The sequence below is a fragment of the Zingiber officinale genome, chromosome 10B (genome assembly GCF_018446385.1).
Source record: "Zingiber officinale cultivar Zhangliang chromosome 10B, Zo_v1.1, whole genome shotgun sequence".
Taxonomy (NCBI): Eukaryota; Viridiplantae; Streptophyta; class Magnoliopsida; order Zingiberales; family Zingiberaceae; genus Zingiber; species Zingiber officinale.
The window spans coordinates 28,192,394-28,264,482 of NC_056005.1; the positions used below are offsets into that span (position 1 = coordinate 28,192,394).

A 72,089-nucleotide genomic window follows, 5' to 3' on the forward strand; every position below is an offset into this window, starting at 1 on the left:
CGCATCTCTAACTAGACCCGAGGTTGCAAGTCCTGAATTTAGTAGAGCTACTAGGTTATCTAAACCTAGGGACCGACTATGGGAGCCCAGCCCAATGGATATCTAATCCAGTACAGTGCCAACTGAAAAGTAAAATACTGAGTATAGCTAAACTGTTCTAAATTGTTGTTTCTAGGTTATCTGAACCTAGAACTAGGTTGTCTGAACCTAGAGGCGACTGTGGGAGCCCACCCATTGGACCGTAGTCCCATATAAGCTAGAATAAACTGATTTACTAATTTAGATGCTTCTAATGCATTCAACTGTGCTAATAAAAATGCCTAAGTTGCATTCTTTTCTAATCTGGTTATTTAATCGAACACCTAGTGTGCTTTAACTCCCCTCTCTATTAGGGAGACTACCTTTAGGCACCCAACAGCAACTAAACCCTCCAACTGAAGGAGAAAAGACGTGTCTGGCCCATCTAAAGGTACTCACTAAATCCCTAAACCTGCGAGGACGGTTAAGTACACCCTATGTGTCGAAAACATATGCATATAACTAAACTAATGCACAGAAAATCAAACGGTAGCTATTATACTGCAGGTGAGGGGTTTCTTACCTCCTATTTGTAATTTCTTACGATTCTAATCGCTAGAGTTCCGGTGGAGATGACCTTCTCGACGATCCGCTCACGTCTTCGCGTTCCTCTCGCGGAGTTAAGAACCTTTTTTGTGTTGGAGTCGTCGCCGGAAGATGAACCTATGGACCTTGGGCTAGGGCGTCGAGAGAGAAGGAGAGGGAGAGGGGGCGGCGGTGAGGTGAGGAAAAAAAAGTGGCGTGAGGTGAGGAGGTGCCGAACCAAAACTTCCACCAAACCAACTTAAGTTCTTAATTTATATTAAGTGGGTAACTAGGCCCAACTTAAATATAAATATAAATGTTTCCCTTCTCTTTCAGCATGGCCCTGCTGGGTTCAACTGGTTACTAGCATTATCCCTAAGCCATAGGTCTCGGGTTCGATTCCCGCCTAAGCTATTTTGCGGTTCTATTTATTTTTGCTGCTTCCGCTATTCGAAAAATTCCGGAAAAATATCTAAAAATTCCAGAAAAATCGTAGAATATTTATAATGTAGTTTCGAGAATTTTCGGGCATTACAATTAGTGTATATATGCATCTTGCAAGTTCTCAAAATATGCAAGTGAGAGTGATATATAATGTTATTCTTACTCACCCAACGTTGCATGGCACAACAACCAATTGACCAGATGAGGTACCAATTAGCCTACTGCTTAAGTAACAAGCCCTTTTATTCAACTGTTCTTGGATGAAATCTCTATTCTAATTTCTTGATGGTACATATTCCACAGGCACTGGATCCACCAATCTAAAATCCTGCAGCAACATCTTTTCCTGCATCTTTCTATATAGATGCCTACAATTGGAAAATATCCCAAAAAAATGATGAAATCTAAATTAATGAAACACATAAATAAATTCCAATTCAATTGAAAGCTTACCACATATACACAACTATGCAAGTGTCTGTGATTGGCTTCAATTCACAAAAGGGAAATATGTCGTCGCAATTAACATGGACTGTGCGCTCCATGCCAAATACATCAGGAACTAATTCCAAAATCACATTCTCTGTTTCATCAAGATGCTGAAAATAACTATATAAGATGTGTAAGGGTCTTGGCACATTGGACGATTGTAACTTAGACTTCTCTTGTCTGTTGTCAACTTGTTTCTTCCTGGTCTTCTACATATGTAGATGCAACCATATATATATTAGATATGTGACATACTTTAAATGTACACAAAATTTAGACAACACTTTATCACATTTACCTCATCCCGCATGCTGATTAAGTGCACAGGCCAAGCCACATGGCCACCTACAGCATCCCCAATACTCTGACATGCAGACGGGATTGCAACAGGAAGTGGTGCTGATTGATCAATTGCTTTATCAATGGCAATCCTCATGCAATTCACGGGTAATGGAACATCATCAATAAAGTTGCCAGGTCCATTAACAGAGACAATTGTCCCATATGCAACAATCTTGTCGTTAGGCTGCAATAACAACATCACTGCTTTTCCCTATAAGACAAACAATTCATGAATCTTCAACAGATAGTGCTTTACAAGATTCATTAGATACTAACGATGGGATAATAATATCAACGTGAAATATATATTTAACCTGTAAAGCTGAATCCTTCTCAATAACTTTCACATCATCATCATCATGTTCTTCTAGGCCTTCATTTGAGAGGCGCCTATGACATTCAACTTCAGGTTTTATATCGAGGAGGCATTGTGGTTTAACTGAGCAGCTACCCTTCTCCTCACTCTCAAATTCTCGACCAGAAAGTTTCAACACCATTGCTTCCAATTTTTCTATTCTGTCACCTTGGTCAGAAAGCATAGCTTTTGCCTCCTTAAACTCTTTCTGTTGCCTTTCATAGGCAGCCTTATCAATTTGCACCTTCCCTCTAGCAAGCTTGAAGAAGGATGATGGAGTGACATTTGCTCCTATGCCTCTCACACGTCCATCATGTTCGTTAGAATTCAAGGCCTTCGTGAGAATATCCTCAAATGGTTTGGTAAAGGGCATCTTACCATCCTTCTTTTGGACAATATAATCATCCTGTCATGCATCCAAATACAATAACTTTAAATATATACATATATCATATATGTACAAAATAAGAAATTTATGTATACTTTTGCTTACAATCTTATTCATTGTTTGCTTCACCTCATCGCCAACAAATTCCCCAGCTTTGTTGAGCCGCCCTTTCTTCCAGAGGATGGCTCTGTTTATCTCTTCGTCATCACATAAAACACTAGACTGTAAGCAAAAAACCACATGAAGTCAACGTACTCAACACCAACTATGACAACCATAAGTAGGAATTTAATGTTAACTAAATACTTACTATTTCTTCAGACAAACCGGCATATCCTTTTCGAGAAAGACGATGAGGGTATAAGTTTGCCTTGCTTCTTTGACTTTGTAGTTCACTTTTCCTCTACATAGTGATAAATGAATTATAACCACATATATCAACTAGAATTTAAAAAGACCACTTTAAACAACTTACTATAAAGTCTTCAGACATCCGATTAATCACAAAACTACTCCAATCTTCACGTGAAATGCAATGCCCTTGAGGTACCTTATTGAGAAGCTTCGGATTATTTCTATTTGGCTGGATGAATGTCCTGGTGAGGTGAGTTTTATACTGACACCACTTGGTGTTTGCAGAGATCAAACACACATTCCTCCATTTTGGGTCCAGTTGGTATGTCAACTACACAACAAATATCTTAAGTATATAAATAAAAGAACAGAAAAAAAATGCATCACATAAGAAAGTATCATGTTACTTACATTGACGGATTCCCATATCATGTTCTTAACTTCATTCGGCACTTGCTTCCAAGAGTTGTAATTAATATTAACTTTTTCCCGAGCAAGCACACCAATAAAACTTTGCAATTCAGAAGCCTTTTGGCCAAATGGCTGTCCATACTCATTAAATTTGACACTTTGTTTGACTCCCTGAATCCTTTGAACAACAAGCTTATTCATTTGTGTACGACCTCTTTTTGATCTTGTTGTTTGGGTCGTCCCGTCTGATCCTATGTCCTGGCTATCCTCAGCACCCTCTTTTTGATCTTGTTCTTTGTCTTTTGCATTTGTGTGTGAATACTTATCATCATCACGTGCTAAATGGGCCTTTTTCTAGTGTTCATTGTGTCGAAAACCTAATCATAACAGTGAGAATTTGAAATAGAGCAGTGCATATCATTCAAAATCACAACAAAGTAAACATTCGTATATTTTAAAAAAAAAACTACTACCAAACAATGAACCAAAGTTACCAAAATAAAGTAAATAGTCACATATATAAACCATAAATAAAGTTACCAAACTAAAAATTCTCATTGTCAACCCAAATCCCATCACAATCTCCACGAATACAGGATGGTTCATTGTCATCAGTTTCGTCAATATCCATTGATGGCATCCCTTTTGTGAAGCATTGGTAGTGGATTGAAGGATCTCCCAACTTATCATCAGTGATGTATTCAAAATACTCTCTATTTGTAGTTGAAAGTACAATAGACCATGTGGGATCTTGAGGGTCTTCTACATAAAATACTTGCTTCGCTTGAGTGCCCAAGATAAATGGGTCGGATTTGAATCCCATTCTCTTAAGATTTACCAAGGTGAAACCATTATCATCTACTCTAATACCAGTGTTATTCTCTACCCAATCACACTTAAACATTGGAACTCGAAAATCATGGTAATTGAGCTCCCATATTTCTTGTATCACACCATAATACATCATGTCTGTTATAATTGGATTCTTATCCTTTGAACTTGCAACTTGCATTGTTTGTGCGAGCAAGCTTACACTCGAGTTTTGAACAACTGTAACATTATCACGTTCTTTCGTGTAATAAGTGACCCCATCGATCATATAACTAGAGTATTTTAGCACTTGCTTGCTAGGTCCATTTGCCAACAGCTTCACTTTTTCTGATAATTGATTGGAGGAAGATGATGTTGTATTTGTAACCTACAATTCATCATAAGGGGGTTTAATTATTAAAATTCTTAAAGTTCTTGTGTTCAATAATAAACATGCTAATATTTATGGTACTTACATGTTCATGGAACCAAGAAATAAAACTTCTGTGGTGTTTATCTTGTAACCACTTTGCACCTTTAATAGGAAATTTTTGCTTCAAGTGTGTCATATGTTCCCTAATCAAAAAATTTTGAAGAGATGTAATCAGATATTTTTTTTAAACAATTTCAGGAGATTATTACTGAACTAGAGGGCTTACACAATGTAAGGATCAACCTCAGCTTCATTTTCCAATACATACCGATGTGCTTGTTCCCACTCATCGTGACAATAGAAGTGCACCTTGGCACCTGACAAGGACTTAGTGAGTATTGTTTCACGATGCTTTGATGGAATCCCTATCGTGTTCATATTAGATAGAAATTCTGAGCAAAACTCTACAGCTTCTTCAGCAATATAACATTCAGCCATGCATCCTTCTGGTCGATTTCTATTCCGCGCATAACCTTTCAATGTTTTTATATATCTTTCAAATGGAAATATCCATCTATACCAAACTGGTCCACACAACTTGACCTCACGCACGAGATGAACTGTTAAGTGAACCATTATATCAAAAAATGAAGGTGGAAAATACTTTTCAAACAGACACAACGTCGTCACAATTTCTATTTGTACATTATCCAACTTTGAGGCATCTATTACTTTGTTACATAACACATTGAATAAGAAACAAAACCTTGTGATAGCATTTCTGACATGCTTAGGTAGAACACCACGGATGGCAATTGGAAGCAAATGTTGCATTAAGGTGTGGCAGTCATGTGATTTAAGACCAACCAGTTTTAGGTCCTTCATTGAGACAAGGTTTTTGATGTTGGAGGAGTAACCCGTGGGAACCTTAATTCCGAACAATGAATTACAAAGTCTTCTTTTCTCATCCTTGCTTAATGTATAACATGCTGGGGCAAAAATGTCCTTTTCTCCCCTTTTTGTGGTGCTAATTCTCCCCTAATTTTCATATCCACTAGGTTGTTTCTTGCTGCAATTCCATCTTTTGTCTTTCCTGGCATATCAAGTAATGTACCAATCAAACTGTCGCAAACGTTTTTCTCTATGTGCATCACATCAAGAACATGTCGAACATGCAGATCTTTCCAATACTCAAGTTCAAAGAATATCGATTTTTTTTTCCAGCAGGACTTACCATCATTTTCCTTTGATTGAAAATTTGCTCTAATTTTTCCCCATCGGCATGTAATTCCTTCTACTTTTTTTAAAACTTCATCACCGCTTAGTGGTTTTGGGGCCATAGTAAAGTCTTGCGTCCCATCAAATGCCTTCTTCTGCCTTCGATAAGGATGATCTCTACGAAGAAACCGTCTATGACCTGTAAATGACATTTTTTTACTATGCTTCAACCTTTTTGCACAAGTTTTCTCACCACAGATAGGGCATGCTTGATATCCTTTTACAGTGCATCCTGCCAGGTTTCCATATGCCGGAAAATCATTAATTGTCCACAATAGGACAGCTCTAAGCAAGAATCTTTCTTCTCGGTGTGCATCATATGCTTCAACACCAACTTCCCATAATTCTTTTAAATCATCAATCAAAGGCGCCAAGTACACATCAATGTCATTTCCCGGCTGTTTAGGACCAGAAATCAACAACGTGAGCATCATATATTTTCTCTTCATACACAACCATGGAGGAAGGTTATAGGTGATCATTATAACTGGTCAACAACTATATGTAGAACTCATCAAAATATGAGGATTGATCCCATCAGCTGCTATGGCCAACCTTAGATTTCTTGTCTCAGAAGCAAAATTTGGCCAATTATGATCCACAAGTCTCCAACAAGGTGCATCAGCTGGATGTCGCATATAGGCATCACATACTCTTTTATTAGGATGCCAAATTAACTCCTTAGATATTTCCTTGCTCCGAAACATTCTTTGAAATCTAGGAATAGGAGGAAAGTACCATAAAATTTTTGCAGGGACTCCTTCAATTATCCTAGAATTCTTAGCCAACTTCCACCTTGACAACCCACAAGTAGGACAATCGGTAAAATCCTCATACTCCTTCCAGTATAAGACACAATCATTAGGGCAAGCATGTATTTTCTTATAAGTCATCCCCATCAAAAATAAGCTTTTCTTTGCATCATATAAAGATAAAGGCAATTCATTGTCAACGAGAAGCATTTCTCCAAACAAGACAAGTAGTTCAGTAAAACTATTATCACTCCAGCTGTATTTCGCTTTCAAGTTATATAATTGCACAATTGCAAATAACTTTGTAAATTTAGTACACCCAACATACAGGGGTTTCTCAGCATCCTCAAGTAATTTTATAAATTGATCTGGATTCTCTGAACTTTCATATGCAGCGTGTACCATATCTATAGGTTTATCAGCAAAATAGTTTTCACTTTCTCCTGCATCATTCTCTTTCTTTAAATCTCCTAATACAGATTCTTCCCCATGCCATATCCATTTTTTGTATGTTAAGTCTATACCATTATAGTACACATGTGCCCTTATGCTGTTAATATTAGTGTTCCATAGATTGCCACATTTCGTACAAGGACAAGGTATACTAGTAGGATTAGTAGCATGTTGCAGCGCAAATTGCAAGAAAGATTCTAGTCCAAGTTCAAACTCATGTGATAATCTATCCTTTGCCATCCATGCCTTGTCCATTTTGTTGTACTAATGAATCTAAAATCAGAAAAGAATTAGCCTAGACCAGAAAAGGATACGAATAAATTTCATAAACCAGAAACCAACTACTTCATCATTATACCAATAAATTTAAACCAGAAACCAACTACTTCATCATTATACCAATAAATTTCTAAACCAGAAACCATGACATATCAGTGAAAAGAATTAGCCTAGACATAAAAGAAACTTGATAGTTCAAGGATTACATAAAACCAACTTAGCAACAGGAACTAACAACTCCTCAATCTATCAAACAAAAATGATAAAATCAACTCAAGGTAGTGTTTGAGGAAATTCATCAAACACATTGCATGCATCAATCAATTAATACTTGCAAACAAGAGATCAAGAAGATGAAACTGTCGAAGATGAGGAAGAAATTCAGTAGCGATGATGTATAAAGGAAAAATTACTAGAATGTGAAGAAGGACTCGAGTGGTGGCAGTGAATGCTGGACCGGAGATGGATGAAGCAAAAACTACTGGAATGCGAAGAAGGCCTCCTCTTCTCAACCAAATGGAGGAGTTGGAGGAGATGCGGTGTGGTTGGACGGAGAAGCAAGTTCGTCGTGTCTTGATCCTGATCGGGAGAGGATCTAGGAAGGGGGAAGAGGGAGATGAGGTTGAGAGAGATGGTCAGAGGTTTAGGTTTAGGCTGAGAGAGATGGTCGGATGGTCGGAGGTTTTAGGTTTAGGTTTATCACGAGAGAGATGGTCGCGCGGAGGAAGGGGCGGGATATAGATTTAGGTTTGGAGGGAACTTCACAGTGTTGCAGATTTTGGCTTGTGGGAATATTAAAATATTTTATTTTGGTTTATTAACATCGGATTTTAAAAATCGCTGTTAAAATCGGTGTCTATTAACGAAAAAAAGGGCGCTCATAGACATCGCCTAAAAAACCGATGTCTATGAGCTAAAATCTGCGCTCATAGACACCGGTTTTTAGAAAAACCGGTGTTAAATACTCAAAGACATCGGTTTTAGCTTAAAACCGTTGTTGTTCCACTGATGTCTATGAGGGATTTTGTTGTAGTGTAATGTATATAAGTTATACTGCACACTATTTCTATCTTCTCAAAACTAAAAACAGGGTAACGGTTGGGATTGTTTAGAAAATCAAATAGGCTGGAACCAAAACTCAGTTTCAAGAGCACAAGGTAGACTTTGGAATTTAAATTAAGCATGTAATTATGGAACACCAAAGTAACTAAGTTATGAGAAAAAAAAATGGTTCTTATTCCTGAAACTGCAAGAAACACATGTTGTGTTCCAAATGGCACGGACAAAGAACTTCTTACCTAGGGTTTATAACTATGTTTTGAGACCATATATACCTTCCCTCCTCTCAAACCTTCATAGGGAGGGTGAGATCAAGTAAATCCAAGTAGGGTAGGCCTATCAGTGGGTTTTGGCTAAAATCCACTAATGGACCTAGACACCTCTGATTCGAGTCATTTCAAGTCTCGTGTGACTAGGGTATTGCAAGGACTCCAACGGTGCTATCTAATACAAGTTCAAAGCTCTCTATGGGTGATAGCACGTGGAGAAAAAATTCAGCCTCCCTTTGGGCCTGATATGGTACACTATTAGGCCCAACGTGTGTAACTTTGCATTTCAATTGAATATCTCTCTTTTGTCATGGATTTCAAAGTCTGTTATTTTTTCAAACTATAAATAACCTAAAACATAGTCAAAAGGATTGTTTATTGTAATGCTTGCCAAAAAAAGGATAGTATGCTATGAGTGCATATCAGTGGGTTTAAGTCTACAGCATGGCCATCAGTGGGTTCAATGCCAACTGGCACATAGCCATAACTTAGTTTCCAGGGTTTATAAATTCGTTTTGACACCATATATACCATCTCCCAACCCAGACCTTCATAGGGAACTTTATTTTAGGTAAATCCAAATAGAGGAGGGACATCAGTGGATTTTGCTCAAAACCCACTGATGGACCTAGACATCTTTGATTTTACCCATTTCAGTTCGAGTGGGATTATGGAATTGCAAGGACTCTAACGGTGCTAGAAAATCATGATTTAAAGCTATATATGTGTGGTAGCAAGTGTTGAAAAAAAAATTTAGCCACCGTTATGTAACGCCCAAAAATTCTCAAACTTGCATTAGAATTATTCTAAGATAATTCTGGAATTTTTAGATATTTTTCCGGAATTTTCCGAGTAGCGGAAGTAGCAAAAATAATTAAAAGAATAAAAAGGGCTTAAGCGGGAATCGAACCCGGAACCTCTCGGGTCCGCTAAACCTTTAGTTAACCTTAGTAACCGGTGAACCCAGCAGGGCCGTGCTGAAGGAGAAGGAAACATTTATATTTATATTTAAGTTGGGCCTAGTTATCCACTTAATATAAATTAAGAACTTAAGTTGGTTTGGTTTATTTTGTTTGTGTTGGTTCGGCAACTTTCCCTTCACCCTAACCTCACCGACGCCACCTCTCCCTCTCCTCCTTCTCTCGGCGCCACAACAAGGGAAGACCTAGGGTTTTTCCCTAGGGCCCAAGGACACTTTCCGGCGACGATTTCAGCACAAGGACGTTCCCCTCCGCGAGTAGAGCACGTGGACGCGAGCGAATCATCGGGAAGTCGTCTCCACCGGAATTTCTAGTGATTAGATTTGTAAGAAATCTAGCACACAAAGTAAGAAACCCCACCTGCAGTATAAGTAGCTTCCGTTTGGTTTCTATGCACTAGTTTAGTTATATGCAGATTTTTCGACATATAGGGTGTATTTAACCCTCCTCGCAGGTTTAGGGATTTAGTGAGTACCTTTAGATGGGCCGGACACGTCTTTTCCCCTTCAGTTGGAGGTTTAGATGCTGTTGGGTGCCTAAAGGTAGTCTCCCTAATAGAGAGGGGAGTTAAAGCACACTAGGTGTTCGATAAATTAGCTAGTTAAGTAAAAAATGTAAATTAGGCATTTTAACAGTTCAGTTGAATGCATTAGAAGCATCTAAATCAGTTTATTCTAGCTTATATGGGACTACGGTCCAATGGGTGGGCTCCCACAGTCGCCTCTAGGTTCAGACAACCTAGCTCTAGGTTCAGATAACCTAGAAACAGCCAGTTTTAACAGTTAGCTATATTCAGTATTTTACTTTCAGTGGCACTGTACTGGATTAGATATCCATTGGGTTGGACTCCCACAGTCGTCCCTAGGTTTAGATAACCTAGTTAACCCTACTAAATTCGGGACTTGCAAACCCGGGTCTAGTTAGGGATGCGCGCACAGCAAGTACAGTTGTCGGGCCCAAACAGCATGTTTAGGATTTTCACTTACTATATGTATATGGTTTTCAACCTTCCACAAATTAGTTCGTGAATTCAGTACAGTCCTAGCAGTAGCTCAATATTAGCTTAGTTCAGTTTTTAGTATCAGCTTAGCTTTTCATTGATACCAGGTGATTGATATCATGTCCAGTTTTAGATATGCCATGATTGTATGCTTATATGCTATGCCATGTTTAGTTTATTCAGTATACTTAGCATAACCTTTTAAACAGCATGATTTAAAAACATATTTGCATCGTATGCATGTTTTAGTGAGGTAGATGGTTTCTTACTAAGCTTTAAGCTTACAGATACTATTTTCCCTTATACTGCAGATAAAGGTAAAGGGAAGATGGACTAGCAGAGGAAGCTGGAGTTCAATGCAAAGATGGTGTGTGTGGTAGGAACTGGAATAAAAGATCCTCAGGGGTTTTCGCAAGCTTAAATAGTTGGATTCTTAGTATTTCTTCTTTCATGCATTTTCAGACCTTAGAATGTTTAAACCATGGGAGATTTATTTAGTTTGTTAGTAATTATGTTAGAATGCTGGTTAATAGTTGCTAGAATACATTCCAATTGATTCTAGAATTTGTTGTGTGAGGTTTTGGTACGCCAAAGTGATGAAATCAGAGTTTCAGTGCGAAATCAGAAACTCCGATCGATCCATGGATCGATCGGGGGTCCTCGATCGATCCATGGATCGATTGGGGGATGATTCCGCGAACAGAAGGCTTCTGGATCGATCAGCCGATTGATCCAGATACATTCTGTCACGAACAGAAGGCCTCTGGATCGATCGGTCGATCGATCCAAGCTATTCCTCGCGAACAGAAAGGTTTTTGATCGATCATTGGATCGATTGACTTATGTTGGATCGATCAGCCGATCGATCCAAATAAAGTCCCGTGCACAGAAGCACGCTGGATCGATCACTGGATCGATCAGCTGATCGGTCCAGATTATCACCCGAGCACAGTAGCAGTCTGGATCGATCCCTGGATCGATCCAACAGAGAGCAATCGATCCAGTTCAGTCTGGATCGATTGGGAAGTTCAGTTTCGACCAGGAAACTTAGCAGATCAGCTTCTAGTCCATAGGGAATGTAGGATACACCTGGCATCCTTTAGATTATACCCTTCAGCACATGTAGAACCAAGAATAGTTATCAGATAGCAACTAAAATTTAAATTAGATCAGTTTTCTGCACAGTTAGCACAGCATAACTGTAGCGATCGGCCTTACAGCTCAGCTAGTAGAAGGTGGGTCGTTACAGGCCAGATATGGGAGCATATCAGGCCCAACATGGGCCTAATATGAGCGCATATCAGGCCCAATGTGGGCCTAGTATGGTATCGTTTCTTAAAACTTGATTTTATCTCCTCCTTCTATAAACTCAACACGTGCTACCATGCTCCTTATAAAAAAATAAAATAAAATAAAATTAGAAGGTGCTACCATAGAGTTTAAGTCTACAACATGGCCATCAGTGGGTTCAGTGCCAACTGACACATAGCCATAACTTAGTTTCCAGGGTATATAAATTCGTTTTAACACCATATATACCATTTCCCTACCCTGACCTTCATAAGGAACTTTATTTCAGGTAAATCCAAATAGAGGAGGGTCATAAGTGGGTTTTACTCAAAATCCACTGATGGACATAGACACCTCTGATTTTACCCATTTCAGTTCGAGTGGGATTCTAGAATTGTAAGGACTCCAACGGTGCAAACAAATCATGATTTAAAGCTATATATGTGTGGTAGCAAGTGTTGGAAAAAAAATTCAACCACCGTTGGGCATGATATGAGAGCATATCAGGCCCACTGTGGGCCTGATATGAGCGCATATCAGGCCCAACGTGGGTCTGGTATGGTATCGTTTCTTAAAACTTGATTCTATCTCCCCCTTCTATAAACTCAACACGTGCTACCATGCTCCTTATAAAAAAATAAAATAAAATAAAATTAGAAGGTGCTACCATAGGGTTTAAGTCTATAGCATGGCTATTAGTGAGTTCTGTGCCAACTGGCACAGAGCCATAACTTAGTTTCCAGGGTGTATAAATTCTTTTTGACACCATATATACCATCTCCCCACCCAGACCTTCACATAGAACTTTATTTCAGGTATATCCAAGTAGGGGAGTGCCATCAGTGGATTTTGCTCAAAACCCATTGATGAACCTAGACACCTCTGATTTGATCAATTTCAGTTTGAGTGGGATTATGGAATTGTAATGACTCCAACGGTGCTAGCAAATCATGATTTAAAGTTATATATATGTGGTAGCAAGTGTTGAAAAAAAAATTCAACCACCGTTGGGCCTGATATGAGAGCATATCAGACCCAACGTGGGTCTGATATGAGCGCATATAAGGTCCAACGTGGGCATGGTATGGTATCGTTTCTTAAAACTTGATTCTATCTCCCCCTTCTATAAACTCAACACATGCTACCATGCTCCTTATAAAAAAAATAAAATAAAATAAAATTTGAAGGTGTTACCATAGGGTTTAAGTCTACAACATGGCCATCAGTGGGTTATGTGCCAACTGGAACGGAGCCCTAACTTAGTTTCCAGGGTGTATAAATTCGTTTTGACATCATATATACCATATCCCCACCCAGACCTTCACAAGGAACTTTATTTCAGGTAAATCCAAGTAGGGAAGGGTCTTCAGTGGGTTTTGCTCAAAATCCACTGATGGACCTAGACACCTCTGATTTGACCCATTTCAGTTCGAGTGGGATTATGGAATTGTAAGGACTCCAACGGTGCTAGCAGATCATGGTTTAAAGCTCCATAGGTGTAATAGAAAGTGTTGAAAAAAATGAAATCAGCCACCATTGGGCCTGATATGGGAGCGTATCAGGCCTAATGTGGGTCTGATATGAGCACATATCAGGCCCAACGTGGGGCCTAATATTTAAGAGTATTATTAGAAAATAATAATAATTAATCATACAAATAAATCGAGCCGAATAAATTTAAAATAAAATAATGGGATATCAGGCTAAAGTTTCAATCTACAAAAGCGCACACTTTCTTGCTTCGGTCGTCATCTTCTTCTCGAAGGCATTCTACGTAGCTCCATTCGAGGCGTGACTCTACCATCACCGGTGTTCTAGAATCGGTTTCATACGTAGCTCCGTTGCTCATTTAGTGATTCTTTCTATAACGGTTTAACCTAGGGTTTGTGTTACTATTATAGGCATGTTAGAATAAGAGTATAGTCGTTATTACGGAATCTAAGAGTTATTTTTCTGGGTGTGGTTATACGGAAGCTAGGTTCGCAATGGCTACAAAAGAGGTGTTGACCAGTGTGAGTGCTGATCGACCAAGTTATCCAAGTTATGTCAACAGAGGAAGAACTAAAAGAATGAATTGGTAAAGTACCATTTGTCACTTCAGAAAATTTATTTCTTCTGTTCAACCGACTATAGAACATGAACAGAAGATTCGAGGCACACTTTTTTCTGGATCCTCGACCTCCCTAATAGTTCTTTTGTAAGAGCTCAAGTTCAAAATATGTTTAATAATTGGGATCAGGAGAAAAAAAACTTTACCTTCCATGGGAAGATACTCAAATTTACAAAGGTAGACGTGGGACTAATTCTTGGCCTTCCCGACAATGGAGAGATAGTTCGTCTCAATTTAAATGAGGCTTCCAGCGCACTGTACAAGGAGTTTTTCCAAGATTCGGATTGTTCTGCCAAACATTTGGAGAAACTGATTAGGAAGTCGAGATCAAATGACAAGCTCTACTGTCAGCTGTATATCCTGTATTTTTTTGCAACTGTTCTGTTTTTGTGGTAGTAGCAGTGTTCTCAGAATACTTGTGCTCTCCTTAATTGACTGTGTAGATGATTTTGACAACTTAGCTAGGTTTAACTGGTGCAATGCAGTATACAGTTTCATGGCTCCTCAACTAGACGCCATTGGCTTGGAGCTTACATTAAGACCAAAACCACATATTGCTGATGCAACGCCCAAGGCCCCCTTGCTCAAGGGATTTCCATATATTTTGGCTGTACGTCTGATTATATATATATCACGATATTTGTAATGAATATGAATTATTTTTATAATCATATTGTAGGTATGGGTGTGTGAGCACATCAGCATTATTGATTTAGACCATCCTGAAAAATTACTTAGAATACTACGGTGGGCCTGACCTAACTATCATGTTGACACAGTAAAAAAAATGATAGATCGTGTAACTGTAGATAAAATTTTAGTAGATTTAATTCCGGTAGAATCAGAGTTGGGTTTACTATCAAACAGGGCTCAGCCAATTGAGCCTCTTGAGTTGGTTGGCCAAGGATCTTTACAGCAACCCGAAGAAGGTCTACTACAGTGTGACGATACGGTAGATTGTAGTCAGTGCAAGGAAAAGGGAGAAAGAATTGAAAGTTTAAAGCAAGAATTACATAAAGCTACTAAAATTTTGGAGGAAGCTAATAAAAATCTGGCAATGGTCATAGAAGAAAAGGATAGTCTCTTAACAGCAAAGGATATTATGATTGCTGAGATGGATTCTATGCTTAAAGAAAAGGATCTACAAATAAGTGAACTGCGTAAAGAATGAGATACGAGTGCCACCAAGGCTGAGACTATCATTGCTGACGTGGATAATAGAATTTTAAATGTAAAAGACAAAATCATCGCCGATGTCGAAAATAAGATTAAAGAGCTCTAAGAAATTATATAAAGCAAGGTATCAGGGGAGCCAAGAGCATCAGAAGACATAGACCCTAATCTACCTACACTAATAACTAATTTTCGTGTAGGCCCCAAAAGAAAGAGAACTCAGAGAAGTTTGATATCCGAATGTACAAAAAAAAACAAATAGATTGTTCAGGTTGTCAAACCAGATGCTCCTACACCATCAAAGACAGAAGATACAAGTTCATCACAAAAAGAAAAAAATTGTGATGAACTTAACAAGGTCAAGACCAATATATTGAAGGTACGGTCGAGAGTAGGAAAGTCAATATTTTATAATCCTTAATGACATAGTAGTATTTTAATTCTCTCAGCAAGCGAAGACATTTTTTTAAGAAGAGTACAGATGGTGTGATAGCCGATGCATTATTGAAGCTCAGTCAGTTAAGGTAACGTATTTGGCAGCGCAAATACTTAAACCACATGTCAACGAAGGATTATTATTGGAGTTTAATAATATTTATTATACTTTTAATTTATTTGGTTATTTCCATTGTCTGTATCCTTGTGTGTAGGGTGACGGTGCATCCAATATGGATGAATGATACTTTCTCTTTAGATATACAATCTTTTATGATAATATTTGATTGGGCGCAATACACCAATGGGGATTGCATAAATGTTTATTGGACTATTCTTGCTAATGAAGCCAAAAACTCTAACTAACCTTACCACCCATCCATATTTTGTGGGGTTGGATTTCGAGTATGTCCCTTATCTCATTGTAAATTGTTTATAACATATATTCGATGCAGTCAACTCATTAGCTATCTTATTTGCATAGGACTTATTTGGAATGATGCACGTGGATGCATTGAAACAAAGTGCAAAAATTGATGAGGACAAGGTCATTAGATATATTTTCTGTCCTCTAAATAACCAAGATGATCATTGGCATCTAATGGTCATGGACCTGGAGGAAAGTCAAATAATTCATTATAACTCTCTTGGCACCATAGAAAATTATACTGTTGTTTTTTATCAAACTGTAAGTATCAAATTTCTTATATCCAATAATCATTGGTTATGTATTAATTACTATTGTTTGTTATTTGCAGGTGTTGTGTTTTAAGGAGTTAAACTGGTCATACTATCACATATGGCTCAAAGGATTAGCACCTTTCTCTGGGAGAGAGTATAAAATGATTCAAGTTAATGGCTCCACACAAAACAAATCGTAAGTATTTGTGTTTGTTCCATCATATTTGGATTGTGCTTATTTTATGATGGATTGTGCTTTTATTTTGTAGGTTGAATTGTGCTTTTTTTATGATGCGCTATGCAGAGAGTTTGATGTTTCAGAGATCTGCAGACTTTATACAAGCATATATGAGAGCTTATAGATTTAGACTTGGACATAAATTCATGTCTGACAAAAACTTTAAACTGTAGATATTTAAAAATTGTAATAGACTATTCTTGTAATGATTTACTAATTGTGTAAATTAAAATTATGGTGAATCAAATCATTTTATTTTATTTTATTTTTTGATAAGGGGGAGATAGAATCAAGTTTTTTGATATGAGATATGAAACCATACCAGGCCCACGTTGGCCCTGATATGCTCTGACATATTTTATTTTATTGATTGTGGCTGATTTAATTTTTTTCAACACTTTCTACCACACATATGGAGCTTTAAACCATGATTTGCTAGCATCGTTGGAGTCCTTGCAATTCCTGGTAAATCCATCAGTGGGCTTTGGTCAAAATCCACTAATGGACCTAGACACCTCGATTTGACCCATTTCAGTTCGAGTGGGATTTTGGAATTGTAAGGACTCCAACGGTGCTAGCAAATCATGATTTAAAGATATATATGTGTGGTAGCAAGTGTTAAAAAAAAAAAAAATCCGCCACCGTCGGGCCTGATATGAGAGCATCTCAGGCCCACCGTGGGCCTGATATGAGAGCATATCAGGCCCAACGTGGGCCTGATATGAGCGCATATCAAGCCCAACGTGGGCCCGGTATGGTATCGTTTCTTAAAACTCGATTCTATCTCCCCCTTCTATAAACTCAACACGTGCTACCATGCTCCTTATAAAAAAATAAAATAAAATAAAATTTAAAGGTGCTACCATAGGGTTTAAGTCTACAGCATGACCATCAGTGGGTTCTGTGCCAACTGGCATGGAGCCATAACTTTTTCAGGGTGTATAAATTCATTTTGACACCATATATACCATCTCCCCACCCATACCTTCACAGGGAACTTTATTTCAGGTAAATCCAAGTAGGGGAGGGCCATCAGTGGGTTTTGCTCAAAACCCACTGATGGACCTAGACACCTCGATTTGACCCATTTCAGTTCGAGTGGGATTTTGGAATTGCAAGGACTCCAACGGTGCTAGCAAATCATGATTTAATGCTCTATATGTGTGGTAGCAAGTATTGAAAAAAAACAAAATTCAGCCACCATTGGGCCTGATATGAGAGCATATCAGGTCCACTGTGGGCCTGATATGAGCACATATCAAGCCCACCGTGGGCCTTATATAAGCGCATATCAGGCCCAACGTGGGTCTGGTATGGTATCGTTTCTTAAAACTTGATTCTATCTCCCCCTTCTATAAACTCAACACGTGCTACCATGCTCCTTATAAAAAAATATAATAAAATAAAATTAGAAGGTGCTACCATATGGTCTAAGTCTATAGCATGGCCATCAGTGGGTTCTGTGACAACTGGCACGAAGCCATAACTTAGTTTCTAGGGTGTATAAATTCGTTTTGACACCATATATACCATCTCCCCACCCAGACCTTCACTGGGAACTTTATTTCAGGTAAATCCAAGTAGGGGAGGGTCATTAGTGGGTTTTTCTCAAAACCCACTGATGGACCTAGACACCTCTGATTTGACTCATTTCAGTTCGAGTGGGATATGCGCTCATATCAGGCCCACGTTGGGCCTGATATGCTCTCATATCAGGCCCAACGGTGGCTGATTTTTTTTCCAACACTTGTTACCACACATATATAGCTTTAAATCATGATTTACTAGCACCGTTGGAGTCCTTGGAATTCCATAATCCCTCTCGAACTGAAATGGGTCATATCAGAGGTGTCTAGGTACATCAGTGGGTTTTGACCAAAACCCACTGATGGTCCTCCCCTACTTTGATTACTTGAAATCACGTTCCCTGTGATGGTCTGAGTGGGGGGATGGTATAAATGGTGTTAAAACTTATTTATACCCCTGGATTAGAAGTTTTTGCTCTGTGTCAGTTGGCACGGAACAGCGACCTATTTTCTTTTTCAATGACTCCAATAATATTTTTCAAGGATGACTATAATCCCTTTGTCTGAGTTTTAGCTCATTTATATTTCAAAACATATTTACATTATTTTGAAATTTCAAACCCCTTCATGTTGAATTGAAATGCAGAGATATACTAAACCTATATGGTGTGAAGTATTAATTATGCTTTGCAGGTGATGGTTGACACTTCTCATACCTGCAATACCACTGTATCATAAAATAAATACTACATAAAATGGTATAACATAAACATCACTTTACAAAACTATTTTTCTTACAATCCTATGTTTGTACTGCATACAAAACATATGGATCAACTCCTCCAATTTACAATTAATTCAAGAACCAGGGGTTGGCGGCATTCTACAGGTCCTCCGATTATAGCCCAGTTGTTTGCATCTGCTGCATTTGACTTTTACCTTCCCATTATGTTTCGACTCAATCCTTGCCTTCTTTCGCCTACCCGGCTGCACAAGGCTACGGGGACATAGATCTATAATGTTGTTTACTCCCCTAGGCCAAAATTCCTTGCTTCGACAGGGGTAAATACGATCCATGTATGTCACATTCCAATTCTGTGAATGAAAATAATGTTCACAATATGGGAGTGTATCCATGTTCCGGTGAATGATGACACCAATTGCATGTGAGCAAGGCAATCCTAAAATTTGAAACTCCTCACAGTTACAATATTTTCTCTCCAAATCAACAATGTATGAAGCGCCTCATGTCTCTACTTCCATTTCAGATTGAGAGTAGGGGTGGACTTTATATCGTCTAGCTTTCTCCCTCCTTGATTTCATCTCTTTGGTAGCATGAGGTGTTAACGCAACATACCATTTCGACACTTCCTCCCTACGGTTAAATAACCATTGAGCAACCTTTCTTCTGATATTATCAATTAACCTGTTTATGGGAAGTTCACGCGTCTCCTTGAACAAAGCATTTAAACTCTCTACACAATTGGCTGTTAGCATTGTGTACCTTCTGCCACTAAAGTGTGCATTAGCCCATGTTTTAGAGTCAATGTTCTGAAGCCACTAATGAGCATCTGGATGTTTTTCAAGCATGAACTGCATTATGAGATCATATTGGAGTGTTGTGTTTGCTCGAGCTGCTGCCCAAAATAAGCCTAAACCTGACCTACTGCCAGTATTTGTTACCATATTGCAAGACGTGTGGTGGCAACAAAAACCATGATGAGCGGTAGGATAGACTTTCCTAACTGCTGATATAATGTCGCGATGTCTATCTGATACTATAGTCATTGATTCTGGATCAACATCAAAGAATCTCTTCGTATGATCCAAAAACCACTCCCATGCAGACCCACATTCAACTTCAGCGATTCCAAAGGCTACTGGGAGGACATTGTCATTAACATCAATTGATGTAGCCATCAACAACACACCCGGATATTTACCTCTTAGGTGTGTGGCATCAATTCCAATCAATTTGCGAAGATAAGACCTGAATACTCTTCTACAAGCTCCAAAACCCCAAAAATAGCGTTGGAACTAATTATCCCCATTCCTGTGTAGTGCCACATAGGTTTCAGGATCCCTGACTCTTAACTTATGCAGATATAGTGGAAGATCTCTATATGCTTGGTTATAATCTCCAACAACTTTCTTCATCGCTTTCTCTCGAGCTATGTATTCTTTTCTGTATGATATGGTCACTCCAAACCTAGCTTTTATATCTGCTATAATCATACTTGGCTTATATTGTTCATTAGCAAGAAATTGCTCTTCAATAAAAGAAGTTACAAAGGATGAAGAGTATGCTTGATGATCAACACTTTCCCTAATGGTGCCACATTGGTGTTCCTTTATATATTTCATAACAATGAATTCTACATCCCCTCGGGCAACTGTTGGTCCCTTTGGAGGCCGGCAAGAGGGGGGGTGAATTGCCCTACAAAAAAAGCATAAAACCTTTCTCGGATATTCAACTAATTAACAGACACTTGTAATAAAAAGAAGAGACTAAATTAAAAGATCAGACACAAGAGGGTTTACTTGGTTTGCAATCAGAGGATTGCTAATTCAAGGCAAAGATGGTGCACTATCTGATTCTCCTCTGGTGGAGTAGCCTCTTACAGCGTTGACAGTACAAAAGAATAGAAAGCAAAGAAAGAAATGAATTACAAGTGAGTTGAATAATCTGTACAAACCAGTGCTATATTTATAGCACTGGTCGGGGCGCCCCGAAGGGGTTCCGGGCACCCTGGGGGGATAAAACTTTATCCCCCAACGTTCAGATCGAGTTTGACTCGATCTGGTCAACATCTTCGGTCCAAGCGCCCCGGAGGGTTCCGGGCGCCTCGGATGGTTCCGGGCGCCCCGGAGGGGTCCGGGAGCCCGGGTCAGCTCCGGGCGCCCCAGACCCTAAAAGTCAACTCTGGTTGACTTTCTTTGTCCGGTCGCTCTGCTTCGGTTCAACTCGTCTCGGTCCGTCTCTTCTCCTCCGGATCCGCTCGCTTGGGTGATCTCAGCCATCCGGAAGAGGGCTCACCCGAACCCAAGTTCCCGCCTTCTCCTCGAGCAGCCTTCCTTCCCGGTTTCTCGTCCCTCGAATGTCGTGCACGTTCTTCTCGTCCACCGGTGTACTCTTCCGCGGTCACCTCATCCCTCGGACGCACCGAGCCCGTCGGCTCTCTCCCCTTGCCGTCCTTCTCGCTAGTCACGTATTCCGCTCGACTTCCTGTGTTCCTAAGCTCCTGCACACTTAGACACAAGGGTTAAACAAACGCAGGACCTAACTTAGCTTGTTTGATCACATCAAAACACCTTGGGGTTCCAACAATCTCCCCCTTTTTGATGTGAGCAACCCAAGTTAAGTTAGGGTAAACATATGCAACAAAAACAATTTATATTCAAATAAGTCCAAATATTTTTCAATTGAAAAATTATATTACCTCCCCCTAGACTTAACATACTTCTCCCCCTTTGATCACATAAAAATTGGGGTTATAAACAAGTCTAAGGTAAATTCTAAAAAAAAATTTAAGTGTAAAAAATTTTAAAAATGTCTAAGTAAAGACACTCTTCAGAATTTTTCTTTCAAAAAAAAATTTAAGTAAAATATTTTTCAGAAAAAAAAACAGTCATAAGTGTTAACAAAAAAATTTAAGTTTGAAACTTATTTCAACATTTCCTAAAAAAAAATTTTCTAATTTTCAGAAAAAAAATTCTAAGTTAATATTCATAAGAAACAATTCTAAGTCAATTTTTTAAAATAAATTATAAGTAAAAAAAAATTCTAAGTCAAGTTAAAATTTTTTTAATATTTTCTAACACAAATTGAATAACTCTTTTAAAGCATTAAGTAATTTAAATTAATATTTTTTCAGTTAGTCAATTAAACTTTTCATTTCGATACTTGGCTTCGAGGTCGTGGCGAGACACTAGGCCTTCTTGGTTATTGGAGCAACAACCACTTCCTTAGACAAAGTCTCATAATGAAATTAGTTGTTTAATTTCCTTGCTGAAAATGCTAAGTCTAATTTTAATTTTAAATTAAATAGGTTTTTGGAACCCAGTAAAGGTTCCTACCTACAGGATTAGCCAAGTATTTCCTAGGTACAAATATTTTTGATATATTTCTAATTTGACTTTGAAATCTATAATACCAATTTAAACCTCTATAATTTCTAAAAGTAGAAATATTTGGACCATTAGATTTTTTTCAATCTTTCTATTTCTTCTTTTAGTTTTTTATTTTCAATTTTCAATTTTTCAAAATCCTCTATAAGACATGATTTTGCCAAAATTCTTTTTGTTTCTAAAATTTCATTTTCTAATTTGGTATTTTTTATTTTCTAATTTATACATGGATTTTGTCATTGCCTTAATACCAAAGTAAAGTTCATCAGAGGGTAAGAGGCATACCTCACTTACCATATCAGACTTGAAGCCTGAATCTCCCCCTGCTTCGCTACTTCCATCTGAGATCGCTCCCCCTTCATCGATGCTGGGTTCTGATGTACTCTGTCCTTCGTAGCTTGCCATCAGTGCTATCCCAGTATATTCTTGAATCTCGAACTCAGATGAAGAAGTGTCGTCCCAAGTAGCTTTTAGGTTCTTGTGCTTCTTGGGAATCTTGCCTTTGTCTTTCTTTAGTTCTGAGCAGTCTTCTTTTAGGTGTCCTTCCTTTTGACACTGGTAGCAACGCATCCTTCTTCTATTTATTGGATTCTTTTTTATTCTGCATTTCTTTATATTTATTAGCTCTAAAAAACTTTTTAAAGTTTCTTACCATGTACGCTTCCTGATCATCCTCTGAGTCTGACTCGGGTTCATCCATTTTGGTTGCGTTTAGTGCAATCATCTGGCTTGATTCCTTTGTTCCTGCACACCTGGTTTCATGCAATTCAAGAGTGGAGAATAGTTCTTCCAAACTACTTACCTCCAGGTCTTTCGAAATGTAGTAGGCGTCGACGATTGATGTCCAATCTGAAGTTCTGGGAAATGCGTTGAGTGCGTAGCGTATTGTTTCCCGATTTGTTATCGTTTCTCCGAGGTTCTCGAGACCAGTAATCAGTTCTTTTACCTTTGCGTGTAGATTGGCTACATTCTCACCTTTTTTCAGTCGAATGTTCATTAGCTTGTTCCGGAGGATGTCTCTTCTAGAGAGCTTCGCTTCGGATGTGCCTTTGTGGAGTTCCAGGAACTTCTCTTAGAGTTCTTTAGCAGATGAATAGCTTCCAATGTGGTTGACCTCTTAAGGCGGCAACACGCTCAGCAGGTGATATTCCACACGGTTGTTCGCTACAGACTCATTCTGCTCCTTCTTTGTCCAATGGCTTTCTTCTTTTTCTTCTCCATCTTGATTCATCGAAGCTACAAAACCATACTTCATAATAAACCGAATTTCAAAATCAGTTCTTAGGAATACTTCCATACGTCGCTTCTAGTCTGCGAAGACCCCCTCGAATTTTGGTGGAACGATGCTTGGTCCGACCATCTTGCTGCTTCAATCGGCGGTTAGTCCTCCTGAAGCGTCTTGCTCTGATACGACTTGTTGGTCCCTTTGGAGGCCAGCAAGAGGGGAGGGGTGAATTGCTCTACAAAAATAAACACAAAACCTTTCTCGAATATTCAACTAATTAACAGACACTTGTAATAAAAAGAAGAGACTAAATTAAAAGATCAGACACAAGAGGGTTTACATGGTTTGCAATAAGAGGTTTGCTAATTCAAGGCAAAGATGGCGCGCTATCTGATTCTCCTCTGGGCGGAGTAGCCTCTTACAGCGTTGACAGTACAAAAAAATAGAAAGCACAGAAAGAAATGAATTACAAGTGAGTTGAATAATCTGTGCAAACCAGTGCTATATTTATAGCACTGGTCGGGGCGCCCCGAAGGGGTTCCGGGCGCCCTAGGAGGATAAAACTTTATCCCCCAACGTTCAGATCGAGTTTGACTCGATCTGGTCAACATCTTCAGTCCGGACGCCCTGGAGGGTTCCGGGCGCCCCCGAGGGGTCCGGGCGCCCCGGTCAGCTCCGGGCGCCCCGGACCCCAAAAGTCAACTCTAGTTGACTTTTTACGTCCAGTCGCTCTGCTTCGGTTCAGCTCGTCTCGGTTCGGGTCTTCTCCTCCGGATCCGCTCGCTTGGGTGATCTCGCCCATCCAGAATAGGGCTCACCCGAACCCAAGTTTCCGCCTTCTCCTCGAGCAGCCTTCCTTCCCGGTTTCTCGTCCCTCGAACGCCGCGCACGTTCTTCTCGTCCACCGGTGTACTCTTCCGCGGTCACCTCGTCCCTCGGACGCACCAAGCCCGTCGGCTCTCTCCCCGTGTCGTCCTTCTCGCTAGCCGCGTCTTCCGCTCGACTTCCTGTGTTCCTAAGCTCCTGCACACTTAGACACAAGGGTTAAACAAACGCAGGACCTAACTTACCTTGTTTGATCACATCAAAACACCTTGGGGTTCCAACAGCAACTACACTTCATTTACACGGTTGATTGAAGCAGACGACTTTTACTTTATTTTTCTGAGTGTCAACTAGGTTATATCTCATATGTTTAACCATGACATGTTTCACAAGTACATTCTTGAACTCTTGTCGAGATGGAAAAATTTATCCAACAAAAAATTCATGTTCATCTATTGCCTCTTCAACTGGTCTTTAGAGCAATGAAGAATTTAGAATATATTGATCATCAGCTATTGGGAACTTCTCCTCTAAGTCACTGTACTGTTCTGGAGATATTTCATATTGTTCAATCTGTATGTCATCAGCTAAGAATTCTTATACATCTGTATTGCATTGCAATTTCTCTCCAATTCGGTTATAATACCTTTCCTCCTCCCTCCAAGTAGGCTCAAAGTAAACATCAAGTGTTGTACAAGGGTTCAAAACTTCATCTTCTTGAATACTAGCTTCTTCATTTAGATCAAATGTTAAATTACTGCTTCTATTTCTATTTGTGTTAGGCACACAACTATACTGCGAAGACGATGAAATATTTGTTCTGGATACTTCTCCTACATTAGCTCCATGTCCAATGCTAGAATTTGTATCAAGTATATTCCATATCTCAAAGAGAATTTCTTCAATTATATGATTATCCCTGATAAATAAATTCCAAACTAATTTAGTAAATTTGCAACTATATAATCAAGTGTTGTCGTTAATTTGTAATTTTGCTCAATTGAAACCACTAAGAAGGGTTGAGCGATGAAAAGATCTATATGATGTAAAATCCAACTTTTAACCAAAGATCACGTTGGGCCTGATATTGATGATATCAGGCCCACGTAATATCAAGCCCAATGTGGGCCTGATATTATCGATATCAGACCCCTACTGAAGTAGACACTTCTTGTAAACTAGGATCACCACTAACTAAACCCTAAACCCTAAATAAAAAATGGTTAGCCAAACTTAACCATCAACCGTAGAAAATAACAAGACTTAAATCGATTAAGTATTCCATTACATCATATTGCAAGTGTTGTTGAGTATTTATTCCCCACAACCAAAATAAACCATAACAACCATTTTTTCCACTACCCTTTGCTACAATACTGTAATTTTTATTTATCATCACTATCCTAATTTACAGTAATAAATCTATACATACATGTCTAAATCTTTAAATGTATTCTTCTACTAATTTCCCTCTTGCAAGAAGTTGCTGACGTTCTTAACTGCAGTTGTCCTTTAGTCTCCTCTTGAAACTATTACGCTAATATCCCAAAAACCTAACTGGTCTATTGCAATGCCGCCAACCAGCACGAGCAGTAATGGCAAGCGCAGGGTTCATATTTCTTTCGTGTTTATAACACCACACAGAGGGATGGAGGGAGAGAGACGGTGAGATGACGTGCATCCGAACCACAAATTATTTTTCAATTCGATTTGTGCTTTGGATGCTTGGAAAATGATGATTGAAAAACGTGGTTGCCAGGTAGCCAGAGGGGTAATTTGGAAATTGAATTTGTTAAACTGTGCCCTTTGATAAATACTAACCTATGATGCGTCTTTTGGTAAATATAATATCCCAGCAACGTCCTTTGGTAAATTGCCTTTTTTTTAAATATGTTCATAAAAATCAAATAGATTGTATTTAAGAATTTCCATTCTATTTTTCTTAAAATAAAAAATGTTCATGCCGTCCCTCTCCCCCGTCTCCGCTTCTCCACTTGCCGGCGGATCGCCGCTGGGTAGAGATGGTTCGGACGCTTGGAGTAAAGAGGAGAACGCTGAAGAAAAGGAGACAGAAGAACCGTCTCTGGTTGAGGTGGAGAAGAGCGAGGCCTTCGACTGGGGATAACTGGAAGCAGATGAATAGGAAATCGAGTGTATAGTTGAGGTAGATGAGAACGACGAAAATAGGAGAGGGAATGAGGCCTTGACCTGATTCTCTGGCTCCCGATCGTTGCTCCTATTGACAGAAGTAAGCGGTCTGGAGTCGTATTTGTCCTCGAAAAGGCCTGTCTTGAGGTGAGAAAGTGGGAAAGAAAAGCTAGGGCTTCTGGCTTTGTTCTCCGGATAGTGTTTGATACTCCAAGTTCTGGTAGGATGTAAAAGGAATTGTTTTATCTTCCATTCCTTAGCGTCGTAAATGGCAGGAGATAGGGTTTTGTTAGATGTTTACCTTTATTCCTGCAATGTGGTTAATTTTTTGACGTTATGTGGGTTTGAACTAGACAGTGACTTCCTTGATGATGTCAGTGAGCTCGAGCTCCTACATAAAATCTGCGTGAATTCTCATAGTTTAGTTGAAGGCAAAATAATTTGCTCATACACTAAATTTATATTTTCCTTCGATTTGGTTTTACTTTTAAGAAAACAGATAAGGTTTATGAAGTAAATAGTTTCATTTCAATTGTTTTTCATAAGATCAATTAGGCAAAGCATTCATTGCCACAATGTTTGTTTAATAAACTGTTTTTCTCTGTCTCAAAATTTGCAAATCCTGATCAGACGACTATGCTAATTATCTGAAGAAGCAGGATTGTGACCCTGCAGATTATAGACCTGACATCATTCACCTGGTTAGTTGATTTGTTACCGATGTTGTGTTTTTGATTTGTTTTGAATTATCTTCTTCTTATGGCAAATGGAATTGCCTTGTCTTTATTGTCATCTATATCATAATTTGACACATTTTGATTACAGTGCACTTAAAACATTTTCATCAAATTGTATACATTGTCTTGTCACAAGAAGCCCATTTCAAAATCCCTCATGAGCTGTTCATTCTGATGGAATAGTTCTGGTTACCGTTAGATGCTCATTTTCTATGTTTACCTATTGGAATGTTTGTGTTCGTATGCTAATTAAAATATTTTCTTGAGTTTGCAACTATAGTAAAAATTGACACACAAACTGACTATGATGTTAGCCATTTCATGCAATATTCAATAGTCCCTTAGTTAAAGTTGTAGGCTGCAAGCTCTGCATGTGAAAATAGAGAAAGGTGTTATTTTCAAAATTAAACCATATGTCCATATACCAAGAGCTTTCAAGCACTTCTATGGTCTTCTGTCTAATTATCAAGATTTTCCATTAATATCACATTTAATTTTGTTGAAATACTCACATCTTGAGTGTTGCAGCACAATTGTTGTAAAAGTTAAGCATAACAGCTGTTGTTAAGCACAAGAAGCTTCTTGATGTAATAAAGAACCTTGTTACTCGTCACTTGCCAATAAATTCCAAAAAAATAGTGATTTCTTATTTCCATTTTTTATTTTAAATTTTTTTTTATTATTATCATCATCTCAATTCTTGAAGTCTTGACTTAGCTGGTCTCTCTCATATTTCAGCAAAAATGGTAAACTTGTCTAATTGTGTTGATGCTGCTAGTGATGATGCTATACTTGCTTTTGTGGTATTATCCTTGTTTGGTTTTTTTTTTTTTTTTACATCATTTGAGTGAAAAACTATATCTTCTCAGGTTGGTGCAATGGGTCACAGAGAGATCATACGTTGATGATTTTGTATCAAGTCCCATGGCATTCAACATGCAACAATAATTTTTGTGAGGCTCAATTTAATGTTGACATTTTTTCAACAATTTTTTCCCCAAAGTAATGTAAACTATTGGATATTGCTGCATTATTATTTTTTGAAATATCTGCATGATATTTGTTGAATCAATAGGAGGGTGGGTAAGAACTCACTGTTCTAGGTGGCAAATATATTCATTATTGTGAAAAGCAACACAGGTGTATGTTGTGAGGGATCATGTTGCATAATGCATATGCAGTGCCAATTTGCAATTTGGTTTATGCAAAGCAGTTCCTGTTTATTTGGTTACGCTCATTAGGTAGTTAGCTTACACCACATAGACACAGAACAACATTGTTCGGGCTACTTGATTCACTATGTTGGTAAAATCCATGTTAAGACTAGTTTTAGTTTCAGCAAATAAAGAAAGAAGGAACATATTATATGAATTGCTTATCTTATTTAAAGCATTCTTTTATATGAAATGCCTAGATGGCTATATGCCTGGATCACATATTATCTTCATGTGCTCTTTAGAACTGATTATATTATATGCAATATGAACTGCATGTATATACCTACATATTAATTTTATGCACAATGGTTTAAACACACTTACCTCATAATTAGAATTTTGAGGAATGTATTTTTCTCTCATTTATACTACTAATCTCTTTTGAAGGGGAGCTTTAGTGCAACCTTGTGGCCACGGGTTTAAATCACGAATCTCACGATAACAACCTCTTACAATGCAGGTTAAGGTGGTCTACAATACATCCAATGTTGTCCGACCCTTCTCCGGAATCCTATATTGGCAGGAGTTTCGTGCATCGGGTTGTCCTTTTTTTTATACTACTAAATTTTTTTCTATGATAGAAGATCTTCACATGCTATTTTGTGTGTCAAATGGGTTGAGCAACCCACAACCCAACCCCACCCTCAATGTGTTGAGTTGTGCCCAACATGATAAGCAACCAAGTTTGTGCTAGGTGGATGTTCCATTTGTCTATTTGTTGTGTTCTACTTGACACTCAGGCTAAGTTTAGTCTCTGCACTCATGTGTTGAGCACAATCCAAGCTTATACCTGACATTATTTTCCCATGGTATTTCCTTAGTATCCTGTAAAATATTTTAAAAATTAGATAAAAAGAGCATTATGATGATTTCTTATGATAAATTTTATCATTAAAAGATTCTAGAAAATACAAAAAACATATCCTACCCTTCCTCCACCATCCTCTATCAAATTCCTTCTCTAATTCTCCACCCTCAGTCCCTCATCTCTCAGTCTCATATCTTATTTTCCCATGGCATGCCCTTAGTACCATGTAAAATATATTAAAAAAAATAGATAAAAAGAGCATTATGAAGATTTTTAATAATAATTTTATCATTAAAATGATTAACCAATTCTAGAAATACAAAAAATATCATCCCCTTCCTCCACTCTCCTCTATCAAAATCCTCTATCTCTAATTCTTCATCCTCAATCCCTCGTTTTTCAATCTCATTTCTTATATTCACAAGTCAATTTTTTTAGAGATTATCCATCGGTTCACAATTTTAGAGATAACGGGCGTTAAGGCAGTAATAGCATTATTCAAGTTCTATGGGTGTTAAGACAACTGGAATGCATTAATTACATGTTCATGTTCATATGTATTTCTTGAAAAAAACATTATAATTCCTGAAAAATAATAAAATATTATACATATATTGTGATTTTTTTTTAAAAAAAAATCCTCTAACCATGCTTGGCCCCAGCATATGACACGTTATCAATTCTTGATCGTTGATATTTCATTATTGGCATATTCAATGCTTTTTACTGAAATTTGAAGAAAGAACATAGCATGCTTTTTACGAAAGGTGGAAGATAGATTGTGGCATGCTTTTTATTGAATGGTGGAAGAGTGAACATAGAACAAGTGTAGCATGAGTCTGACATAAGTTTTACCTGGCCACAATATAAAAAATCTAAAAATGATAACAAAATGGCTGGCATTAATGGAAAAATATAAACTGACATTGTTTTTTGATTTTGTATGTCATATTTGAATACTAATCGAGTTCATAACACTGATGAATCACATCATAATATATGGTCATTAACTATGTTGCTCAAACGTCAGTTTATAGAGGAAAATATCAGTAATCAATGGATCTCTAATTACTAAACTGATACTGCTAGTTAAAGGTATCATTTTGATTTTGTAGGATAAGAATACCCTTTGTGTGCAACATGCTCTTTAAATAGGATTTGCAGTGCCTTTGAACAGAAATGGAGGATCACTCGATTTTGATTATTTTCACCTCTCTTTCCTGGATTAGTGAGTTCTACTATAAACTGCTATTATTAAACTATCCATTACTAAATAAATCGAGCATTATCTATATGCTAAGAGCTCATTTTTGGAGTTTTTGAAACCTTGTTCTGTCTAGCGTATGTTGTAATCCTAGGGTTTAATTGAAACATGGCAGATGGCTTATTAGGATGGGTGATCAATGCATTGCAACGAGACCTTATGGTTGTGTTTTCCTCTTGGGAAAAAGATGGGCAGAGAAAGAGCAGTTAACAAAGAGTAGGCAAAGAGTTTCCATTTAGCTTTTGTCCAAATCAAGCAGAATGTTACAACTGAGTTTGATCGATTGCTTTGATAAAAAAAAATAATAATAATTTTTAATGTTTATTTTTTATCTATAGATTTTTTGTGTTATCAAAAACAATTAAATTTACTTTTTTTTTTCATTATTCCATCCTTAAATATTTATCTGCGATGGTGTTGCAGCCATCTCAAATAATAATTGTGATGACTTAAATGTCATTAATCTTACATCGAATATGCCTCTGTAGTGGAATACCCTGCAAAAATGAGATACATTTGTATTCGATGAAATTAGCTATCTACAATAATTTTAAGATTATAGCAGATTTTTTTTTTCTTTCACAATAATCTTGCCACAATAGAGAGGCATTAGGTGATGCTAGTGATGGAACTCTCAAAAGTTCTCATTCTTCCAATTGCTTGCAATTATGAGTAGCTTCAATTTGGCAATCAAAGTAATCTTTCTTTTAAAGCGATACGCAATATTAATCCTTTATATATGATTCTGACATGCTAGAAGGTACTTTACAAGACTACAAATTAATATTTAACTTGTCATTTATGCTTTCAAGCATTTTGGCATTATTATCTTTTCAAGTATGTATTCCCCTCAATACATGTGAAGTAGGTTTTTGTCGTTTCTTTTTCATATTTCAACCCTGGTTTATTTGTGTTGGTATAACTTAGCTTTATGCACCACAGAGTAATCTATAATCATTGCTACGTTATTACCACTCAATATCCATGTCATAGTTACACTGTATATAAAATCAAATTAATTTATGTTACTAACTAATACAACAAATTGACTAGGAGAATATTTTCTTAAGCCACAAGAGAGTTGGGTGCTTCAACATTACATGTTATGCTATGGCAAATTTGTGAGCTCGCATTTTACAGAGGCACGCCTACCCCACTAAAATTGTGTATCACTATATGTTGTTACACATTTAAAAATTGTGAGAATGAAGCATGCTGAATTAATGTCCTTTAATAATTGCCTTTTCCTCATGCAGACCATGGACATCAAGCATCAAGCATTCGAGTGGGTAGACAATGGGCATGACATGTATGACTTCCAAGCTTAAACTATATAGTATTTGCCACTTTCACTTTGTAGGGACAGCTAGTTGTGTTTGGCGCAAGCATATGTATTCCAAGGCCTATAGCAAGGGGGGATTATATTCTGCAAAGGTGGTTTGGTGCAGTAATGGTGGTATGTTACGTTGTTCTCCAACCTTCCATGACTGGCGGAGTCATGTCAGTCAAAAATTGAGGGAGTGGGGTTTACATTCTTCCAGGCAGGCATAGATCTTTGGACACCAGCTGTTTTGGAAGAAGAGCGCATGCTTCCATGTTCTATTGTGGGAAAAAATGGGTACAAGATCCAAAGGAGTAGCTTGATTGAGACAAATAAGCAGGGATTGGTCTTATTATGGACGGACATGGGAAGAGCGATCCAGTTGCAAAGCATATAATTAATCTCCGTTGAATCTTCATGCCCCACATTGGCTAGAAATCATGGCTTTTTGTGTTGCTCTGTTTGCACTATGGCCATGCATTACATGGAAAATAAACCAATATACTCGATGCAAAGAAGATGGCTCAAAAGCCGAAGGTTTAACTCACAGTTTTTTGCAAACAAGATGATGTCTACTTCCACTTTTTCATAATTGTCAGGCCAACTTTGTGTGGCTAACGCAAAGTGTTTTATCTTATAATTAATAGTTACGTTTGGTTTCACTCATACTTGCAGCAACATTCCATTTATATATATATATATATATATATACACACACACGTTTATGAATTTTCTTAATAATTTCTTGCTTCAACACGAATAATATTTTATGATAGATTTTGCAAAGCATACTTTTTTTAATTAGGCCCACCTATTAATTAGTTTAGATATATTTGTAGAAATAGTGGTATGACAAAGAGGCAGCCAGATTCTGCAGCAGCGACAATACAAAGAGACATGTTTTTGCAAGTTATACATTAACATTTGTGATCACTCGCTGCTACACAGACCAAACTACCTTCTCTAGAATGTGGTTGCCTTCCTAATGTTTTTATATACTTTTTTTTTTTTGAAAAGAAATAAATAGATCGATGTTCTCTGTATCTTGGTGTCTACATGTGAACAGAAAGAAAAGCCAAGCACAGTATGGCACTTGTTAATCATTGACGACGTTTATGTATGTTAGTATGTACTTCCACTCAATATATATATCAACCACTTTGATCAAGCTGCACTTGACTGAACTTTAAAGTTAACATGTCATGATTTCAGTGGCACAATTAAAGGATTAGCAGCATCCGACAGCCAGCCAAAAACCTCGCTTACGGTTATAATCATGTCATGTAAGTGCACGCACAAAAATTAATTGTCTACAGATATGTGAGCAAGGAATATTACTTTCACATAAAGTTTGAGGTAGTATTGCTCTTATTTTTAACATCAAGATGAGTCAGGATAGATTAAAGAAAAATTGACTATCTTTTCAGCAAAAAGCATTAAGAACCATGGAAGTTCAATTCATCGAACCGTGATTAAAAAGTGGCATTGCACGAGATAAATGTCATATGGATAGCACATGGAGGGTCCATGCGCAGAGTAATCAGGACCGGACCTTTTGCATAAGAAGCAGACAAGCAATGATCAAATCAGTGGAAATGACGGAAACATGAGGTGAATGGACAAAGCCCACAGCCTTGACTTTGTGATCCACCAACAACAAATATTCGATTCATGCAACCAGCTGAGGCCATGATTGGCCGGCTTGAATCATCACTTTAGGGTAGACAAAAGAAGGTATTTGTGCATTTTCTTAAGGGCTAAAGCAAGGGTGGGTTAGGCAGACTCCACTGCCTGCCTTGGGCACGCTTTCAGAAGGGCAGAGAAGGACTGTTCGTGCATGGGAGGGAGGTTCAGGAATCAGGACCAGTTCCCATTTCCATCAGCGGTTTGTCCTCTTCCATCCTCCCACCGTCTAATTGGTTCTGCAATAGGTGAATCCAGTTTTATAATGCGAGCTGAGCTGAGCTGAGAATATCATTATTATTTTTCATTACGCCCCATAAATGTATGTGCTGACAAACGATTTGGAATATACACTACTTCCAGAGGATATATTTATATATATATTTTTCTTATCTGTGGCAGAGATCGTAGACCCAACAAGGTTAAATTCAAATTCACATGGATCTACTCATTCTTTTATATCCGTGGTGAGGACGATACGCAAATGTCACTTCTTAATTCACTACGGAATTGGGACTAAATTATGTGTCGGGTCGAAGTTAATAAAAGACGAGATTTTCTGTGGATACACTATTCGATCTACTATTCTGAACGCTACCGCTTTGTTTGTATTTTGTCTTTATTGTTTAGTCCTTGAAGTAAGAAAAGAGATGCATCAACTTCCATATATTCTCTCTCTCTCCTCTTTTTATTTATCTATATTTAAAAGTTTATCCCCTTGAAATGATCTAGTTGTTAACATATGAAGTATTATCATCATAAAATTTAGAATTCGAATCTCAGTAAAACTGAGATAATACCTCACTTATATGTTAGTCATTATTCTAAAGGCTAGTAGTCGTCCGTGATTTACCTCCTCCATGTTGGCTCTGGGACGGATTGGCAGGGGTGATGGGGGTGAGCGTATTTACCTTATGTCACCATCTATATTAAAAATTTGTCCTCTCGGGATGATCTAATGACTAGCACATGAGGTGTTGTCACCGTGAGATCTAAGATTCGAATCTCAACAAAGTCGAGGTAATGTCTCCCTTATGTGCTAGTCACTATTTCAAATATTAGCAGCCGCCCGTGCTTTACCTTCTCCGTGTTGACCTTGGGACAGGTTGACGGGAGCGCTGGGGCGAGCGTATTCGCTTTTGTCACCATCTATATTCAAAATTTTAACTCCAGGGACTATAATGTCACAGTATGATATTCAGATTATCATCCAGATACTTACGATTTGATCCTTAATTATAATATATTTATAGAAATTTTTTTCTTTAAATGGGTCACGCAATCAAAGAATGTTGGGCTTCTCGGTTGTTCGTCGTACATGCTTCCAAATTTATCGTGGTAGTTAGTGGAAAAATTCCATGAGACTGGATCAGTCACTCCATTATTAGCCAATGAGACTATATGAGTTTATCATTTTTATATTAAAAAATTTAACCTTAGTTGATTAGATGATGATGAATTTATTATAATAGAGCAAAGATCAATTCTCAACAAATATATACCCTTAAAAAAACTCCTTTAACTTTTTAGTCATTTGATGGTCGACTATAATTTAACTTCATGATTTATGTCCCTTCACATAACCTTGGAACTGATTGTGAGGGGTGCTTGGAGTGAGCGTAATTATCTTTTACTATAATATATTTAAAATTTAGCCCTCACGACCATGTAAAGGTGTTGCTATCAATAGACCTGGTGTCGTTCTCAATTGGTACAGAATACTCTGTTGCTTACCTTAACCTCTTCTTGCATATGCTACTGTTGTTAGATAAAACTCCTATGATTTATTTCTCTTTCGAATAGTTAAGAATTATCGAGATAACAATTTCACCTTTTACTATTATCTATATTCAAAATTTTAGCTCTCGAAGCAATAACAATGCAATGAATTAGGGGTGAAGAATCAATTTAAAATCAAATTGATTGGATTGATCTGAAATCAATTTTTTGTTTGAACTAACCGAATAGATCATTCTTCCTAATAAACATCCAAAGCAGATAAAACATAAGTTAATTTAATCAAAAAATTAAAATAATTAATTTTTTAATCAACAATCGATTGATGCTTTTCCACAATCATGTGGCATTTTATTTAAGTTTTTTAAGTCTATACCAATTGATTATAACTTTCTATCAATTGACTGACGATGGACAGTCAAGTCCAAAGATCGATTATTGTTTGATTTGGAAGTCTAACAGTCGATTGTTATGTCGTTAGTAGGTAACTGATAATTTTGGGTTTTTAAAATCTAGATCGAATTAAATTATCTAAATTAATCTATATTAAAAAAATAAAATTTTAATTTTACTAAATCAAATTTATAAATTTAATTAGTCGAATTCGAGGATAAGAGTTTGAATCCTAAATAAAGTGACTAATCTATAGGTAGACTTCTAAATGTGCATAAGTTATACTTTAAATTTATATCATATATATATTATAGTATATAATATATATATATATATATAAGTTGAATACTTATATTTTATATATATATATATATAAATATATATATATATATATAAATATATATATATATATATATATTTATATATATATATATATATATATATAAATATATATATATATAATTCTTTTTTGAAAAAATTAAATATAGATTAGTTTGATTTAATATTTGATTTAAGATTTAAAAATCAATTAAATCGATTAAACTACCTTTCATTAAATAATAACAAATTAAAAATTATCAACACTTTTAATTCTTTATTAAATTGATTGACCTTTTATTTAAAAAATATTTTTTTTAAAAAATAATTAATTTGATTATAGATCCGATTCAAATTAATTTATTTAGATTTTAATAATAAAATTTGTTTGATTCGATTGTTTTTTTTTTTTAAAAAAAAGTAATTAGTTTAATTTTGAATAATTTAATTTGGTTTAATCAAGGACATGCAGATTTTAGGGTGGTATCATTAATTTTGTGATCCTACCTTCCCAAAGGACATTACTCACATGCTTGTCCTGGCTCGTTAAGTAACATTTGGAAGTTTGGAGCGATAGAACAGTGCCATTGATTCTTTCCTAAAGAGGAAAATGAAAATTCTACAGTGTTTTATTTGGGGGGTCAGTTTTCTTCCCTCTTAAGTAAATATTGTATTAACCCAGTGGCAACATATGGGTTGGACCACTAGTGATTTGACCATGTATGATTTAGTGCTTGCAAAGTGGTCCGCTAAAGATCGAACTATATCATATTAACCTCTATTCTATATTAATTTTGGGACGAATTGACGGAAGTACTAAAGACGAATATATTTATTTTTTACCATTATATTATATTAAGCTCGGGTTGAAATTTGAATTAGCTAGGAATAGAATTTTTGACCTGTGAGCCGAGTTACACACGACACAGATCAAACTAGCTCATAAATGTTGAATATGATTCATTTAAAAAAATATATTTTAGTCAAATTGACCTCAAATAAATTCTAAAAATATGTCAATATATTTCTATTGATGCTCTCAATCCTGGAGATTATAAAAAAAATCAATTATCAATCTTTGGATTTTCTCGATCCACATTTTCTCTAATTAAACTAATACCAACATATACTAGATCTATCTAATAAAAGATTAGGAAAATATACTTTTTAATATCGTCAGTATTAAATATTTATAGAATTTTTTTCGCTCATAATGTTATCTTATTTTTAAAATATGAAACTAAAGATAATCATAATAATATATATATTTTTATATAAAATATAATAAAAAAATTATTAATAAGTCTTAAAATTATTTTTAGTATAAAAAAATATTAGCATAATTTTATTAATAAAAAAATAAGATAATAATCTTTCTTGTTAATTTTCATAACTACTCATGACACTATGGTAACCATATCAACAACATTCATAGAGAAATTCTTCATTTCAGCATAAGATTTTAAACTAAAATATTCTCTAATACATTAATTTGATTTAAAAAAAAAACTTTTTTATCATATATATTTAATATTTTTTTTAAAAAAATGATATTAGCATATAGTGAAGGGATGGTATGCTAGTGTTGAATGTGTCAGTGTTAGAAATATCAATGGAAAAAAAGAGAGAAGATTTCTGTGTATGAGTTTAGTTTCATATTGAAAATTTTAAGATATTATAGTTAGTTTATATTACTGTACATGTGTTGATGATATGGATAAATATATGGAGAGAGACTCTCTCTCATGTATAAATGTATAGGGGGTACAAATCTAGAGCCTAGATTATACTAAACTAAGTTGACTTGTATACGAGCATGACCTGCGCGTGTCAAATGTCTGATCGGCCGAGAATAAAATTTGGCCAAGCGAATAAACCAATATTTTGCCACTTGAATATTTTACATATTGATCAAATGTAACAGATGCATTAATTGATGATTAATGAAGAATCTGTAACCTCCATCCATTGAATAGGCAGTAAATGGTTTTAATTCGATCATTAAATACTATAAGGGTCTAAGCTCCTATATAAGGAGGTTGTGACCAAGAGCAAGAAGTGAGCTAATAGCAAAATTTTTCCTCCACCTCTGTTCCTCCAAATCCTCTCTTCACCGAACATTTCTGCTCGGTGATTTATTTGTGATAGCAATCAGGTACTTTTTAGTTCATCACGAACAACTAGTGCTTGGTTGTGTACGTGGTTCTACCATTGTATCCTAGAAAACAAACACTCATCATAACTTCAAAGCACAACCGGAGGAGGACAAATTTGTTTTAAGGAAACTACTTAAAAGAATGCCTCGACTTCTTCTTTTCAGCACTTGGGACTCTCCAGTCGGGAGTCTACAATCAGGACTCTTCAATCGGGATTCTACAGTCGGGAGTTAACACTCGGGAGTTTATAGTCTTCTGTAACTTGAACTCTACAGTCTTCTACAATGCAAACTCTCAAGTCGGGAGTCTCTAGTTTGGAGCCTCAAGTAGGGACTCTCAAGTCAAGAGTATATACTCTGAAGGCTACATTTGGACTTTACACTCAGGAGTTTGCACTCTGGTTCCAGTCAACTTAGCCATCCCAAACAGCTCTTCTTTCCTTGCTTAGCAACCTAAGATTATCAACTCAGGTAAACTTAACATATAAGTTTAATTTGATTCTGTAATTTCAATTCAGACTACTCTTCTATCTCCAGTAAGATTACCCAACAATCTTAAAACATATTTTGTTATATTGAGATGGGCATAGAAAATGTTGAGGTGCATAAACTCATCAAGTGAAGGCCCCCTCTGCCCCTATTGGGAATGTTCCAATCAACCATGGGAAAAGGCCAGAGAAATTTATTAGGTTAAACTTCAAGAGGTGACAGTAGAAGATGCTCTTCTGCTTGACCACACTCAATCTAACCTAGTTCTTGACTGAGGACCCGCCCAAGCATGCTGAATATGATGTTCACACCATCAGTGCAGTAGAGGCATGAACTCATTCTAAGTTCTTTTGCTGAAACGATATCCTCAACTACCTCGCTGACTCACTGTATACTGTATATTGCACGAAGAGAATGACTAAGGAGCTGTGAGAGCTCTTGGATAAGAAGTACAAGATGAAGGATGTGGGGGCAAAAAAATTTATTGTGGGCTGATTCTTAGACTATAAGATAGTTGACTCCAAGACTGTGATTAGCCAAGTCTAGGAACTTCAGATGATCTTGCACGAGATCCACTTAGAAGATACAGTTCTACGTGAAACTTTCTAGGTGGCTGCTATTATTGAGAAGTTGTTCGCAGGCTAGAAGGACTTCAAGAACTACCTGAAGCATAAGTGGAAGAAAATGAACGTGGGAAAACTCATGGTTAGACTTTGAATTAAGGAAGACAACAAGAGTTCAGAAAGAAAATTGTTCTCTCATGCTACTGTGAAAGTCGACGTGGTCGAGCACGGTCAAAACTTGAAACAGAAGAACCCTAAGACTTTCAAGATGAGATCCAGAGGAGGCGTAAGTAAGAAATTCTCTAGAAAGTGCTTCAATTATGGCAAAGTAGGTCACAAATCTTCAGAGTGTAAAAAGTTGAAGAAGAAGCAGGAGACCAACTTAAATAAGAGATTAGAAATAGACGACCTCTATACTGTGGTCTCTGAATAGAACCTGGTGGATTCAAATTCATGACAATAGTGGATCAATATCAATACCACCAGACATGTGTGTTGCAATAAGGAGCTGCTCCACAATTTTAAAGAAGTTAATGGAGATAAATTGTTCATGGGGAACTCAGCAATCTCGAACATCATGAGTGAAGGAAAAGTGATGCTAAAGCTGGCCTTGAGCAAGGAGTTGAATCTTAACAATGTGTCATATATTCTAGAGATTCGGAAGAATCTAGTGTCCGAATCACTTTTGAGCAAGTATAACTTTCATATTATTTCTGAGTTGAATATAATTGTTTTGTCCAAAAATTGAATATTTTTAGGAAAGGGTTATGTAATCGATAGGATGTTTAAACTTAGTGTAATGACTATTACACCTAAGGTTAATAAAATTGAAAGTTCTTCCACTTATATGCTTGAGTCTTCATATTTATGTCATGGTAGACTAGAATATGTTAACTACGATATGTTGCATAGGTTAATCAGCATGTGTAGCATACCTATATTCCTCCTTGACCCGAAACACAAGTGTGAAATTTATGTTGAAGTGAAAATGACAAGATCATTCTTTCAACATATTGAAATAAGTAACGAATCACTTAACCTAATTCACACTGACGTGTGCGACCTAAAAGGTACACCAACATGTGGTGGTAATAAATACTTCATCACTTTTGTTGATGATAACACAAAGTATTATTTTATGTATATTTTTAAAAATAAGGATGAAACTATAGAGAAATTAACTTTTTATAAGAATGAAGTTGAAAACTAACTTAATAAAATGATTATGGTGGTTCAAAGTGATCAAGACGGTGAATATGTATTATCGTTCACTGAGTTATGTAGTGAACATAGGATCAGACATGAAACAATAGTTCTTTATACTCCTCAGAAAATGGTGTTGCTGAGTGGAAGAACCATACTCTAAAGAAGATGATGAATGCTCTTCTATTAAGCTTTGGATTATTTGAGTTTATGTGGGAGAAAGTCGTGTTAATAGCTAATTACCTTTTAAATAAGGTGTCCCAAAAGAAAATATATAAGAGCCCTTATGAGTTGTGAAATGGAAGACAACTGTCCTATAAATATTAATGTGGGGGAGTCTTGTTAAAGTTTTAGTGTCTGATTTGAAAAGGATTAAGATAGGACTAAAAATTATTGATTACATATTTATTGAATATGTACAAATAGTAGTGCATATTAGTTCTTTGTGTATGAGTCACAAATACCAGATATACATAAGAAATCGATAATAAAATCAAGAAATGTCTTGTTCTTTGAGCATGTGTTTCCTTATAAGACCTAAGAGGAAACTGTTAGTGCAGGTTGCACTAATAATTTGGTTTTGATGTATGACAAATATGTTAAAGTTAGATGTGTTGTTTGTCTAACTACCTTACCAAGTGTGCAAGAGTTGACTGGTCTGAGGGACCTAATACCAGGCTAAAATCCAGCTAGGTCCATGGGTCCCGATAGCTGGTGCGAAGTCCAGATAGGTCCACGAGGTCCGATATCTAGTGGAAAGTCTAGTTAGGTCTGTGGAACCTGACAATCGGCTGAAGTTTAATTGGGTTTGCGGACCTGACAATTGGCGGGAAGACCGGTGGGTCAGACGAAAGCCAAGCGACTGCAAGTGGTAAGTAAAGGTAAGCAACTTGAGGAGAGATCCAGTGAGGACGTGTTCCCCGTTGAGGGGACTGTAGGCGTCGATCTAACTTAGGTCCATTCGAGAAACCTAAGTTGAGATATTGACTAGGTCCTGGTATCGTGAAGACAGGATCTAATTAATACTCACATTTTATTATGTTGTATTAACTCTGTTTTGCAAGGTAAAATATATTTTTTGATTGTCTAGACTAACCTTTTCTTTCAAGAGGAGAAGCTAAAGAAAAGGTGTCAAGGTGCCCGAGAGAGTCTGGGTGCCTGGCGTCCGAACGCCCAGAGCTGGTCTGAGCTCCCGGATAAGGCTCGCCCGCGAACGCCCATACGGTTCAGGTGCCTGGACTTAGTCCAGGCGCCCTGACCCGAAGAATTATCCACAAGTTGATGTGGAGCGCGTCGATTGGCTGAGCCACGTGGTTTAGGCACCCCGAAGGGGTTCTAGGTGCCCAGAATGGACCTATTTAAAGGCCTTTAACCAGGAGCTTCAGAATAATAATTGAGACAAGTTCTCTTCTTGCTCAATGCTCTGAAAAAGCTCATGCGACACTATGAAGCTTCTCTGACAACCGACGACTCAAATTTCCATATTTTCCTTATTGTTGGTAACCTTGTTTTTTTTTGTTTCTGTACTTATCGTGTGACACATTTTTACAAACTATTAGTGGATTGCCTAACGAAAACACTCAACGAGTGCGGGCCTTGGAGTAGGAGTTGTCGAAGGCTCCGAACCAAGTAAAACCAAATTGTGTTAGCATTGTTTGTTTCTTCCGTTTTCTGCTGCGTAACTTCGTTTTAATTCGAATTTTTCGACTATCGCTATTTACCCCCCCCAGCAAATTTTTGATCCAACAGAAGTTAGCTCATCAAAATGGTCATATGGAACACAAAATAAAAAAGATGATGATGAATCAGTTGAGGTTGAACTCAGACGAAGTAAAAGTGCTCGGGAAGAAAAATTATATTGAATAGATTTTATCACTTTTATATTGGAAAGTGAGCCCCACAATTACTCAAAAGCAGTAAGTTCTTCTGATGGACCTCACTAGAAAGAGGTAATTACGTTTGAGATAAACTCTATCTTGTAAAATCCTACCTAAGAACTTGTGGGTCTTCTATAGGGAAGCAAATCACTAAGTTACAAGTGGATTTTCAAGAAGAAAATAAAATTAGATGACACGATTGATAATTATAAGGACAGATTGGTAATCAAAGGATATCGACAATGAGAAGATCTTAATTACTTTGATACGTATTCTTCGGTGTCGAGAATAATTTCTATTAGAGTATTGTTGTCTATAGTCCTCTATGGAATCTCGAAATACATCAGATGGATGTAAAGATAACCTTTGTAAATAGGGAGTTAGAAGAGAAAATACACATGGAGCAACCTGAAGGGTTTTCTATGCCAGGATAGAAAAATAAGGTTTATAAATTGATGAAGTCGTTGTACAACTTAAAACAGGCACCAAAGCAATGGCATGAAAAATTTGATAATGCCATTAAGGATTATGGATTCAAAATCAATGAATGTGAAAAATGTGTCCATATAAAAGCCACAGAGAATGACTATGTCATCTTGTGTCTATATGTAGATAACATACTTATCATTGGGAATAATGATAAGATAATTAAATCCAATAAAGATATGTTGAACTTAAGATTTAACATGAAAGACATAGGTCTAGCTATTGTGATTTTAGGAATTAAAATTCTTAGAATAACAAAAGGACTTGTTCTCGATCAGTCCCATTACGTGGACAAGATTCTTGAGAAATTCACCAAAGGTTAAACTACTTTAGCACGAGAACCAATAGATATGAATCAACATCTATCGAAGAATCCAGGAGAAAGTATCTCTCAGATAAAGTACTCTCGAGTAATTGAAAGTCTGCTATACCTAATGAGTTGTACATGACCAAACTTATCCTATATAGTAAATAATTGAGTAGATACACGAGTAATCCCGGTGTTGAGCACTGAAAAGGGATAACAAGAGTACTAAGGTACTTGAGGTATACTCGTGAATATGGATTGCACTATATGAGATATCCTACTATGATCGAAGGATACAGTAATCCGAATTGGATATATGACATGAAAGACTCGAAGTTTACTAGTGACTATGTATTTACTTTGGGAAGTGTCATTTCATGGAAATCTTCTAAGTAAACAGTAATAACTAGATCCACAATGAAATTTGAGTTTGTAGCTCGTGACAAATGTGGTGAAGAGACTGAATGACTACGATAATTCTTAGAAGATATTCCAAGATGGCCAAAATTTGTGCTAGCAATTTGTATATATTACGATAGTCAATTAACAATTAGGCGAACATAGAGCCATCTGTATAATGGTAAATTTAGACATATACGTCATAGACATAATACCATTAGACAACTACTCTTAATGGGAGTTATTACTATTGACTATGTAAAGTCAAAGGATAACCTAGCAGATGCATTAACCAAAGGGTTAAATAGAGAGTTAGTTGCAAGCTCATGGTGAGGGATGAGATTGATTCCAATGAGAAATATTGATGCAAAGGAAACTCAACCTATATAGACTAGAGATCCTAAGAACTAGGTTCAAAGGGACAATCTAACTGCATCAATAAAGTTGCTCACTATGGGGGAACAACCCAATAGATTAATTAAGGATGGAAGTTAAGCACAAGACTTTTAATGATCCAATAGAGTAATATGGAATATTCTTAAGAGATCACATTTGTGAGAAAGAAGTTGGGATACTTCAAAGAGAACCGGGGGCATAATTCTTAGAGCTTCTCAGATAATCAGAGGTGTTCATAGTTAAGAACGAATACACTCATGAAAACTAAGTTGTATCAAGAAGAGTCCTAGATGAGATGTCAATGTTTACACAGATAGTAGAACAATTCAAGAACATTATGTTTACTATCAACCAGTAAGCTAACAGATCTTCACAAGGGAATGTTTAAAGGGTAAAACTTACCTGCCCTATATTGGACTTAACTGATGAATGTTATCACATACCCTGTTTCCATTCATGTGGGGGATTGTTAGAAATGTGAATGGAAAAGGTGGAAGAAGACTCCTTTGTGTATAAGTTTAGTCCCACATTGAAAGTTTCAAGACACTATGGTTAGTTTATATTATTGTACATACATTGATGATGTGAACAAATACATGGGGAGAGACTCTCTCTCATGCATAGGGACACAGGGGGTGAAAATTCAGGGTCTGGATTGCACTGAACCAAGTTGACTCGTGTGCAAGCATGACATGTGCGCGTCTAATGTCGTTTTGCCACCTGAATATTTTGCTTATTGGTCAAATATAACATATCTATTAATCAATTATTAATGAAGAATCTGTAACTTATAGTCGTTTGAGTTGGATGAGTTAATAGGCAGTAAATGGCTTTAATTCGACCATTGAATATTGCAAGAGTCTAAACTCCAATATAAGAAGGTTGTGACCAAGAGCAAGAAGTGAGCTAATAGCAAAATTTTTCCTCCACCTTTGTTCCCCCAAATCCTCTCTCCACCGAGCATTTTTTGCTCGGTGATTTGTCTGTGATAGCAATCGGGTACTTTCTTAGTTCGCCACGAATAACCAATATTTGGTTGTGTACATGGTTCTATTGTTATATCCTAAGAAATAAACGTTCATTAAAATCTCAAAGCATAGTCGGAGGAGGACGAATCTATTTTAAGGAAACTACTTGAAAGCAGGCCTTGACATCTTCTTTTCAACACTCGGGATTCTCCAGTTGGGATTCTCTAATTGAGAGTCTGCAGTCAAGACTTTCCAGTCAGGATTCTGCTGTCGGGAGTCAACACTCGGGAGTCTGCAGTCTTCTGTAATTCGAACTTTGTAGTCTTCTACAACACGGATTCTCAAGTCGGGAGCCTCCAATTGAGACTCTCAAATCAGAAGTCTGTACTCTGGAGTCTGCACTTGGACTCTGCACTCGGGAGTTTGTACTTTGATTCTAGCCAATTTTGTTATCCCAAGTAATTCTTTCTTCCCTGCAATTAGCAGCATGAGCCTGAGATCATCAGCTCAGGTCAACTCAACGGATAAGTCTGATTTAATTTTATAATTTCAATTTAGATTACTCCTCTATCTCTAATAAAATTATTCAACACTTAGACCCTACACTTGAGTAACTTTTAAATATTTTATGAGAACATATTTTCAATCTTAATTTATAAAATCTAAAATAACATTAATTTTTTATATTTGGCGTAGTTGTAGATATATCTCACGTTGGATAGACGATAATTTATCAAAAAAATAATATTTTAAAACTTCTTATACTTAGTCCCACTATTTCTATTTTTTCATGTGGCTCATTTGTATCACATACATAAGAAATTAGATTAAAAATAAGAAAATATTTTGTGAGGTAGTGTAAGTGGAATTCTACCTACCTTATGCTCAAACTGCACTTACCATTTAAGAATCCTTTAATAATAATCTAACCATGACCAATAGTTTTGGTGCTAACCCATAATAAATAATGATTAATTATATATTAAGGATGTATAAATTTTTTATTATTATAGGAATGAATATTTTTTACTGTATATAGTCTAACCTTATACTATTTCATCTTTTACGCTAAATTTATACGACAAATTATTAAAACTAGGGTATGAGATTTGGATATTTCTGAAATTTTCCAAGGTGGTTCATTAATTTCCCAAAATTAATAATATAATAAACTATTTAATAAAGTTATAAAAGAGATTTTTTTTAAAAAAAACAAGTTTACTAAGATTTTGATTTTAAATCCTTAAAGTATGCAAAATTTATATAATTTTATAAGCGAATAGAAGTTAGAAAAGTCACAATTTCTTTTTGAAATTAAAAATATATTTGTTGCAAAAGGTATAATAATTGACCAACCCTATAATCTCTAACATTGTGTTATCGCGCTCATGAGCCAATACTATCTTCTCGAGGAGATCAAAATATAATAGTCATTTTTTGTTCAAAATTTAGTGAGGCTAGTACTCATTTGAGTCAATTAAGTGGAATCTTAGATGTTTGTTTTTAAACTGAGGTAGATTTTTACCAAAACTGTTTAATAGTTTAAAAACCTCTATCTTTCAACCGGAAAACATGAGTTTGAATCCCTGTGATGACAATTTATCCTAAGATGTAGGGTAGATAGTAGACATATGACATCTCTAACGTAATAATCAGGGGTTGATTTTCAGAAATTGATAATCTAGGATTTACCCTATCATACGCTTAAGATATATATATATTTATATTTATCTTTTTTCATATTCATAGGACCGATATTAAGAAGACGGTTAAGGTAGATATATATAGTTGGTTGAAGAATCATCCCTTAGAGTTGTGCATGTCTCAAAATTCGATTGGATATAGAGTAGCATATATGAAATCATGACCATATCTCAAAATTAGACTTAAAAGCCTAATAAAACCGATTCATACGACAAGATCAAACCATCTTTGATGCACCTCTGCCTCACACCATATATATGATAAGCAAAGTAATTAAAAAAATTACGTTGATTTCATCCTTCAAGGGAAGCTACATAAGCACTTTAATTTATCTCTCCTCACGATGGTATGTTGATTGAGGCATGAGATATTATCATTGATATGGTGCATAAAGGTAGGATCTGGTAAGGTTAGGTAGTTAGAAGTTAAGAGCATATGATAGTCAGAAGTCAAGGGGGCGTGACAGTCAGAAGTTAAGGGGGCGCGGCAGACAAAGACAGTCAGAAGACAGAGGGGCGTGACAATCAGCAGTTAGGAGGAGAATGGAGTTAAGCTATCTGACGTCATCAGCCACATAATTCTCGGTCAGGTGCCTACAGATCAAGGTCTCAGATCTGAAGTTGGGTTCAGGTAAGCCCTATTTTGAATGGTCGAGATCACCTAAACAAGCGGAGCCAAAGTGGAACACCCGAACTGAGGTGAGCAACACCAGAGCAGAGGGCCCGGACTAGAAAAAGTCAACCATGTTGACTTTAGTGGTCCGAGCACCTGGACCCAATCCGGGCGCCTGGACTAGTCCGGGCGCCCAGAGCGATTCCGAGCGCTCGAAATCCGACTTTGACCAGATCATGATTTAACCATGATCCGTTGCGAAGGGGATAATGTTTTATCCCTTTACAGGCGTCTGGAACTCTCCAGACGCCCTACCAAGGCTACAAATATAGCCTTGGTCCAAGAAGCTAATAAGAACAAGCAATTTGATATTCAACACTTGTACGCTTCTATTGTTTATTTTAGCTTCTTATTTCCATGTTTTCACTGTTGTAAGAGGCTTCTCCGCTTGAAAGAGATACTTAGTGCGATCCATTCCTTGGATTAACAACCTCTCCGGTTGTAACCAAGTCAAATCCATGAGCCTTGTCTTTCTAGTTTATTTCTTTATATAATTTATGCAAGTGTTCTTTTAAAAGTCCACGAAGGGTATTTTGATTTTATATTGTGCAGGGCTATTCAACCCCTTCTAGCCGACCACCAACAGTCCCCAATAAGTGGTATCAGAGCCAGGACACCTCAGAAGGACTAACCACCGACTGAATCAATGAGATGGTCGGAGCTAACATCTATCCACCAATGTTCGAGGGGGAGTTCGCGTTTTGGAAGCGACGAATGGAGCTATTTCTTAAAACAAATTTAGGTATTTTACTAATAATGAAATATGGTTATGAAGTACTAAAGAATGCAAACGGAGAAGAAATTGAAAAACAACTCTGGACCAAAAAGCAGCGCAACGATTTCATGTCAAACGATAAGGCTGAATATCATCTCATAAGTGTACTATCGGTGGAGGATCTCGACAGAATCGGCAACTACCAAAGTGCAAAAGAACTCTGGGAAAAGTTCTTGAAGCTCCACGAAGAACCAATTGAAGCCGAATCTGACTCCTCGATGGATACCAAATCGTCGTCAGAAGAATCCGAGACCGAAGAAATTGCCGGGACAACCCTTATAGCTGAATTCCTTCCTGAGAACACAGAAAGTTCATCCCAGATGAGCATCAATGAAGGAGGAGAGTCATCAGAGGAAAGCAGCTCTACAGGGGGAGGATCAGAGATCGACAAGGTAAGTCAGATACTGTCTCTACTACCTGACCAAATATTTAAATTTGTTAAATTATTAACTAAAGATTGTTACATACTAGAAAAAGAAAATAAAAAGCTGAAATTAACTTTAGATAAATCGTGTCTATTGGAAGATCTTAAAAGATTAGAAGTAGAAAATGATAAATTAAAATTAGAAAATGATAATTTAAAAATACAAGTAGATATTTTGAAAAATTATGCATGTTCAAATAATCAACATATTAGAAAATTTTATGGATTAAATTGGTACCTTAGATATCATAAGGGAAAAATTAGAAATATTTCAAAAAAATATGTCCCTAAAAAATATCGAACTAATCTAGTTGGCTGGAACCTATATTGGGTTCCTAAGTCTTGTCTTACTTGAACGTTAATTTAGACTAAGCGCTTTCAGCGGGAAAATTAAACATTTAATTTCCTTATGCGGCTTTGTCTAGATGTGGTTGATGATCCAATAACCAAGAAGGTCTAGTGCCTCGCCACAGCCTGGAAGCCAAATATTAAAATAAAATGTTTAATTGACTAACTGATAAAGCATTAAATTGAAATTAAATAATACTTTAAAAAGTCTTTTCAAACATTTTTTTTGGAAATTACTCAAATGTTTTTTTGCAAAGTTCTCTAAAACTTAGAAATTTCTTTTGCAAAGTTTTTAACTTAGAAATTTTCTTTCTGCTTGAATTTTACTTAGATTTTTTTTTAAAGTTTCTAAAATTATTACAAATTCTTTTTGGTGATATCAAAAATAATCTTCAAATTTTTTTCAAAGTTTTCAAAGTTATAACCCTTAGACTTGTTGTGATATCCCATTTTTTATGTGATCAAAGGGGGAGAAGGAAAATATTAAGTCTAGAGGGAGGTAGATCAAATTTTTGCACTTTCATGAAAAATTCATTACTCTTGATTTATGTTGGTTTACCCTAGCTTAACATGGATTGCTCACATCAAAAAGGGGGGATTATTGGAACCCCAGGTTGTTTTGATGTAATCAAATAAGTTAAGTTTGGTCCTGTAGTGTTTTGCCCCTTTGTCTAAGTGTGCAGGAACTTAGGAGTACAGGAAGTCGAGCGAAAGATGCAACTAGCGAGAAGGACGGCACGGGAGAGAGAGCCGAATGGGCTCAGTGCGTCTGAGGGATGAGGTGCTACGGAAGAGTACATCGGCGGACGAGAAGGGAGTGTGCGGTGTTTCCGAGGGACGAGAAGCCAGAGCGGAACATTGCTCGAGGAACAAGAGACGCAGCTAGCGAGAAGGTCGGCACGGGAGAGAGCCGACGGGCTCGATGCATCCGAGGGATGAAGAGCTGCGGATGAGTACACTGGCGGATGAGAAGGAAGCACGCGATGATTCCAAGGGATGAGAAGCTGGAGCGGAAGCCTGCTCGAGAAGGCCGGAAGTTTAGTTCGGGTGAGCCCTATTCCGGATGGCCAAAATTACCTAAGCAAGCGGAACTGGAGCGGAAGACCTGGAGTGAGGCGAGCAGTACCAGAGCAGAGGGTCCGGATTGAAAAAAGTCAACCATGTTGACTTTAGTGGTCTGGGCTCTCAGACCCAATCCGGGTGCTCAGACCAGTCCGGGCGCCCGGAACCCGACTTTGCCCAGATCATGATTTAACCATGATCCGTTACGAAGGAAATTAAGTTTTATCCCCTTCCAGGCATCTGGAACCCTCCAGGCACCTGGAACCCTCCAGGCGCTCCAAACAAGACTATAAATAGAGCCTTGGTCCAAGAAGCTAATAAGAACAAACAATTTGATATTCAATACTTGTACGCTTCTATTGTTTAGTTTAGCTTCTCATTTTTGTGCTTTCACTGCTGTAAGAGGCTTCTCCACCTAAAGAAGATACTTAGTGCGATCCATTCCTTGGATTAATAACCTCCCCGGTTATAACCAAGTCAAATACGTGAGCCTCGTCTTTCTAGTTTATTTCTTTATTTAATTTACGCAAGTGTTTTTTTGAAAGTTCGCGAAGGGTATTTTAGTTTTATATTATGCAGGGCTATTTAACCTCCCTTCTAGCCGGCTGCCAACGGTCCCCAACAGAACGTAGAGGTCTACGTAGATGACATCCTCATCAAATCCTCCTTGGCAATAAACTTGATTTCTGACAAAAAAGAGGCCTGCGACACCCTGCGATAGTATAACTTAAAGTTAAACCCACTGAAATGCTTGTTCAGAGCCCGAGGGGAAAAAATTCCTGGAATATCTCGTTACTGAGTGTGGGATTGAAGCCAACTCGGAAAAGGTTCAGGACCTCTAGGGCATGCAGGCACCTAGGAATCTGAAAGAAGCGCAGAAGCTGGTGGGCAGGATTATGGCGCTCTCTCGGTTTATATCCCGATCTACAGATTGGGCGCTCCCTTTCTTCAGGGTGCTCAGAAGGGCTACTAAGTTTTGGTGGGATGAAGAGTGCAGCAAAGTTTTTGAGGAACTGAAGTAACATCTAGAGACCTTGTCCTCTTTGTTTAAGCCTATTGCTGGAGAACCACTCTGGGTATATCTGTCAGCTACCCCTGAGGCCGTGGAGGCAGTGTTGGTAAAAGAGTAGAATGATGTACAACGGCCAGTGTACTTCTTTAGCCACTTATTGAAAGGGGTCGAGTCCTGATACAAGACCTTGGAGAAGTTGGTTTATGGATTGGTCCTCATGGCTCGCCGCTTAGACCTTATTTCTTGGCATACCTAATTACTGTCCTGACCAATAACACCATGGGGAGGGATCTTACCAACATGGAGATAGTCGGTCGTCTCATCAAATGGGTGACTGAGCTGGGAGAATATGATATATAATATTAGTCCCGAACAACAATTAAAGCAAAAGCCCTGGTAGTTTTTCTGACGGAGGTCCATCAGTCTTACTCTGAGAAAACATGAAAAATATATGTGGATGGGTCGTCCACTCAGCAAGAAAGTGGAGTGGGGGTACTCCTTATATCCCCTCAAGAAGATATTATGCAACTAGTGGTCTAACTAAACTTCAGAGCTACTAACAATGAGGCGGAATATGAAACATTGCTGTTGGGATTGTAGGTAGCTCGGCATGTAGGGGAAACTTGGGTAATATTTACTTAGATTCTCAACTGGTGGCTCAGCATGTGGCTGGTAACTTCGAAGTTAACAATGATAAGTTACAGTTATACAGACAAACATATGAGTAAATGAAGGAGGGCTTCAAGGAAATCACAGTGACCAAGATTCCCCGAGCGAACAACCAAAGAGCAGATGAATTAGCCAAAATGGCTAGCTCTTTGACCACTTGGGTTCTGAACAAGTCAATAGCCCAGAGCTTCTTGATAGCCCAGATTGACTTGTAGAACAATTTAGATGAATCAATTAACTGGAGTGCACCAATGATCATTTATCTTCAGCAAGGAGTTTTACCGTCTGATGTCGAAGAAGCCATATCGATCAGAAAAAGAGCTCTGGTGGCTCAGCATGTGGCTGGTAACTTCGAAGTTAACAATGATAAGTTACAGTTATACAGACAAACATATGAGTAAATGAAGGAGGGCTTCAAGGAAATCACAGTGACCAAGATTCCCCGAGCGAACAACCAAAGAGCAGATGAATTAGCCAAAATGGCTAGCTCTTTGACCACTTGGGTTCTGAACAAGTCAATAGCCCAGAGCTTCTTGATAGCCCAGATTGACTTGTAGAACAATTTAGATGAATCAATTAACTGGAGTGCACCAATGATCATTTATCTTCAGCAAGGAGTTTTACCGTCTGATGTCGAAGAAGCCATATCGATCAGAAAAAGAGCTCATGCGTATACATTGATCGGGGATCAATTGTACAAACGAACATTCTTTTGACCTTTGCTTAAATGCTTAGGCCCAGACGAGGCGAAATATGTCCTGCAAGAAGTTCATCAGGGATGCTGCGGTAACCATGTAGGAGAAAGAACATTGGCTTATAAAGTACTTCTGGCGGGGTATTTTTGGCCCACCCTGTAAAGGGACCCTCAGCAGTTAGTAACCACCTTCCTCTCTTGCCAGAAGCATCAGAACCTGACCCATCAGCCGATCGAGACTTTGAGAATTTTAATAGTCTCTTGTCCCTTTGTCCAATGGGGTATAGACATCGTGGGATCTTTCCCTATGGCTCCCGAGCAGAAACGCTTTCTAATCGTGGAGGTGGATTACTTATCCAAGTGGGTGGAGGCAGAGGCCCGGGCTAGGATAATGGAGGGAGCTATCATCTAGTTCATATAGAAGAAACATCTTGAACCAATTCAGAATCCCTCATAAGTTGATCTCAGACAATGGGTGACAGTTCCAAAGATACAAGATTCAGGAATGGTGTCGGGGATTAGGCATCACTTAGGCTTTCACTTTTGTGGCCTATCCATAGAGCAATAGATAGACAAAGCTCACTAACTAGGAGATGGTGTGCGGGCTGAAGGTCAATCTGGACCATGTGGGCAGCGATTGGGTTGAAGAGCTCCCTAGCATTCTTTGGGCATACCGTACAACTCCACGAGAGAGTACAGGACTCACTACCTTCTATCTTGTCTACGACAATGAAGCAGTCATGCCGATCGAGGTTGTAATCCCGTCCGACTGGCGATTACTGTATGACCCTGACAATGCTAAGCGATGACTTCTAGTTCTGGACCTAATCAGTGAAACCTGTGAGAGGGTGGCTGCCCAGTTAACCGCATATCGGCAAAGGATGCGACAGACCTATGTTAAGAAGGTGATCCTCCATTTCTTCGGAGAAGGGGATTTAGTATGGAAAAAGAGCAAACCAGTCAGAGAAGTAACTAAGTTAGCACCTCAGTGAGACATCCATTATAAGGTTATTAAGAAACTAGCGTCCGGTACCTACTACCTACAGGACACCCGGGGTAGAAGGTTAGACCGCCCCTCGAGTGCTAACTATCTCCAGCCTTATCATGTCTAAAAATGTTACCCTTTTGTAACAGTAGTTGTTTGAGGGAAAGATCTAAGGTCAGGGAATGAGCACTATAGGCCTATGAGTAAAAATACAAGTTAGGCAATCCTGACCTGGATTAGGCTTAATTCCTTCAGCGAGGCACTCCGGAAGTCCTCAAGTCATAGACACAAGGCTTAGTTAAGTCCTATGACACTCCTTGAGCAAGCCTCAAACAAAGCTCTTCTAAACCCTGACTGACTATCTCATCCAGGACGGGCAAAGATCTAAAAGGTCTCTCACAATAAGCTCTTTGAGGTCACGAGCCCTACCCCACTTACACACATAGATCCAAAAAACTCCAATAGAAAGCAAAAAACTAAGAAACCATAGATAAGTTTTTATACATAGAAAGCAATAAAAGCAATACAATATGCTAAGGCAAACAATTATTTAAATTTAGAAAAAGCATCATCAGACATTTCTTTAATAATCCGATAATGGTCCAGGAAATCTTCAGGGGGGCCAGATGACAAGTACCCTCCCTCTTGGAGTTGTTGGACTGCTCCTACTACTCCATAGGCCAGTGATCGAACGAAGTGATCTTCTACCTGAGAGCTAAACTCCAACGAGCGCATGCACTCTGCTCGATCGGTCAACCGGTGCTCATTCTCTCCCGCCTTATAAATTTCCAAGGCCTGAGTTGACTAAGACAACGTCGATCGAGCTTGAGACAGATCTGCTCGTAAAGAGTTCATCTCTATAGCCTGGGATTCCAGACCCCTTCTATAGTCTATAAGGAGCATGTCCTTAGAATTAAGTTCCTTGACCAGGCGATCCATCTCTTGCTTGTGCATGAGCCTGAAGTCCTCTAAGGTTGCAGTTGTCAATCCAGCTCTGACTGTGCCTTCTCCTTGAGGGTTAGCTCCTCCTCAGATAACTGGTGGAGAGCTTCCAGTCAATTCTTATCATTCTGTAGTCGGTTAGCCCCCAGTAGGGCTTCGCCTATGTTTTGTTCCTAGGATGCATTTACCTTTCTCAGGTTCTCCATCTTTGCCTTTAGTTAGAACATGACCAAAGAAAGGTCAGAAAGTTGAGACTCCAGGTCAGCAACATGATCCTTTAAGATTTTATTCAGCCGATGTATATATGAGAACGTTTGACTCAAGCGCAATGACTTGACAAAAATCTATTTATATGAACAGGTAGTCAGAATAGGAAGAGAGGAGTAGTAAGAGAAAGTGAAGGCTTACCACGGTGGCACCTTCGAAGAACAGGTCCACCTGAGCCAGTAGTGGGAGGATATCCATTTGTCGTACAATCTCCTTCCAGTGAGTCGCTAGTTGTCCCCATAGTAGGATAGAGCTAGCCGGGGTAGCGAGGTTGCGACGTAATCACCACTCTAAAGGCATATAGCAAGGAAATGAGAATGTCGAGACTGGGATGATCCAGGAGTGGTCCCACTGGGACCAAGTTGAGTAGAAGAAGAGGATTGGGGGGAAGAAGGCCCGGCCGGGGCAACTGGTGTAGATTGTCACTCCGGATCGATCTCTTCTTTAATGATCGGGGTCTTCCCTTGATCAGCTTCTGACCGGGCTTTTGGAGGAATGAGGGGGTCACTCGGGAGTTGTGGATCGGGAATAGAAGATGGAGCTGACCGAGGCAATGAAGTCGTAGTATGGGCCTCGACTACCAGGCGGGATCCAACGGGTCTACGCCTTGGTCAACGTGAAAGTGGTTGTTTGTCTGAGTTAGACCCCTCCTCCGGAGTCCGGGGGTGATGAGCAAGAGGAGCAGGATGAGTCTGCCCAACAGGCTCTAGGACAGAGTGTGCAGGAGGCATCTCCTGAGAGGTTCCCGGTCGAGAGATAGTAGTGGTAGGTACCTCGGGAGCGGTTGGAGTAGAATGCGAAAGACCCCGCCTACCCAAGATTATATGCCCTCAGCGATTTATTTCCAAAGCATTTAGGGGAAGGGGCCTGGTGAGTGATGATCAGGAGAGAGTGTCAGTTGTAGCAAAATGAAGGTTAGCACGACAAGCAAGAGCAAGTTAGGATGAAGGTAATGCTTACTAAGGAAGTGTGGCAACTCTGAAGGAACGAGGCTCAGCCTAAATAAATACAACACGTCCTCTATTAACAACATGCTCAGATCGAAGAAACAACCCTCTAGTTGTGGCAATGTCTCTACAAAAGTAGGGTCTGAGCGGTAGTCTCCTAGAGGAGGCGCCGAAGGAACAGATGACCACCGTTTAGTAGGCCACTCCATAGCAGAGGGAATGCATAGAAAAAAGTATTTATCTTTCCACTCCATTTTTGAAGGGGGTAAGGGTGCGAAAAGGTTAGTCTGGGTACAAGCTTGGAAGCGGAAAATACCCTCACTATGGCGTCGGGGAGTGAAGAAGTAATAAAATAGACGAGGAGTCCAATGAATATCACACAAGTCACAGATGAGAACGAACCCGCATAGGATCCGAATAGAATTGGGTGTGAGTTGGCAAAGGGAAATGCGAAAGTAGTGACTCACATTGGAGAAGAAGGGATGGATAGGAAAATAAAGACCGGCCACAACTATTCTTTGAAAAAAGCTACATAGCCCTGAGGTGGTCGAAAGAGTCGATGGACTTGGAGGGTATGATGATGTGCATAGTATGGACACTTCATACATAAATCGGAGATCATCTAGATCTACATCGCTAAAGGTTGAGACTCTGGGAGCATACCCAGGTATGGGAGAATCCATGGAAAGGTTAAGGTTGCAAACAAAAGGTTGGAAAGCAAAAGCACGGAAGGAAGAAGAGAAGGGAAGATGACTTTAGCTATTAACGAGAAGCCCAAATGAGAGAATCAGACTATTTATAGTAATCAAGGAAGAGGCTCGGAAGAACGCCTCGACATCAACACCAATCATGTGATCCATAGATGAGGTAGCTAACGTTAGCCATAGGCGTAGAAGTAATGTTGGTTATTGGACCGTCTTGGAATATTGTGCAAAAGTGGTCTTGTCAGAAGAAGGCGATTAAAAAGACAAGTGGTAAAATACGAGTGGAAGTTTATATAACATCGAAAATAGGCGAAGCTACAGTGAGCCTCACCCAGGCTAGCGGGATGACTGAGAAATCACTGTGGCTCGCGACTGATCAAGTAGTCATACTACATAAACCGTTCGGGAAGAGGTAGTGGTTAGTAAGGATTAAGCGCCCAATCAGGTGGAATGACCCTTGTAGAGGTCTGCCCAGGTGATAAACTGACCAGGCATCCACCAGACACTTGACAAGTTACTTAGTCATATAAAGTAAAATGTATTAAGGTCTTAGACGGACTCCCTTAGACATTCTAGCACCACATTTTACACTGATGGCATGTCCATCTACGTAACCGTCACACAACTTCCTAAATAAAGTTCAACATTAAAGTCTTAAAGAAGTTTGAAGCTTTACATCATCACTCAAAATAAAGGCAGTTACAAGAGAACACAAACTATTCAAAGGAAGGGAAGGCTTCGTCAGGTAGCTCGTTTAGGAGATGGGTCTGGTCCAGGAAGTTTTCAGGATGAGTCGACCGGAGCAAGCCTTTCTCTTGTAGCTGCAGCAAGGCCCTTGCACCACCATAACAAAGAATTTGGTCGATGAGGTTGCCTATCTTAGATCCAAAATCTTTGGAGGCTAGGAAGGAGGTCTTATGAGTTGCTAGACGAGAGCTCTCGCCCTCCTGGTAATCCTTCAGCTCTTCCCTAGCTTTGTTAGTATCGTCTCGTGCCTTGGCCACCTCTTGGTGAGTAGCAACTATCTCTGCCTTAGTCACTGAAAGATCTTCCTACACAAATTTGAGAGTAGCCTGAGCTCCAACTGATTTTGAAGGGTGGCCTCCCGATCAATGCTGGCAGACAGAGCTTCCGTTTTAGCTGTTAGGTCTGTCTTCAAGGAGGCATGTGCCTTTTAGAGATCTTGTAGTTGGGAGGAGAGGTTGATAACTTCTGTGTCCTTTGCCTCCAAGTCGGCTAGGATATGAGCTCGCCTCATGCCCTTGGACTTGAGCTTGGACTCGCTGGTCTTCAAGGCAGTCTCCAGGGACCTCACCTTATCGAACTCTACACGAGCTAGGTCCTTGGTAGTTCGAGTCTGACCCTCTGCATTTGCAGGTGAGACTAAATTAGGCTCTCAGGGGTCGTCATGTCAAAATCACGACCAACAATCATAGGAGATGCCATCTCTTGAATTCAAGTCCTTAAGGACTCATTCTCTCGATGGAGACCTACCATGTATTATGAGAGGCTCAGCCCCATGACATAGGTCTGTAATAGGTGCAGGCAGGATTAGTAGTATTCCTAGATCATGAAGGGAAAGAAGATAAAACTTATTGATACTGTCGTTGGGAGAATTGGTCAGCCAAGTCCAGTTGGGGGCAGTCCAAAATCTGATCAGCGGTGTTTTCCCATGAATTGGTCAGGGCACCATGTAGTTGCACCTGGCCGTAGTTGGGAGAGGTGCTGGCGGAAGGGATGGGACCCAACACTTAGAGGGATGGCAACCGAAATGAAGAAGTAAAGGTGTACCGTCCTTTGAAACGCTCCTTGGGGTGAGAAGAAGAAGCAGGAGCCAGAGGCAGTTGCTGGCTCTAGGACGAAGGAGCAGAAGGCGTAGAAGTCCTGAGCTGGCCTTCCACTAGGGTGGTGGTATGCTCATGGATGGGGGTTGGAACAGGAGAAGAGGCTGCGACCTCTGACGAAAGTGGAGTACTCACCCGGGCAGGAGTTTTAGCCTTGGAGGATGCCCGTGACAAAGGCAGCCTCTGGGGTGAAGATTGGACGGATGGAGTCACACGCCATCTTTTGTATTGAAGGCGTAAACACTGCTAGGGAGATAGAGATGGAACCTTCTCACCAGCAGCTATCTCGCTGGGGAGTGATTCTGCTTCAGGGGCCTCAAGGTCCCCCGGCTGTTAAGAAGAGGCCCTTGCTGAGGCACTGGCCTGAGGGACCTCCTGGCCAGCTATGATCTCTCTACCTCACTTCTGTAGGATTGCGTTGGGCATCACGGAAGAGTCGAGGGTGAAAGTACGAAACATGATGACTTCTGCAGATAAAGGAAAATACCTCAGTTAGTGGAGATATGTAAGGAAAGTCGAGTGATCTTACCAAAAGGTGTGCTTAGAGGCGTCTGGATAGAGCTTAGCCTGAAAGTATACAACACGCTCTCCTATAGCAGAGAAGAAAGTCATAGTTGCACTCTGTCTAGTTTTTTTTCAGAGGTGGTCAAACAAGCAGGTTAGTGCTAATGGTCTCTCAACTCAAAGGGAGAGGGAAGATTGAGGCACCATTCAACATGCCAGGTCATGACTCGGGCAATTGGACATAAAAAAAGTGTGCCTTTTAGCTTTTATTGGAAGAAGGCACGCCCTCGAAAATTATATACCCGGTCCTAGATTGCACCATGAAGACGCCCAGCTCCGAACACTTAAGGGAATAGAAATGGTGAAAGAGTTGAGGAGTTAAAGGGATCTCATATAGTCAACATAAGATTACCATTCCACACATAGTGTGGAAGGAATTAGGAGCGAATTGGGACAAGGGGATACTAAAATACTAACTCAAGGAAGAGAAGAAGGAAGGGATAAGAAATTGGAGACCACCGAGAAGATGGTCTTTGAAGAAGGTCACAAAGTCGGTGGGAGGAGGATAAGGATGGTCATCGGGTCCCGGAAGGCGAAGCTGATATGCTTCAGAAAGTCGCAAACTAAATTATACAGACCTGAAGTCACTCCTATCAAAATCCAAGCAAAAATATACGTACCATGGTACCACCGCGTCTCCAGCCATTATCGAATCAACAAATAAAGGAGTGGAAGATGAGGGGGGAGAAGCACTTACACGAAGGGGACAGTAAACGAGCAGAAACAAGCAAAAGAGGAAGGATCGAAGGAAGACGAAGTGCTGATGAACAACTGTTAGAGGCCTTTAGGGTTTTTAAATCGAAACCCTTAAGGAACATCGGGATTCGAGTCAGACAATTGAAATGGTAGGGCAAATCAAGAGGGAGAAGTGCTCTTGGGTCGTGTTCAGAAAGCGTGTATCAGCCATCATAACAAGAAAATTTCGTGGGGCACATGTCAGTTCCTTATGAAATGACATTTATGATGGAAAAGATAGGAAAATCATGGAGTTGATATGCAAACAGTGGCACCATACCTCAGGAGGTCCATGCCTCGATGACCAAAAATTCCATGCGGATACCTCGAGAAATGGAGTAGATGGCGGCGGGAAGCGTTGATCAAAATTTGGAGCCTTATCCCAACCTTGGAATCAGAGTAAGATTCAAATTTAACTGATGACTTATATAATATGCTTCATGATCGCATGTGGATAGGGCTAAGTCCATGGGTGCATCTCCTTCAATCCCCAGCGACCTCTCGGTCGGTATTCCAGACTCTCACCCGAGCACGAGTTATAAGTGAGCATGCTCTCACGCCCAATGACCTCTCGGTCAGTATTCCAAGTTCTCACCCCCGTGCGAATTATAAGTGAGCATGCTCTCACGCCCAACAACCTCTCGGTCGGTATTCCAGACTCTCGACCTAGCGCGAGTTATAAGTGAGCATGCTCTTACGCCCAACAACCTCTCGGTCGGGATTCTAGACTCTCTCCCTAGCGTGAGTTATAAGTGAGCATGCTCTTATGGCCAACGACCTCTCCGTCAGGATTCCAAACTCTCGTCCCAGCGCGAGTTATAAGTGAGTATGCTCTCACACCTAACAACCTCTCGGTCGATATTCCGGACTCTCACCCCAGCGCAAGTTATAAGTGAGCATGTTCTCATTCCCAATGACCTCTCGGTCAGTATTCCAGACTCTCACCCGAGCGCGAGTTATAAGTGAGCATGCTCTCAACGACCTCTCAGTCAGGATTCTAAACTCTCGCCCCAGTACGAGTTATAAGTGAGAATGCTCTCATGCCTAACGACCTCTTGGTTGATATTCCAGACTCTCGCCTCAGTGCGAGTTATAAGTGAGAATGCTCTCATGCCCAACGACCTCTCAGTCGGGATTCCAGATTCTCACACCAATATGAGTTATAAGTGAGCATGTTCTCACACCCAATGACCTCTCGGTCGGTATACCAGACTCTCGCCCTAGCACGAGTTATAAGTGAGCATGCTCTCACGCCCAATGACCTCTCGGTCGATATTCCAGACTCTCACCCCAACGCGAGTTATAAGTGAGCATGCCCTTGCGACCAACGACCTCTCAATTGGCCTTTTGAATTATCGACTCAATACAAGTGTCGAAAGCACCGGACTAATAGCTGCACGGGAGCCGCTGTGCAAAAGGAGTTACCGTCTTCGCACTCACGAAGAACTAAACCTTTATTGAGATAGTCAACTACACCCTAGTCCCCTGTAAGCCGAAGGAAGCAACTAGGAGACTAGGGTCTAGTTAGTCGGACTTGGGCCTCCTTCTACTAGGCTTGGAGGGAGACTTGTGATACAGTGCATAAAAGTAGGGCTCGGTAAGGTCAGGCAGTCAGAAGTCAAGAGGATATGGTAGTCAGAAGTTAAGAGGACGTGGCAGTCAAAAGTCAAGGGGTACAATAGGCAAGGACAGTCAGAAGGTAGAGGGGCGTGGCAATCAGCAGTTAGGAGGGGAAATAAGGAGTTAAACTGTCTGACATCATCAGCCGCATAATTCCCAGTCGGGTGCCTACAGATCAGCGTCCTAGATATAAAACACAATTTTTAGCCTGGAGTAACGCCTGACCTGCCCCGACTGATCGGGTTTCCTCAGCCTAGTCCGTATAGACAGGTCTGGTACTTTCAGTAATATGACTCCTGTTCAACCTTTCGGTGATCCAGGCATGAAAGGTGGGTCTCTCGCCATAGCTCGTCTCCCTCATCAAGACTCGAGTCAGCTGGCAAAACTCGAACGGTCATCCTGAGTTGTCTGTAACTAAAATCGGACGGGAAAAAAAGCACTAGGCGACTACAATGTCAGGGAATCATAACCTCCTATCAGAGAATAACTGCCAGGCATTAGGGAATATTCCAATGGTCTGCTATCATCTATGAATGGAACCTTCTTGCCACCAATGGGAGGCCATTGTACACCTTCTCTCACCCGACAAACCCTGACACCCGACATTCTCTAACAACATACATGCTTTGAAGGCATGCGTTGTCATATAAAAAGGGAGGTCCTCTCCCTTAGCTAGGTACACGCACATTTTCACTCGTCTTCTACATTTCTTTTTTCTTCGTACACTGTTCTTCTAGGGAAAAAGTACCTGACTTGAGCATTGGAGGGTCTGCACACAGGACTTTTTCCCTGGTTTCTAGTCTTTAACGTTCCGTGTGCTTGTCTGAGTGTGCGCAGAGCCTAAGTACCGCCGGTTTCATCGCCACCATCCTTTAGTCCCATGTGGGGGGGGGGGTCCATTTTCCTGGGCACATATGCTTGGTGTGTCCTAGTCACCTCTCCATCAACATCGACGACATCTCAGCCGGCCTTCGTCTGACTCAGATTCTAGACACGATCGACCATATAAGTTCTTGAAGTCAAAACTCAACACGTCTGAGCATGCCTTCCTCTATGTCTTGACCACTTAAACTAATGACTAGTAGCCACCTATAATTTACCTCCTCCGTATTGGCCTAGGGACGAATTGGCGGGGGCGCTGGGGCCAGTAAATCACCTTTTGCCACATAAGCACTTCTATTTATGTTATACTAAATTAGTTATTGTTGGATACAAGTGAATGAAAAAAAGGTGAAGAGAAAAAAAAATCTATTATGAATAAGATTTTAGTTTCATATTGAAAGTTTGCATATTGATTCATTTATATTGATTCACAAGTATTATTGTTATGAATAAATTTATAGGGAGAGACTCTCTCTCTCTCTCAATGTGTATAGAGGGTACAAATCCAATGCTCAAATTGCACTGAACTAAATTGACTAGTATACAAAACTACTTGCGGGTGTCGAATGTCGGACTGAACGAGATAAAATTTACCCAAGCGAATGAATAAACATGTTACCACCCGAATGTTTTTATTTGCTGCTCAAATATAACGGATGCATTAATTGATGATTAATGGAGAATCCATGACTGCCAATTTGAAATGACTACTATTGATGACCAAACAGCTGGAGGCAATGATTGACCATTACTCAGCCATTTAATGCAGCAAGCTCTTATAAGAGTAGGTCATAACATGAGAGTAGATGGATGCAATAGGAAAAAGAGAATCCTCCACCTTCATTCCTCAATTTTCTTCTCTATTGTGCAATCGCTCAGTAGCTCTACCAGTTATATCTTTCAAGTATTCTCTCAGTTCGTCACGAAACACCAGTGCTTAGTACGTGGTCTTCTCGTTGTATCCTAAGAAATAGACGCTCATCTTAACCTCGAAGCATTGTCGGAGGGGGATGAATTTGTTTTAAGGAAACTGTGTCAAACACATGCCTTGGTATCTTCTTCCTCGTGTCTTGGCAGACATCTCGGCCTTGTGTCTCAAAGGACATCTTGTTCTCATGTTTCAATAGATATCTTAGCCTCGGGCTTGGCATGCATCTCGTCTTCGTGTCTTGCCGGGCATCTCACCCTCTTGTCTTTGTGTCTTGTCGGGCATCTCGACATCGTGTCTCGACCAAGTCTCTAGGCAGCCCAGCCATCCAAGTAGCTCATCCTTCCCTACTTGAAAGCTTAAAATTATCAACTTAGGTCATCTCAACAAGTCTAAAGTTGAATGTTGAGTTTCTTTTAATTCATCAACTATTCCTATAATCTCCAACGAGCAATTTTCATCATGGAAGATTATCCAACAGTCTTAAAATTACAAATTTATTTCTAATGGGATGGTCACACAAAGTGTTGAGGTACAACAAACACATCACATGAAGTCTCCCTCCACCCGGATTGTAAATGTTCCAATTAACCACTAGGAAAGGCTAGAGAAGTTTACTCAATTGATCTTCAAAAGGTGGCAGCAGAAAATACTCTTTTACTTGATCACACTAAATCTAGCTTGGTTTTTGACAGAGGAACCTTCCAAGTATGCCGAGGATGCTGATGCTCATAATATAGTGGAAGCATTGACTTATTTCAAGTACCTATGTTGAAACTAATCATCAACAGCTTTGCCAACTCACTATATATTGTGTATAACATGAAAAGAACGACAAAGGAGCTATGAGAATCCCTAGACAAGAAATATAAGAAGGAGGATGTGGGGCCAAGAAATTCATTGTAAGATGATTCCTAGACTATAAAATGATTGAATCCAAGATGGAGTTCAACCAAGTCCAAGAGCTTCATGTGATTCTGCTCAAGATTCACTCAAAAAGTATGGTGTTGAGTGAAGCCTTCCAGGTGACAACAATTATAGAGAAGCTTCCTCCTAGCTGGAAAGACTTTAAGAACTACCTAAAGCATAAGCAGAAGGAGATGAATATGGAAAAACTCTTTGTTTGACTTTACATTGTGGAAAACAACAAGAGTTTAGAGAGAAAATTATTCTCTCAAGGTAGTATGAAAGCCAACATGGTCGATCAAGATTAAAACTCGAAATGGAAAATTTTCAAGTCTTCCAAGATGGGACCCAGAGGAAGCATAAGCAAAAAGAAGTTTTCTAGAAAGTGCTTCGACTGTGATCTAGTCGGTCAAAAATCTTTGGAGTATAGAAATCCAAAGAAGAAGTAGAAGGACAACCTGAATTGTTGGGACCGAAATGTAGTTAGAGGGGGGGGTGAATAGCTCGGTGCGTTCCTCATGTGCTTCATTGTTTATTTCTTTGAAGATGTGCAGCGGAAATACAAGAAACAAATGCATACAATGCTAACAAATGGATTTTACTTGGTATCCACCTCACAAGAGGTGACTAGTCCAAGGATCCACGTACACACACACACCTCCATTAATAAACACTCCTTTTCGGTAACTATCGAAGGCGGAGAAGCCCTACAAGACTCTCAATACAGAAAGAAAGGAAAGGGAACACGAGTATAAGCAAAGCTTACAATGAATACAAGAAACCCTAACCCCAGCTTTCTTCTTCTTGCTTTTGATCCTCCTCTTGACTTGGAAGAACCTCCAAGAACCTTCAAGAACTGGCGATCTGGAGCTTAGAGAGAGCTGTGGAGTTGCTGTCGAGGATATGAGATGAATTGGTAAAGCCCTACTGAAGGAATCGAACGCCTGCAGCTAAATACGACGCCAACGGTCGGATCCCGATCGATTGGATTGCTCTCAATCGATCGGGGAGGCTTTGGATCGATCCACTGATCGATCCAGAGCACCTCTGTGCTCTCAGGAAATGCCTGGATCGATCAACAGATCGATCCAGGGCTTATCGCGACAAATCGCAGCTTCCCAATCGATCGTCTGATCGATTGCGACTACCTCCCAATCGATCCACTAATCGATTGGGACGAAGGCTTCTCGCAGGAACACCCTAATTGATCGACCGATCGATTGGGCTCCATCCAATCGATCGGTTGATCGATCCAGCTGCTGGTTTTTGCCCAAAACCAAGTCCCAAGCCTCCCAAACCAACATCCGGTCAACCTTTACCTGTTGGTACATCATGCCTAGCATCCGGTCACCCTTGACCTGCTAGAACTCGCTCACCAAGTGTCCGGTCAATCCCTTTGACCCACTTGGACTTTTGTCCTCGTGCCAAGTATCCGGTCAATTCCTTTGACCTACTTGGACTTTCACCAGATGTCTGGTCAACCTTGACCCATATGGATTTCCCTGTGCCTAGCTTCACTCACTAGGACTTCTCTTCTGCCTGGCTTCACTCACCAGGTCTTTCACCTAGCTTCACTCACTAGGATTTTCTTCTACCTGGCTTCACTTACTAGGTCTTTCACCTAGCTTCACTCACTAGTATTTTCTTCTGCCTGGCTTCACTCACCAGGACTTTCACCTAGCTTCACTCACTAGGATTTTCCAGTCAAGTATTCGGTCAACCTTGACCTACTTGACTCTCCATCACAATCTCCACACATGAACAATTGCACCTGCAATCTCCATGTGTTGTCTACATGTATTATCAACATGTATTGTCAAACCATCAAAACATAAACATTAAGACTCGAACTTGACCCAATTCAAGCTCAGTCAAACTAGGTCAACCTTGACCTAGGGAATATTGCATCAACAATCTCCCAACATGAATGAGAGCCCAGAAATAGACGACCTCTATGCCATGATCTCCGAACTGAACCTGGTAGGTTCAAACCCACGACAATAGTGGATCAATATCAGTGCCACCAAACATAAATGCTGAAACAAGAAGCTACTCCATAACTTTAAATAAATTAAAGATGGGGAAAAACTGTATATGCAAAACTCAACAAGCTCAGACATCATGGGTCAAGGAAAAGTGGTACTAAAGATGACCTTAGGCAAGAAGTTGATTCTTAACAATGTGCTATATGTTTTGGAGATTTGATAGAATCTAGTACTTGGATCATTGTTAAGCAAGTATGACTTCTGCATTATGTTTGAGTTAGACAGAGTTGTTCAATAAAAATAGAGTATTTTTAGGAAAGGGTTATGTAACCGATGAGCTATTCAAACTCAGTGTAATGGTTATTAAACCTAAAGTTAATAAAATTAAAAACTCTTCCATTTATATACTTATGTTTTAGTGTTTATGGCATGGTAGGCTAGGACATGTTAACTATGATGTGTTACATAGATTAATTAACATACAAATCATACCTACATTCCACTTTGACCTAAAATATAAGTGTGAGATTTGTGTTGAAGTGAAATGACAAGGTCATCATTTTAACCTGTTGAAAGAAGCAATGAACCACTTGGTCTAATTCATGTTGAAGATGTAGGTCCCTTGCAGCCGACAAGAGGAGGGGGGATAGGTAAATTGCCCTACACAATAAAACAAACCAATATCTTTCTCGAATAATTAGGCTTAACACAAGTACACACTTAATTAAACAGAATAATAGAATCAAAATAAGTATGAGACAAGGAAGGTTTTTACTTGATTGGCAATCAAAGGATTGTTACTCTAAGGAAAGTAGGTTTAGTAAGAAAATCTCCTTCTCGAACAAAATGTCACAAGCGGAAAAGGCTCGTACATGAAAATGAACTCGAAAGTGAAGAACTGAATAGAACTTGAAGTACAGAGTGTGTTGTTCAAAAAGGAGAAGACCACGGCTCTATTTATAGCCCACTGGTCGAAAATGACTATTTGCTGACGTGCCAGGGTCCAGGCGCCCCCAGTATGACAAATCTTATCGTCACACAAACGGCTTCACAACCAGTGTGAGATAAAATTTTATCCCGACCCTAGCACCCAGACATGACGAGACGGGTGCGAGGCGCCCCTGGGTTGACCCAGGGGTCCAAGAGCATGGACTTGGTCCAAGCGCTCGGGCAGTCAACAGCTTGTTGACTGTCTGATTCTGCTCTGATCTGACTCCACTCGCTTGGGTGATTTCAACCATCTAGAATAGGGCTCACCCAAACCCATTTTCTAGCCTTTTCGAGCAATCTTCCACTCCGACTTCTCATCCTTTGGAAACTCCACGCGCTTCCTTCTCATCCGCCAACGTACTCTTTCGCAGCACCTCGTCCCTCGGATGCACCAAACCCGTCAACTTTCTCCCATGTTGTGCTTCTCGCTAGCTACGTCTTTCCCTTGACTTCCTATGCTCCTAAGTTCCTGCACACTTAGACACAAGGCATCAAAAGACAACAAGACCTAACTTAACTTGGTTGTTCACATTAAACTATCACGAGTTTAATGTGAGCAGCCCCAGTTAAGTTAAGATCAACCAAAAATAAATAATAATGAAATAGTAAATACTTAATATGCAATTCATAACATTTAAAAAAAAATTACCCTCCCCCTAGACTTAATCTCTAACTCTTCCCCTTTGATTACATTAAAAATAGAGAAAAGATTGGAAAATAATTTGAAAATAAATCTGAATTAATCTCTAACGGTAAAAAAATGACGAACATTAAAAAAAATAAACTTAAAAGTTTGAAAATCTGAACTTTTGTAATTTATAAAATAGTTTTGGAAAAAATAATTTTAAATTTATGTTTAATTCTTTAAAAATACTAAAAAAAATTATAACAGTTAAGCTAACATGTCTAAAGTTGTGATAAAATTTTCACGAAAAATAATATTGATTTAAGTAATAATAAATTATTTTTTACCGAAGGTTGTATTTTCTAAAAAAAATACTTAAAAATAGTTTCAAAGTTCAAAAAATTGTAAAAATTTTGTTGAGAATGTAATAAAGCAAGTATTTTTGAAAAAAAAAATTTGAATCTTTGAGAATTTTTAATATTAAAAATTAATATTTAGATAAATAATTCATAAAAAATTTAATAACGGTTAAAAAAATTAAAAATATTTTCTTTAGACAGAGATAATGCTAAATTTTCATAGAAAAAAATTACAAAAATTACACGGTGAACTATTTTTAAATTAAAAAAATATAATTTTTATTAAAAAAATTCAACTGTCAAAAAATTTTGAAGTTTTTTATACTGATAAGTAATGAAACCCTCTTTCTCAAAAAAAATTAATATCAAATTAATTTCAAAGAGAAACTATATGAAAAAAATGTTTAGCAATTTTAAGCAAAAATTATGAATTTAAATTAAAAGAAAGCACGTATAATGATTTTTAATTTAAGCTTGATTGTGAAACCCAATATAGGTTCCTACCTACTTGATTAATTAAAATTTTTTCTGGAATATATTTTGATGATAATTTTCTAATTTGGCCCTTATAATATCTAAAATACCAATTATATCTTTAACAATTTCTAATTTGTTGAATATGTAAACATGCATAATTCTTCAAATTTTCTATTTCTACTTTCATTTTTTTTTCATTTTCAATTTTGATCTTGACAAATCTTCTAATCGACAAGATGTTGTTAAGATTATTTTTAATTCCTCGTTTCCCTTTTTAAATTTTATATTTTTTATTTCTAATTTACAAGAATTTTTTGACTACATTTTTATAAATTTAAATAACTTATTAGGAGGTAGAGATCGTACCTGACTTACCTAGTCAAACTCATTATTTGATGCTCCCCCTGTAATGCTGCTTTCTTCTGACATTGCTCCCCCTTCATCGATGCTCTCGATGCTCATCTCATATGAGCTTACTTCTTCATTTTCTTTGTGACTTGCCATCGGCACATGTCTGGCATAGGCTTAAATTTTTTACTCTGACATTTCGTCCCATGTCGCATTTAGGTTCTTGTGCTTCTTCAGGGTTAGTCTTTTATCCTTATCCTTGTCCTTGTCCTTGTCCTTATTTTTATTCTTTAGTTTTGGGCAGTTGTCTTTGGTGCGCCCTTCTTCATTATTGTGATAACATCTTACTCTCCTTTTTCTTCTTTTGCCCTGTACTTGATTGAATTTATTAGCTTTAAAGAATTTTTTTAACTTCCTTACCATAAATGTCATTTCGTCATTGTTGAGAGAAGTTTCAAGATCTAGTTCATCCATTTTTTTTTCCTTTAAGGCTATATTTTGTTTTAACACTTTCTTTAGATTTGCACATCTAGTTTCATGTATTTCAAATGTAGAAAATAATTTCTCTAAATTAGTTACCTCTAGGTCCCTAGAAATGTAATATGCATCTACTAGGATTGACCATTCAGGTGTTCTAAGGAAAATGTTAAGTGCATACCTTAGCGAATCTCTTTGGTTACCTTTTTTCTGAGATTCGTGAGTTCTGTGACTAGCTCCTTTAGCTTGGCTTGTAGTTGAGGAACTGTTTCACCTTCCTTTAGTCGCAGATTCATCAGTTGGTTCCGAAATAGATCTCTCCTTACGAGCTTGGCTTCAAATGATCCTTCGTGAAGCTCTAGGAATTTTTCCCAGAGGTCTTTTACAGACCATAGATGCAAAAGACCATAGACTCTGATTTGGTTTACCTCTTGTGGTGGTAGCATGTTTAATAGATGGAATTCTACTTTTCCATTTACCATAAATTCAGTTTGTTCCTTCTTTGTCCAGTGTTCTTCTTTTTCCAACTCACCGTTGTTGTTAGTATGTACTGCAAAATTATTTTTAAAATTAAAAATATATCAAAATTAGTTTTAAAATATACCTCCATTTAATTCTTCTAGTGTGCGAAGTCTCCTTTGAACTTTAGTGAGTGGATGTTTGTTCCAGCCATCGTCTTTGCTTCAGTTGGCGATTAGTCCTTCTGAGGCGACCTTGCTCTAATATCAATTGTAGGTCCCTTGTGGCCGGCAATAAAATAAACTAATACCTTTCTCAAACAATCGGGCTTAACATAAATACATACTTAATTAAATAGAATAATAGAATCAAAATAGGTCGAGACAAGAAAGGTTTTTACTTGGTTGGCAATCATAGGATTGCTACTCCTACACGAAATGAAGCTTGAAAGTGAAGAATTGAATAGAACTTGAAGTACAAAGTGTGTTGTTTGAAAATGAGAAGATCGGGGCTCTATTTATAGCCCACTGGTAAAAAAATGACCGTTTGCTGACATCATACGGTCCGGGTGTTCGGACCCTCTCTGAGTGCCCCCAGGGTAGCAAATCTTATCGTCACATAAACATCTACGCAATAGACTTGGGATAAAATTTTATCCCGGTCTGAGTGCCCGGAGCAAGTCCAGGCGCCCGGACACCCTTCCTCGACGAGGCTGGTGTCGAGGCGCCCCTGGGCTAAGTGCTCGAACAGTCAACATCTAGTTGACCGTCTGGTTCTACTCCGATCCAGCTCTGCTCGCTTGGGTTGTCTCGGCCATCTAGAATAGCACTCACCTGAACCCATTTTCTAGCCTTCTCGAGCAGTCTTCTGCTTCACTTCTCGTGCCTTGGAAACTCCACGCGCTTCCTTCTTGTTCGCCAGCATACTCTTCTGCAGCATCTCATCCCTCGAACGCACTGAGACTGTCAACTCTCTCCCATGCCGTCCTTCTCGCTAGCTACGTCTTTTACTCGACTTCTCGTACTCCTAAGTTCCAACACACTTAGATACAAAGCATCAAAAGACAACAAGACCTAACTTGACTTGGTTGATCATATCAAAACTATCACGGGGTGCTTACAGAAGATCGTTGGCCTGCTAGAAGGGGTTGAATAGACCTTTACCTCAATTCAGTTGTCTTCTTACAATTTGTTAGTTGCGTAGCGGAAATAACAAAGACACAAAATAGAAAGACAAATCGACATGCCGATTTATGTGGTTCATGTTGTTGCGAGAAGTATCTGACGATCGAACATAAGTTTTGATAATGGCAAAGGGTTCAAAGTTAAGGTTATTTGTTATCTAACGTGTTTGAATGAGTTTGCAAGAAAGTCCTAAGTGTACTTAGACAAAAGTCCTAGCTACGGTTAGGCAGGTAGAAAACACTAGGGGGTGGTAACCCTAGGTCCTAGGGGGTGGTAACCCTAGGCGGAAAGTCTTGGCGGGTTGAGGGCTTTGGGTAAATGTCCTAGAGTCAAGGACTCTAGGTGGAAAGTCCTGGGTCGCGAACCAGGTGGAAGACTAGACGGGTCATGGAGCGGACGCCCAGCAGAAAGTTCTGGAACCTCGAGCGCTGAGCAAAAGTCCAATCGGTCTGGAGGACCAGTCTGCCAACAGGTATATTCTCCCGAGTGGAGTAGGTGAGGACGTGTTCCTCGGTGAGGGAACAGTATGCGTTGGTTCGACCTATGGTTTCCTGTTGGAAATCCGAAGTCAGAACCGGACAGTCCGATGACTGTCTAATATTTATCTTAATCTTATTTTATTATGCCTAACTCTATTTTGCAGGATATATTTCGTATTTTGGACTAACACATCTTGCAGGGAGCAAAAAAGATGTAAAGCCTCGGATAAATAGTACCCAAGGCGCCCTCCATGGAGTTGGAGGCGCCCTGGACGTTGGGCAGAGGGCGCCCTCCATGAAGCTGAGGGCGGCCTGGACGCTGGTGGAGGGCGCCCTCAGGCGGATAAGCGACGACCAGTTCGGAGCTCATCCACACTGCGATTTCGGCGGGATTGAGGGTGCCCGCCACAGGTTACTTAAGCCTAATTCGAGCAGCAGCAAGGTAACAACACAAACTCACGATCTTTTCTCCGTGCGCTACTCAAAGGACGATCTGACAAAGCTGTAACAAGACTTTGATGACCAGAAGCTTCAAGTTTACTGTTCTTAGTAGTCGGTATAATTTTTATTACTGCTTTAATATTGTACTTGAAAGTGTAAAGAATTTCTGAGCTTATAGTGATTGCCCATTGAAAGCGATCAACAATGATAGGCCTTGGAGTAGAGTCGCCACAGGCTTCGAACCAAGTAAAACCAATGTGTCATTTCTTTTATTGCTTTTATTCCACTATGTATTACTCGATCGCTTTAAACGAATAAAATAGCCATGAGCACTATTCACACCCCCCTCTAGCACTTTTGATCATACAATTGGTATCAAAACGAGGTTGCTTTGAATTGGTGAAACCATCATTCAAGTATTTTTTTTTCTCGTGGTAATTTTCAATTTTTTTGGAGCCGGTCGGAATCGATAAAATTGCAGCCTTCCGATATGTTTTTATCACAATCGATTTTTTTTTTCTCGAAGTTGGTGCAACATCACTTGAGTTCGTATTTTAATTTATTAAATACCGCACTACTAAATCCAAGACCAAGTCTTGGAATAAAATTTCTTGTCTTTTTGTGTGCGAGGTTTTCTCTAAAATGGCCCATCAAGAAGGCTATAACACAGCCCGACCACTGCTCTTCTCCGGCGAAGATTTCGGCTACTGGAAAGACCGAATGGAGTCTTACCTTCAAACCCAGTTCGAGATGTGGATGATCATCAAAACCGGCATCACACTCCCACTCGACGGCACGGGAAAACCAGTTTCATGCAAGAACTGGGATGCAAGTATAATAAA

General features: G+C 38.8%; 1 long non-coding RNA gene across 5 annotated transcripts; it reads left to right on the forward strand.

The window, feature by feature from the left end:
• The first annotated feature begins 26,212 nt into the window (after window positions 1–26,212).
• LOC122029620 lies at window positions 26,213–32,427 on the forward strand. 5 transcript variants are annotated; one of them, XR_006125112.1, is made up of 6 exons: window positions 26,213–27,119; window positions 28,025–28,108; window positions 28,833–28,911; window positions 30,560–30,660; window positions 31,701–31,900; window positions 31,986–32,427. It is a non-coding gene; the product is annotated as an uncharacterized LOC122029620 (long non-coding RNA). The 5 variants fall into 5 exon arrangements; XR_006125110.1 differs by lacking the exon at window positions 30,560–30,660 and having other exon boundaries at window positions 26,213–26,565; window positions 27,049–27,119; XR_006125111.1 differs by having other exon boundaries at window positions 26,213–27,958; window positions 28,833–30,660.
• The last annotated feature ends 39,662 nt before the right edge of the window (window positions 32,428–72,089 follow it).